The 55000-nt window shown below is 50.0% G+C and overlaps 1 protein-coding gene across 1 annotated transcript; it reads right to left on the bottom strand.

Annotated features, from left to right (window-relative positions):
* Positions 1 to 19413: 19413 nt before the first annotated feature.
* Positions 19414 to 54526, bottom strand: LOC122376093 (gamma-tubulin complex component 6-like; the record flags this gene model as incomplete). The annotated part of the gene is made up of 7 exons (XM_043355786.1): positions 19414 to 21004; positions 22149 to 22345; positions 40255 to 40477; positions 49863 to 50033; positions 50446 to 50602; positions 51211 to 51352; positions 54349 to 54526. Coding segments are annotated over 7 exons (1172 nt in total), but the record flags the coding sequence as incomplete, so codon positions are not given.
* Positions 54527 to 55000: the final 474 nt, after the last annotated feature.

Raw genomic sequence — 55000 nt, 5'->3', positions numbered from 1 at the left:
GGTGGCACAGTACATACATATGGCACATACATACATATATATAGGTACAGTTCAATACGATACAGGTAAGCTCGGTTTGCATAACAACATTTATATGCCTAGATATGTCATTTTAACGAATCATCGTCCTGTACATCGGGGCATGATATTCGCCATAGCCTCTACTGTCACCATAGCCTATACCAAGAATAGCACTTTGTATAACATTGCTAACTATTCGACATCAGCCTCATCAGACATCAGACAGTATGGTCACTGTTATGTGTTTGTGAGTTCGAGTGCATGAGCGTAAGTGTAGGTGTGTGTGTGTGGGGGGGGGGGGCTATGTTTGTGTATGTGTTAATCGTGGATATGTAAGTGAATATGTAAGTGAAGATTGGGGGATGAATGGGTAAAAGCAAGAAAGAGTAAGGGAATTAGTCCCGACGATGTGTGAGTGAAGGCGTCAAATAATGTGATCTAATCAAAATCTAAGTATGTACTATCTGGCGTGATCACAAGACCGTCTATAGCTCTGAGTATGGTACTGGCTTGATGAGCGTCCAAGATGATGTCATTGTGTTGAGTGTGGGGCGATGATTGCGAATTTCGATGGACTCGGCGATCTTCAGCTCAGCTACGTCTTTGCAGATTTGAAGAATTGTAATGGAGAGGGCATCGTGGCTCGGCTCTACGTTACAATGGCAGGTCATGAAGTGTTCTCCGAAAGGGGTGTTTCTTGTGTGGTTTTTGGCGTCACGTAGATGCTCGTTAAAGCGGAGCCTAACGCTTCTTTTACTTTCACCTATGTAGGTGACTTTTTGGGTGCAGAGGTTGCAAATGATCTGATAGACTACGTTTTTTACGTGGCATCTACCCTTGAGTCCAGCTAGACAGCAGTGACATTTTTTGTTCCCTGCTGGACACGGTGGCTTTTCTAGAGCTGAGCTGGTGAGTTTCTGTGAGAGGGTGGGGCCACTTTGCCATGCTATTCGCATCGACAGGTTGGACTTTTTCACGATGGATTCGATTTTCCTAGAGAGGTTATCATCTATGAAGGGAAGGGTGACGTACGTGATGTCACTAGGGCTTTTAGATAGTTTTTGTGCCGGGCTCATCTTTTCTTTATCACTCGTTTTGACTTTGCTGTTCGTTTTTACTGAGAATTTAGTTTTTTTTCTGATGAGCTTAGTGGGGTAGCCGTTGGCGATGAACAGCGATTCAATTCTGTTCATGCCGCGTTCCTGGGCTGATGTTGAACTTCCGAGACGCTGAGCTCTTAGAAGTTGAGAGTAGAGCACCGATCTTTTGGTCTGGAAGGGATGGGCTGATGTGAATGGAAGGATGATGGGAGCGGCCGTGGGTTTTATGTAGAGTTCAGTGGCTAATGAGTTATTTTTTTCCAGCGTTACCAAGGTGTCGAGGAAGGGGATTTGTTTTTTGTCAGATCGGTCGCTGCGTTCGATAGAAAATTTAAGCGAGGGATGGAAGTTGTTGAGGTAAACGAGGAAGGCGTCTAGAGTATCAGGTCCGTGTGTCCAGACTCCGAAAATGTCATCAATATATCTTACATATAGGGCTGGTTGTAGATTTGCTGAAGCGAGGATCATACTTTCAATCGCGTCCATGAATATAATGGCCAAAGGGGGAGCCACGCGGCTGCCCATGGCAATCCCATGGGTTTGTTTGAAGTATTGTTGTCCGAATCTTAAGTAGTTGTTGGTCAAACAGTGCTTCAGGAGGTTTTCTATGATAGGTGGGCTAAGGTCTAAAAGGTCTATCTTTTCCTTGTGTTTAGAGATAAGCTTCATCGTGAAATCTATCGCTTCGCTTATGGGAATGTTTCCGTAGAGGTTCGCTACGTCAACTGTGAATAAAATCGAACCAGTTGGCACACGTCTGGGGAAGGATTCATTTAAGCGGTTGAGAAATTCGTAGGTGTTTTTCAAGTGAGCTGGGACGAATATCAGAAGTTGGGTTATGAGCCGTTCCAAAAACTGACTGACATGGTTTTTGGAACGGCTCATAACCCAACTTCTGATATTCGTCCCAGCTCACTTGAAAAACACCTACGAATTTCTCAACCGCTTAAATGAATCCTTCCCCAGACGTGTGCCAACTGGTTCGATTTTATTCACAGTTGACGTAGCGAACCTCTACGGAAACATTCCCATAAGCGAAGCGATAGATTTCACGATGAAGCTTATCTCTAAACACAAGGAAAAGATAGACCTTTTAGACCTTAGCCCACCTATCATAGAAAACCTCCTGAAGCACTGTTTGACCAACAACTACTTAAGATTCGGACAACAATACTTCAAACAAACCCATGGGATTGCCATGGGCAGCCGCGTGGCTCCCCCTTTGGCCATTATATTCATGGACGCGATTGAAAGTATGATCCTCGCTTCAGCAAATCTACAACCAGCCCTATATGTAAGATATATTGATGACATTTTCGGAGTCTGGACACACGGACCTGATACTCTAGACGCCTTCCTCGATTACCTCAACAACTTCCATCCCTCGCTTAAATTTTCTATCGAACGCAGCGACCGATCTGACAAAAAACAAATCCCCTTCCTCGACACCTTGGTAACGCTGGAAAAAAATAACTCATTAGCCACTGAACTCTACATAAAACCCACGGCCGCTCCCATCATCCTTCCATTCACATCAGCCCATCCCTTCCAGACCAAAAGATCGGTGCTCTACTCTCAACTTCTAAGAGCTCAGCGTCTCGGAAGTTCAACATCAGCCCAGGAACGCGGCATGAACAGAATTGAATCGCTGTTCATCGCCAACGGCTACCCCACTAAGCTCATCAGAAAAAAACTAAATTCTCAGTAAAAACGAACAGCAAAGTCAAAACGAGTGATAAAGAAAAGATGAGCCCGGCACAAAAACTATCTAAAAGCCCTAGTGACATCACGTACGTCACCCTTCCCTTCATAGATGATAACCTCTCTAGGAAAATCGAATCCATCGTGAAAAAGTCCAACCTGTCGATGCGAATAGCATGGCAAAGTGGCCCCACCCTCTCACAGAAACTCACCAGCTCAGCTCTAGAAACCCAGCCAGCAATCCCAGTCCGTTCCCGATCGGGATTTTCGGACTCAGCCCGCACCACCCCGATCGGGACCGGAGTGGGACGGGATTGGGAAATGAGACACTTTGTACGGGCTGGAACGGTCCGGATATCCCAACCTACCCCGCACGGCCGGTTGGGAGATCCCGCACGTATTCGGACCGCCTTATGACGTTTTAACAAGCGCTGAACTCCGATCCCGATCGGGATTCCCCAAATCTCCCCGTACAACCGGTTCGGAAATCCCGCACGCATCCGGACCGCCTTATGGCATTTTAACAAGCGATGAACTCCGATCCCGATCGGGATGTCCCAACTCGGCCCGCACGGCCGGTTTGGGAATATCGCAGGCATCTGACATATTAACCGCAGTCTTATAACCGCAGATTGTTGTTATGCAGATGCGACCACTTTGCTTGCGCCACCGCAACCCCCTCGCCTCTTCATTATTCTCCAACTCAACCTTTATAATGCCTGCACGACAAAATGAATTACATTGGACACTGAAATATATTCACAAATTTACTGGTTGCACACAGGTCAAATTTTCACAAATTCACAGCCTGGCCAGCACATTCGTGGCGTCGGCCATCATCTTAGCGCCGCTGCAAGGCGCTGACACAGCGGACTCACTTCCGGTGTTCACAGTCATTATAGCAGGCCTGCGCCTTGTTCGTGTCGGCTCCTCTGCGAACAGTGTGTCCGTCTGCCGTCACGAGCTTCAGAGAGCCACCGCGAAATTAGACGGCTGGCATCTGGTCGGGCGGTTCACCACTGTGCGAAGAGAGCATCTGAAAATGACCAAGAGGTTATTAATCAAAGTCTGGGACACACTAAAAATCACTAAGAAATAACCCACATCTGACATTTCACATGGTATGCCTGGTAATTCAGGTTTCAAACCTACAATGCAACCATTAACGACACTTGACAATGAGACCAAACATCTTCTGTCCATGATAACTGATCAAACATGCGACAGCACGAGTGTAATTCACATGCCGTACAACCACAACGATCATAACAATTTCTATTACCTATAGCTTTCCCGCTCCCTACATCACGGATGAAGTGTGCACTATACTCACCCTGTTCTCAAAGACGGACTGATTTCCCTGCAACGACAACAGTTGAACCGACCGCTTGCTAGAGCCAGTTCAAAGGAGAGGCAGCAGCTCAAAGGAGGGATCGACACTTGACCAACGCGGCAGCTAAACTGGCCGCTGCGCTCAGAGGACGCGTCTGCCTGCACGTGGCCCATCTGATTGCTTTTCCAGGCTTTCTGGGCCACCGGATATGGTGCCCGAAGCGCCTTCTCCTCCGAAGATCGGTTGGGATAACAACGTAAATCACAAGCCTGTCTAAACATGGGATTCGATTGGGCTATCCGTACCGCGTCCCAACCGATTAAGCATGCGGTCCGGAAATCCCGAGTCGCCCCTACCGCCGGCCATCGAGGTCCGGTATCGATTGGGACAACCCAAGCCTACCCAACCCGGTAGGGACAAGTCGGGACATCCGGAGCATATCCCGACCGTCTCCAACCGCATCCCGGACGAATTGCTGGCTGGGAAAGCCACCGTGTCCAGCAGGGAACAAAAAATGTCACTGCTGTCTAGCTGGACTCAAGGGTAGATGCCACGTAAAAAACGTAGTCTATCAGATCATTTGCAACCTCTGCACCCAAAAAGTCACCTACATAGGTGAAAGTAAAAGAAGCGTTAGGCTCCGCTTTAACGAGCATCTACGTGACGCCAAAAACCACACAAGAAACACCCCTTTCGGAGAACACTTCATGACCTGCCATTGTAACGTAGAGCCGAGCCACGATGCCCTCTCCATTACAATTCTTCAAATCTGCAAAGACGTAGCTGAGCTGAAGATCGCCGAGTCCATCGAAATTCGCAATCATCGCCCCACACTCAACACAATGACATCATCTTGGACGCTCATCAAGCCAGTACCATACTCAGAGCTATAGACGGTCTTGTGATCACGCCAGATAGTACATATTTAGATTTTGATTAGATCACATTATTTGACGCCTTCACTCACACATCGTCGGGACTAATTCCCTTACTCTTTCTTGCTTTTACCCATTCATCCCCCAATCTTCACTTACATATTCACTTACATATCCACGATTAACACATACACAAACATAGCCCCCCCCCCACACACACACACCTACACTTACGCTCATGCACTCGAACTCACAAACACATAACAGTGACCATACTGTCTGATGTCTGATGAGGCTGATGTCGAATAGTTAGCAATGTTATACAAAGTGCTATTCTTGGTATAGGCTATGGTGACAGTAGAGGCTATGGCGAATATCATGCCCCGATGTACAGGACGATGATTCGTTAAAATGACATATCTAGGCATATAAATGTTGTTATGCAAACCGAGCTTACCTGTATCGTATTGAATTGTACCTATATATATGTATGTATGTGCCATATGTATGTACTGTGCCACCATTTATTAGCTATTTATTACTATCTAAATCTAGATCGACGCCTATCTTGGAAGCGCATGCAAAATATCTGTGAGTGATTTGATTCAAAATATTGTATTTTGCCTCATGTGTGTCACATACGTCTCTCTTGTTTTATTGTGATCTTGTACCACTGAAGAAGGGCCACGCCCGAATATATATTGGTTTATTTTTTCTATTTCTGATAGAAATGAGCAACAGGTTATTCATCCTTCTAATAATTTGATGCAAAGCCTGCATTTGATAGACTTTTTCTAAACTAATCAACACGTTGAGTAGCGCGAATGGCAAGTTACACAATGAAGCAAATCCTACACAGTTCAACTACACATGGTCTTTGGTAAGAGTAATTTCTAACAAAAACTGAATAAATACCCATGGCGGTTCCGGTAAAATCTGAACATTTTCCTTTGCTGAGTGTTGCTCTTATCTAATTAACCACTATCACACATGAGCTCATTTAGGCGAAGGACTTTGGCTAATGGCCGGACACATGTCAACACATAACGTGATTAAATTAGTGCCTCTCTCACCCCGGTCAGGTCACTATTTGGTGGTCGTCAATCGAGTTGAATTATCCATATTCATATCCGTTGAGTTGTATTTTCAACTATATGCATGAACAGTTTTGAATAAGCAAAAGATATCAAATAACGTTTTGCTGAAGCTGGAGACGGATGTCACAATTGTTTTTTATATACGATAAGATGCAGACAGCTGTTACATTATCGTCTACTGGACGATGAGCAACGTCAAGCTGTGCACTGTTTTACTTCACTTGATCCATGTCTTCCTTACCTTATTTATGCGAACCGTTTTCTGCAAACGTTATGGCAGCTCAGCTTCCGGTTTTGTCTGTATTCTACCATTGCTATTTGTCTCGAATAACAAAAATTGGCCAGAAAGAAGACCGCGGTCGGGCTGTTCCACCGCTCGGGTCGGTGGGGTTGAACTGATCGTCGAATCTGCGTATTGTACTGAGCTGTAACGGCCAATTTCCCACCCACCCTTGGTGATCAGCGTTCCACACTAGCCGCCATCGACCTGCACTGCCGAGTCGCTCACAGCAGTGCTCGGAAACAGAGGGAAACGAAACGGAAACGACTCGAGTCAGGCCGGAAACGGCTGAGGAACGACCGACGCGACCGGAAGCTGACCGGAAGCGGCGCAGGGAGCGGCGCCGCCGACCAAACGGTCAGGACAGACCAATTTCCGGCCGGCCGGGCGCTGAGGAAGAGCACACGCGTCCTGCGGACAGCTGACAGCAGCGGCGGGGCAGCGAACGCAGCTACAGGGCGCGTGGCGCAGGCTCGTCACCGAAATCACGCGATGGCCAGGGTCATCAGCCTGGGGATGGGTGGAGCGGCTGGGAAATATGAAATCATAGGTACACGTACTTGTATTTGGGTAGGACCACAGTCTAAATGTGTCATTCATATGTCAAAGAAGAAATGTTAGGTACATTTCAAAAAAGAAACTAGCATAAAAGTGTGCCTTTTTCAGTTGAGGGCACATTTTATCAGCATTTGTCGTTACCGATGGATATTTGAAATGGTATCATCCTATTCTGTAAGCATGGCCAACATATGCGTAAGTGCGTTTGATATGTTTAGTTAAGCAGTTTGAAAAACACTTTTCAAAAAAGGAAAACATAACAGAGAAAAGATCGAGCATGATGAATCAATTTATTCCTATCCATTAAACACGCTTATTTTCAACTGCTTGTCGCAAAAATGTCATCTCAAGAACTACTTCCGTGTCGAGAAGGGCGTCATGCGAACTGCGAAGTGTGGGCCATGAATTGCGGCGCACTCTGAGATTTTATGGAGGCCGTAAACGGGTCATAACGTAGAGACATGAAGCGGACAGGAAAAGTCGTGAAACTAAATTGAAAAGCTGAATTCCAAAGTAAACCTCGCACATCACTCAACCGCAAAGCGTGTCGAGGGCCGCCAGTGTTGTTTACCTACTGTCTAACCGCTGTCGACTCGGACATTACAGCTGCTCCGTATTCCGACGTTAGCGTGAAAGAATACCTAGGTATCATTGATGTTTGTTGAGAGGGGTGGGAAAGAGAGAGAGAGAGAGAGAGAGAGAGAGAGAGAGAGAGAGAGAGAGAGAGAGAGAGAGAGAGAGAGAGAAAGAGAGAGAGAGAGAGAGAGAGAGAGAGAGAGAGAGAGAGAGAGAGAGAGAGAGAGAGAGAGAGAGAGAGAGAGAGAGAGAGAGAGAGAGAGAGAGAGAGAGAGAGAGACCAATATGGGCGAGGGAAGCATCACCTGGCGTTCCGGGGCCACACTGCCGATGATCGCCGCCCGTCCCTCCCCCGGGGAGCTGTGGGACCCGCGGGGACACAGGACCATTGACCAGCTGGGCGACGGAGCTCGTTATGCCCCTCCCCGGTGGGAGCGCGACTTCCGAGAGACGAGGACGATAGGGCCATCTCCAGAAACCACCATACGTGTGTGCATATGTGGTGTGTTAGGTAGCTCAGCTGAAATGCAATGGAATAGCTCTACTGGACTCGACTGAACGGTCACAGTCTGACGCTGTATGAGGTGTGCATGTTCTAGGTCAAGGGACGTCACATTGGATGCTAATAAGCCGTCGGAAATCGATACTACAGTGGGAAGGCTATGCAAAGTAGCTTCATGAATGCTGGTATAACAGGGAATGGAAAACGATGTCGGCCGATAAATGCTATTTGTCACGTAACAGCATTGTGGGGATCCGGGAGCTCTTTCAACACGGAAACACGACAAGAAAGGCGATCACCCATTCGTAGCAGGGTGAGGAAATAATTCCAGTGCGGCCTCACTACTATTATAAGCTTCAGCTTGACAAAAAAAGCAAGGATAAATAGCCAATGTTCCGATCGTCTGCCACTAATGCCCGCCGTAAACACACGTAATCTTTGTCTGTAGAGATTAAGCGCCGACCAGGAAATCTTTATGCAGGGGCATTGTGTTCGGAAGGCAATCTATAGATTTTCCGTCGTCATCAGTCAGCGAACGACGGACGTATCCGTTATTATATTGTCATCTGTGATTGGCGTTAGTCCAGCCGCAAGTGGGTGGTGTGCCCGGAGAGGGAAGACTAGGCGCTCATCACTGTTGCTCATTCCATGACTGCAGTTTGATAGGTCAACAAGCGCAAGTGTGTACTGAGCGTTCACTTTGGTGGATATGCCGGATATACCTAAGCAATAAGCATAAGCTGATGCAATTCGCTCACGTTCATTTCCAAGCAACATCCCACAAGTAGCGCAAGGTTCACATCTAACGACTATGCTCATAATGTTTGGATGTCTATTTGCCGAACACATCCTTCTCAAGCACCACATGGGAAGTAACAGCGTATTGTAACGCATATTGTAACTCATTTGCTTCCGAAAATGCAACTACCTAGGTCGATGGTATTGTTTCCCATGTCCATGGCTTTAAAACTTGCCCGTCACAAAAAGCAAAGCTACCACTAAAACACGCCGCTGTCACATCTGATACCGCCTACGCCCTACGGCACGAATATTGCCGCTGTTCCGTAGTCATTGACCAGTGCCGCCCGTGGGTTCAATGCAGGGTTCAATGCAGGGAGTGCCCTCCCTGCATTGAACCTCCTTCGCCGTCGCCGCCCGTCGTATCACGACGCCGCGCGTTACGAGCGGGGACAAATCTCGGTTCAACAGGCGCGTCTAGAGGCTGCCGAGGCGGCGTGCGGATCGCGGCTGATATTCAGAAAGACCTGAGCTGCATTGGTGATGAGCCGCGCCCGCACCAGCCTCGGAAACCGAGCGACGAGCTAAGAAGGCTGAGCTGCTTACCTCAAAGTAATGCGTTGCGAATCTCCTTTCACGGTGTTTATTTCCATCTTACGATAATTTGCAACACGAAATGTACTTTTTTAGGATTGTAAATCAGGAACCTTGACGGGATTGTAGACCTGAGTGACGGATGTGACATCACGTCGAGGCCAGGCGCGCCGCCCAGTGGACGCTGCGTCATACGATTCCTTCCGATAGAGAGCGTGTGATGTACGGCTCTGCAGATGTCCTATCGATCTCAGAACAGACGGACTGGCTTCAATGCGGCCCGCTGAACAGCCCCGGCGTCATAGGCACCTGTTACGTGCCGCAGATGATGATGCTGAATTTGAGCACGTGCAGCGGCATGATCAAAGAAAAATGAGTGTGAGCTGAGAAAAAAATGGTGACAGAAAAATATAGATTGACCTGGATCGGAACAATGAATTGATTTTCTGATAATAACAAGGCAATATATATAGGGATTATAGTTTTAATACCACTGATTTGATCTTAACGTAACCTGACGTGATGCATCCTTGATAACAAATTAAAGCCAATATTAAAGCTAAAATCAGGCAGCCGCCACTTGCAACATACTGGTGACCGTGACAGGACGACGATGGAGAAATACTTAGAACTGGCGGCTCGCCACGGACTAAACGGGGAAGAAGCTCTCAAGTTTGCATCTGAACGCATGGATAAAGATGCAGAGCGAGAGGAGCGAAGACTGGAACGTGAAAAAGAACGAGAAAAGGAAAGAGAGGAGCACGAAAGAGAAAGACAGGAGTATGAGAAACAAAGAGAAGAACGCGAAAAGGAAAGAGAGGAAAGGGAAAAGGAACGCAAACATGAACTCGAAAAGCTTCAATACCAAAGCGAGATATCCAGCGTCACTAGAGCAGCAACAGCTACTGTTCAGACACCGAAACTGCCGCCGTTCATGGAAGGCCGAGATGAAATGGACAGCTACCTACAACGTTTCGAAAGGTTCGCCCGCGCGGCGGGATGGGGGGAGGACCAGTGGGCAGTCTCTCTCAGTGCCCTGCTAACGGGGAAAGCTCTCGATGTCTATCATCGACTGGGAGTCGAAGACGCGGCAGACTATATGCACTTGAAAAATGCGTTGCTGAAGCGCTATGGATTGACAGCCGATGGATATAGAAGGAGGTTGAGAGAATCAAGGCCCGAACAAGACGAGACCCCACAACAATTTGTGGTCAGGCTCCAGGCGTATCTAAAACAGTGGATCGCCCTGGAAGAAACAGATGACTCAAGAGACGCCCTGGAAGAGCTCATGATCAGAGAGCAATTCATGATAACGTGTCCGGCTGAGCTCAGACTATTTCTGAAGGAGAGGAAGCTATCATCGCTAGAAGAGATGACCGAGACGGCTCAGCAGTACCTGGAGGCAAGGAATCGAACTTTGTACGATCTTGAAAGAAAGTCTTCATGGAATGACACCAAAGCGCGGTACGCAAAAGAGTCGAGTAAGGTTAGTTCGGTGCGATCGGCCTCAGCCTTACAGGTGAACTCAAGAGTCGGGCGGCCCAGATGCTCATTCTGTGAACAGTCACATGAATCGGAGACGTGTCCAGAAGTGGAAAGGATGAGCATCGACGACCGACGTAAACGGCTGCTCACTTCTGGGTCTTGCTTTCTTTGCCTACGTCCGAGGCATATCGCCAGCACCTGCGAACTCCAGAAGACATGCGGCAAGTGTCAGCGCAAACATCATGAGCTGCTCTGCTTTGAACCTGAATCTAAAGCCGCAGGAAGTCCAGCCAAGGTACTAGCGGCTCGGTCGCATATCCAAGAGAGCACGGCTGTGGCATTACAGACCGCTCGCGTTGTTGCTCTCGGTCCAGCGGGTACCGAGTGCGCCCGGGTGCTGATAGACTCAGGCTCTAACCAGTCGTTCATTACAAAGAAGCTGGCCACGAAGTTGGGTTGTGAGAAGATCGGAGAACAAGACACATATGTATCGACGTTTGGCGGCGCTGATAAGTGCTATAAATCCATGAAGAAAGTGGCAGTCACTTTGAAGAAGGTGGAAGACACTTCAGATAATATCCTCACGATAAATGTGGCAGAGATCGAAGCAATATGTGCCCCTGTAAACACAAACCTCAAAATACAGGAAGAGGATATGACCCATCTGAAGGAGCTGCAGCTGGCCGACCCACCGGAACTTTGGAAGGAAGGTCAAGAGATAGACTTACTGCTGGGCATGGATGTATATCAGGATGTCATGACGGGAAGGATCCGTAAAAACAAGTCGGGCCCAATCGCGATGGAATCCATTTTCGGGTGGATTTTGGGAGGCCGGCTCCATTCTTCTGAGGAAGAAACGAAACAAGTCTTCTTTCTGCAAACGGCAAGCAACACAAGTGATGAACTCGAGCGGCTCTGGGACTTAGAATCCATTGGCATCAGAAGCCCATCGTTTGCAAGTTCGTGTGAAGAAAAACAAACTCGAGAAGAGGAGGCGGTGGCTCATTTTGAAACCACGTGCACGCGTCTTGACGACGGTCGATACGAGGTTCGTTGGCCCAAAAATGAAAACTTCGCCGACCTTTCTGAGGATGACAGTCTCGCACGAGCACGCCTAGAGCGTTGTGAGAAGACGTTAGAGCGCAGTGGACGACTACCGGAGTACAGTCAGGCTCTCATGCAATACATAGACGAGGGCTACGCAGAGAGAGCCCCCGCCGAGCCTGACAGTCCAGTACATGTTCTATCACACCATGCTGTGCGCAAAAATGGGAAGATCAGAATCGTGTTTGACGCATCCGCCGGGGAGCCCCACTCTCTCAACAACTGTGTTCTTCCCGGGCCAAATCTGATCACAGATCTTGCTGGAATACTGCTGCGTTTCCGGCTCTATCAAGTCGCCGTGTCAGCGGATATTGAGAAGGCCTTTTTGCAAATAAGTCTGCATCCACAAGACCGAGATGTGACTCGATTTTTGTGGCGAGTAACCCCGGGAGAAGAACCATCCGTATTTCGGATGACACGTGTCATCTTTGGGGTCAGCGCGTCGCCATTTCTTCTCCAAGCGACCATCAAGCGACACTTGAGTCAGTACAGTGACGTCTGGAGTTCGTCGGCTTTGCGGTTGAGCACTGATCTGTACTGCGACGACCTGCTCACCAGTCTGAAAACCGAGGAGGAGGCGGAAAACTTCATCCAGGAAACGAAACAGATTTTTTGCGAAGCGAAGATGAACATGCGAAAATGGGCTAGCAACAAAGCTCTGTCAGGAGTAAGGGATGCTGACTGCAGTGGCCCAGTCTCCCTTCTTGACGGCGGGTCAAATGAGAAGAAGGTCCTGGGAGTGTTGTGGGCGAGAGCAGACGACAGCCTTAGGTTCGATCCCAGTTCTCTGATGCTGTTGAGCGACTCTCTGCGTCCCACAAAACGGAACATTCTGCGGATCTCAGCCAGGATTTTCGATCCCTTGGGCTTACTGACTCCGTTCACCGTCCGACCGAAGCTGATGCTGAAGCAGCTATGGATACATGGACGAGGGTGGGATGATACGATGAATCAAGAGGTGCAGCGACTTTGGCTCGCTTGGAAGAAGGAACTTCATGAGCTTGAGAAGATCTGTTTTCCAAGACCGTACGACTCAGAGAACATTGGCTCCTTTCAGATTCATACTTTCTGCGACGCGAGCCAAGAAGCCTACGCCGCCGCCGTGTACCTGCGGCCAAGTGGTGACTGTCCACGCAAGAGCAGACTGGTGATGTCAAAGAGCAGACTGGCGCCAACCAAGCCGATGTGTCTGGCGCGTTTGGAGCTAATGGCGGCAGTCATCGGAGCCCGACTCACAGAATACGTCATCATGTCTCTGGGGATCCAACCTGAAGCGGTGCACTTGTGGTCTGACTCCGAAGTAGCGCTCGCTTGGATACGAAGTGACCCACGTCGGTGGGGGACCTTTGTGTCCAACCGGGTGACCGAGGTGCAACAAAAGTTCCCACCGGAGACCTGGCGTCACTGCCCTGGCCAGAGCAACCCAGCGGATTTGCCTTCCCGGGGCGCCTCCGTGACGAAGATGCAAGATGAGCTGTGGCAGAATGGTCCGACATGGCTGGAGCAGCCCGAAACAGAGTGGCCCCCGAGCTACCGGGTTTCTGAGCCACGAGAATGTCTCAGTGAAGAAAGGGGCACGATAGCACCAGTCATGCTATCAAGAGCACACGCTCACCCGGACGGGAACGGTGGTCTGAAAAACGTGATTGACATCAGCAGGTTTAGCAGCTTGGCTAAACTACATCGAGTTACGGCATGGGTGCTAAGATGGAGTGCGGTGTGTACGGGTCTAACAGAGCGGCAGGAAAGCTTATCTCCAGAGGAGATCCAACGAGCGGAAACGATCTGGCTCAAAGAAGTGCAGAAAGATGCGTACGCCGCCGAGCTCACGGCACTACAATCAGGGAATGGAGTCGACAAGAAGTCAAGGATCTTCAACTTGAATCCATTCCTGGACAACGATCAGCTGATGAAAGTGCGAGGACGAATACAGCTGGCTGAACTCACCCAGGAAGAGAAACATCCAGTCATCATTCCCGCGGAACACAAGTATGTGGAATTGTTGGTACTCGACCGCCATCAAACATCATGCCATGGCGGCGTACAACAAACACTCCATGCACTCAGAGAAAGGTTCTGGATCCCATGTGGCCGGAAACTCGTGAGAAAGCTGATTCGGGGCTGCAGCAGATGCAAGGTGTTTTCTGCAGAACCGTTCAGTGAAGAGGCTGCTCCGCTCCCCAGGGAGAGAGTGACAACGAGACCACCATTCTCCGCTGTAGGTGTAGATATAGCAGGCCCCATCTATCGAAAAGGTCCTGGATCGATCCCCGTGAAAGTGTGGCTAGTTCTTTTCACCTGCACTGTTGTTAGGGCGGTACATCTGGAGCTGGTAGATTCTCTGTCGACAGACGACTTCATGAAAGCGTACGAACGGTTTGCAGCACGACGAGGGAAGCCTGAAGTGATATTCAGCGACAATGGATTGAACTTCAAAGGGGCGTCACCTATCTTGGCCACGAGAGGAATCAAGTGGAAGTTTAGTGCACAGCGAGCCCCGTGGTGGGGTGGATTCTGGGAAAGGCTGATACGCATGACGAAGGACGCTCTGCGTCGAACTCTAAGAAGAAGCCTCCTCACGTGGGAAGAATTGAGTACTGTGCTGTGTCAAATAGAGGCAGCCATCAACGCGAGACCCCTGACGGCCCTTACTGATGACCCTGAGGACGTCCGTCCTCTGTCTCCGCAAGACTTCCTGCATGGCAACTCTGCAGGCGATGAAACTGGTCTCCATGATGCTGACCTCTCTTCTATCGGCGGCCAGCGTCTCAGGGCTGGAAGAAAATACCGGCAACAAGTTCTTCAGCATCTGTGGAACAGATGGAAGACTGAGTATTTGAAGGAGCTACGTCTACCTCCTCGTCCGGAGACCGGCCAACGTAAACCCGCGGAACACGACCTGGTGCTCATTGGAGACAATCCACGCTCTTCACGTGCCTTGTGGAGAACAGGGATCATCGTCGAGCTACACCACGGCCGAGATGCCCGAGTGCGTGCCGCCTCCGTTCGCACCGTGGATGGCACCGTCGTGCGACCCATCCAGCGGCTTCATCTGTTGGAGGGCAGGATAGGTTAGAGGTGAGACGTGTGTCTCACGGGGGGAGGGTGTTACGTGCCGCAGATGATGATGCTGAATTTGAGCACGTGCAGCGGCATGATCAAAGAAAAATGAGTGTGAGCTGAGAAAAAAATGGTGACAGAAAAATATAGATTGACCTGGATCGGAACAATGAATTGATTTTCTGATAATAACAAGGCAATATATATATAGGGATTATAGTTTTAATACCACTGATTTGATCTTAACGTAACCTGACGTGATGCATCCTTGATAACAAATTAAAGCCAATATTAAAGCTAAAATCAGGCAGCCGCCACTTGCAACAGGCACCGACGCCAGCGGCGTGAGAATGATCACCTCTGGCGCAACACTCCTGGTAAAGTCGGCGACCAGTCGCCACTGCGTGTGTCTGATCTGGGGAGGTGCTCTTAGGCAGCGCCGCAGCACCTTGCACGTCAAAGACCGGGCATCGACACCGGTGGGGTCCGCGGGGGGGGGGGGGGGAGAGGGGGGAGCGGGAGCGGGCGGCAGCCGATTAGGTTAAAAGCTTTTGGCAGCGATGACACATTGTTTCCGTAGGCCGGGCCGGCCCGCCACTTCCGAACTCGCCGAAGGGAGTCGATCGGAAATTATCCGCGGAGGAGAGGGATGGAGCGGAGATGGCTGACCCCTTCCCCTCTACCCGTCCCCGTCACTGAGCCGGAGCGACCCCCTCCCGACCAGCCGGCTCTCTGAAACGTCAATACCAGTTCGCGTCAGAAACTTGCCTAGGAGGCTGTGCCAAGTTCAAGATGTACTTACTATTGAATATGCCCTAGATGTAGTGGCCGTGTTACTGTGCAGAAGTCTGAGCTTGGGATGAAATAAATAGTACTTTCACATCAAACCTGCTCCGGAGTTCATTGTATGTTCCGAGAGGCAACTGCCTCCTCCATTACTGAACCACCTTTCAGCAATGCAACCAAGTGCGAAAATCGTAATGCCGCGAGTTGCGTAACACACGCAGCATTTTAATTTACATATTTTTCACATCCATCTGAGCAAATGTGAGTGATTAGCTGATGCGTAAACACCTCCAAGCGCCTGCCACGGTACCGTATTACTTTTACAGATCGTGCAAGCTGCGTAGACGTGCAAGGCGGATGTGGCACACATCCGCCAATTCGTCCGCTCTAAGCCTGTTGACGACACACCTGGTGCACTTTATGACGGTAGCGACGCTGTTGTGTCGAGCCGAGCGGAGCCTTCGACAGCTAACGGCGGCACAACATGGCTGAGATGACCCACTCGGCGACGAGCAACAACACTTGGACGGTGGCGACACGGAAAACAGAGCTGTGAGTGGTCGGGACAGCGAGAAATACCGCGGGCTCATGTGTAAAGGAGGAGAAGATAGCAGGAGACGGGAGATTGTAGGGGAGGAGAGGAGAGAGAGAGAGAGAGAGAGAGAGAGAGAGAGAGAGAGAGAGAGAGAGAGAGAGAGAGAGAGAGAGAGAGAGAGAGAGAGAGAGAGAGAGACGCAGCGTTGCTTCTTTTATTTGCTCAACACTATTCCATGTTTTTTTTTCTCTCTTACCGTGCCAATGCCTCAACAGTGTTAGGGACACGAAAGCCGAGTCATTAGTTGAAATATGCGTTTGCTCTGCATTAATAATCATGTTATAGTTGCTCTATCATATAATAGGTTGCTTTAAAGTGGTGGCCGGAAAAGAAGCAATGCGACGTGCTTTAGCGATTGCGCTTCGCACCATCCCGCCGCGTTATGCTTAAAACCATGTTACGGATTTACAGTTCAGTTGAGCGCATTGCCCTCCTTCTTTCATCCCGCCTGACAATATACCTACTCTAAGTGACTTTATCAAGTTTCGCTGCATCCGTTGTGTGGCGCACGGCGCACGCTAGTGCTACATTATGAAACTGACCTTAACCCTATTCCTGGCGGGCTCCGCCGGGACAAGAAACTGGCGGGGGGGGGGGGGCCGATTCGGCCCCCCCCTGAGATCTCAAGAACGAAGCAAGATAGCGACAAGCGGTAAACGGCATCGGATACGCACGGCCAAGATCTACAATTTTTACTAAGGTCATTTTCAGGTCAGGTCAAAGATGACGTCACAGTGGTCGAAAAAGTCAAAATGGCGGCACTAGATATGGAGAGAGTTTTTCTCGAATAACTTTCGAATTAGTCAAGATAGGAACAAACTAAGGGCATCATCGTGATCCTCTCGTCAATCCGCATCGAATGATATATATGTTGACCTCGAAAGGTCAAGGTCAAAGGTTGACCTCAGGTCACGTGACCTCGAGGTCATCATGTATATCATTCGATGCGTCTTGACGAGCTGAACACAATGAGACCATCCACGCGTCTGTATCTTGTTCCTGTACGGAGTTATTGGCCAAAAACCTTTGGTGACCTTTGATGACGTCACATGACCTCACAGCTGCCCAACAGCAAAACAGACCTCAAGGTAGTGAAGGTTGATCGTATATGAAGTCATGTATGGTAGGTATATGGGGCCATTCCGACCCGTTTTAGTGGTAAAAACAGGGAGTTGATTTTTCCCCCATTGACTTATAATGGGGAGGTCGCGAAATTGACCTGACCTTAGGTCACCGATATCAAAATTCCGAGATATACAAATTGCACATACTGGTACCCTAACTAAACCCTGAAGAGAAGAAATTGATCGGTCAAAAACTCTAGCTCTGGCGTGATTGCAAACTTTTCTGAGGTAGCGTCACCAAACCGCCTCTGGTGACCTGACCTGAGGTCAGATCAACTCAAAATTTTCAGACATGTTGCGTAGAAGCCTTTTAGGAAAAGTCAGAAAATTTGAGCTTCCTAGCTCAACGCGTTTGGGAGATATAACCAAAAAACCTCAGGGGGGGGGGCTCCTGAGGCCCCCCCCGCCAGGAATAGGGTTAAAACGTTAAAGTCTGCAGGTTCGCTTTCCTTTCTTCATTTACATGTCGTCCCGACTCCAGACACTTCAAGTCGGAGCCCAATCCCCCCCACACACACACCCTCCTACCTACCTCGCTGTAAGTCATCATTTCTAATTTCTATGTATAAACAACAAACGATAGCAGACGCAAAGACCAAGTATACATACACCAAAAGCCTTTCAGACGTCTATTATAAACCTAAGAAAAGAACCAACAAAGCCTTTTTGTGCGAATGAGATTCTACAAAGAACACTGTGCCGCCGCGGCAGAATTTTAATGAAATCTCTGCAAACAGGTGGCAGCAGTAGTACGCACCTGAAGGGGTATGCTGTACCGCATCACACATGTAGTCCTGCCGTAACCGCTGAGATTCGCTCACGGCTCTGTTCACCCCGGTTGTTTCATGGGATGACTGACGCTGATTTAATTACGTCATCAATAATTGCCTGAATGCAGAGAAAAGCCATGCTCACATTTCAGAGTCTTCCTGTGCCTGATACCGCTGGGAATCTTCAGAAGCCGTGCATTTACCTTTTCAACATTTACCCGCCAATATTTCACTCTCCGGTCATGGGGAGCATAACTTCATGGCCTGGAACTCCGCTTCCCAGTACAAGCTTCTGCCGCCAGCCGTGCCCGCCGGCATTCTTGTGAGGCTGGCCATCGTTAATAATTCATGACATGAATAATTACACCGCGCATGCTGCAATCAGGCGCAAGTTTTGCCGGTCTGGCGCACTAATTTGTGAATTCGCATGAACGTGGAAGGCGCCGGGTGGGCACAACGCAGCGATAGCCGTCTAAACTTTGCGCCGAATAGTTCTATCTGTACCCATTAAGGACTTGAGTGGCATATAGCGTCTTCCCGGCCCGCCTGGCTCTGTTCAGGACTCTGACAGTGGACCAGAGGCCGGGGGAATACTAACGGATTCTGCTGCAAGGCGCTGAGTGAGGGAGGCACATCGGTAGTTGCAATGCACTTCATGTCTTGAAAAACGAATTACAGCTAGCTTGTGAAACTTTTTTTGTTGGCGGTTGAAAGCTCATATTGAGGCTTACAGGGCCGTCCACAGCAGATTTATGATGTGCTTATTGTAACCACTAGATGCTAACATAAACTTTTAAGCTCATGCAATTACTTTTCCTCTGCGGACTGAATTCCAGCCTGCCTCACCCTATAAGATGGCCAATTCAATTTTCAATCGACCGCCCCACATCACATAGCCCCATGATGAAAGGGAGCTCTCATCGGCTTGAGAAGTTCTGAGCTCATCCTATACCGCGCCCAATCGCATCCTTTGGACGGCGGTACCGGCTCTTCAATCGAGCGCCCTTTTTTGGCCGATGGACGCAGTAGGGAAATTGTGTGTGTTTGCCGAAAGCCGGACGCATAACATGGCTTTGTAACTGCCCGCATGCAGATGTACGACACATCAGTTGTGGGTTGATTGACGTCATGTATTTGCCATAGCTTCACAATACAAGCAACTGCGAGGAATGTACGCAAAGGTTAAGTTGACAAGACACATTACATTACGACACATACGCTGCTGCATCCATCATAAGCCAGAGACGAAACATCAAATCATTAGACTAGTTGGCACTTAAACCATGTCAGCTTGGCGTTTGATACTGAGAAGATCAGCGACTCATGGCGACAAAGCAAAGGAATGCTAGCCACAGCTTGACATATGAGACCAATAACAAGTAGAAAGTAGTACGCTCATTCTCAAAGCTCGAGTGACAGAAGTGTCATGACAAATTAAGTAGCCCATTACCAGCTCGAGTGCAGGCTTCTCACTTGGAAACCGGAAGACATCGTCCATTCATACTGCTACACTTTCCGCCTTACATTTTACACTACCATCCTGCACTTTTGGCGAACGAGCAGTCACGACGTTAACGTTTCAACGTTGTGATCGATGCTATAGCACTGCACTGGAAAATCCACTTCGACCCGACCACACATCCGTGCTTATCCAGCCCAGACTCTCTCACTTCAGCACAGCTGGCGGTACCAGTTTCCAATTCATGGCGCACAGACGCCCCGAGCGCGACGGCCAGACACCCCTCCGGCCGCAGACCGCCTCATTTCTGTCAGCTCTGGGGCGATCACAACCACCCAAACTCCCATTGCGGACCAGGATTGCAGTCTGGCGAGCACAGTCTACCCGACTGGAGCGGCGGACGGTCGCCGTCTTTCAGGCAACAGATGCAGGGCTGTGGTAAAACCCATCTAATCAAACCCACATCAACACACATCACAGAGAGTTCAATCGCCGCAAGGACTTTACCAGTGGCGTCTCCGGGTCTCGTGTACCACCGATCCGGGCACATCAGGCCCTCGGGAGCGGCGGAGGAGCACACGGCTCAGAGATTCAAGGAGGTAAACCCATTAGTGTCAAACTTCGCCGCCTGTTTACAACTTACAAATGTATCGGATGCACCATAAAAGTGTTGACGGTACTCAGTTCGACAAAAATCAGCTACGTATTCGAAGAAGATGAGGAATATGAGACAGGTGCGCGACTTAAAGATACAGACGTTTGAGTAGCAGGCACTGGTACTAAAGCATACACCAACATTTTCTTTGTTTACCGACATAGCAACACAGTTATATAAAATGTCTTGGCATCACAATTAAACGACACTTTTAGTTATGAACAATAGCCGAGAGGTCGGAGAAATACAGCGGACGAGAAGGGAAAGAATTTAATTTACTTGATATCTACACGTGTCACCTAGCAACGACAAGTACCTCAGTTCCACATCAAGTCTAGAGCTCTAAAAGTGGCTCATGAGCTTGACTCATCAGACATCCAGGGGCCCGTGAGCTATAAGGACCCGATGTCCAGTAACTCGTGAGCTAACAGGCCCGATGTCCAGTGACTCGTGAGCTAGCCGAGCAAGACGCCCAGCGGTTCGCGAGCTAGACGGGCCCGACATCTGATGTGTAGAAGCCGTTGAAGTTCAGGCGGTTGGCAAGATCGTTCAGGTGCGGTTGGTAGAAGCGATCCTTGGTCTTGTTCACAACTGTCAACGGACGCATGTTGTGGTAAACTAATTAGGGTAAGGAAGCCATTGGTGTGTTTACAAATGAAACTGCCTTGGGTGCTGTCAGCTAGTGCGTTGAGAATGGCAATCGCAATGACACTAAAAGGTAGCACTGCACAGTAACAATGGTATATTTGGTAGGAGCACTTATAAGAAGAATCAATTTAAAGAAGTCCGGTTGAGACGAACTGCTTCGCTGTGCGGTGTAATGGAATGCCAGCGCAGATATATATTTTTTTTTAATATTCTATATGAACCACTTATATTAGACGTTCTGAACATTCCCACTACACTTTTTTCCCTCAGCTTGAAAAAGTTGGATTTCAATCTGAAAAAGATGCACTACATTTGAAAAAAATGTAATTCAAATTGAATGACATTTTTTCTTAAGTGCAGCTTTTTCAAATTGATGTCCAACTTTTTCAAACTGAAGGAAAAAGGTGTAGATAATACAATTATAGCTGACCGATTAAAATGTTTGCATATCGTAGCTTGGGTGAATTTAGGTGTGATCAATAATACCCATAAAGAACAAGGCTTACACAGTTCAAAATCATACACGCTAACAAGTTGCCTGTGCATTGCTCTGATGATTTGTTCAGCGTTCTGAGCGCATATGTTCCGATTAAAAAATCATGCAAGTGTTTTAAAATCAAGAGATTAGAAGAACGCACGAACGTTTTTTCATCAATGTTTGCCTTGACGTTCAAAGGAAGAGCTATTATTGTTTCGGCTCAGAAGAAAAACTGCATAGTTAAGCATGTTACCAACTTTGCGTTTGATCTTGGGAGCTGATTATTACGGCAAATATGAACAATGCATAACTGAAAGAAGTCCCAAGGCTTCAATATTCATTAAAAAACGATATTTGAGAAAGCCGAAGGTAACGACTCATCAATAAATTGCGCTATTTGATCAGGTGCAGGACTTTTGCCAACTGAATAATGCAGGCCTCATTAATCAAAACCTCCAGAACTCCACTTGGCCCAATGCACGCATTTCCATTCATAGCCACTCGACCCAGCCTACTTAACTTTGACCTAACGCACGCTAGTAACTCCTCTCAACCCACTCAACCTACCCACTACATCGATCCCCCCCCAAACACCCCACACCCACCTACCTTTGAACAGGAACCGAGAGTAGCCGCTGAACTGGCGGTGCGTTTTCATCACGGCCGCGAACGTCGGGTGGACCACCTGTCCGTCGGCGTCCACCGTCCACTGGACGGCGCTCAGCTGCGCGTGAAACTTGAGCACAATACGCAGCACGTCCTGGACAATCTTCATGATGGGCTCCGACTTGGCGTTCAGCAGACACCTGATGGAGAATAAGGGAAAGAGGGGACTGAGACGTAGGAAACGCAGCAGGAGCGTATGACATCGCAGGGACATCGAGGGGCAGGACATCGTATGACTTTGGCAGCATGTTTATTGGCTGAAAGTAATCCATACATTTTTTTCTCTCGTCAGCATGTTCAAACTTATTGAACTTCAATAAGAGCACGCAGCACATTGCCGTTTCAGTTTAGTTATCTCGGTTTCGGTAATGAGTGACTCACACCAGTTCAAATGAAGAGCCGCCAGGCGATATGACATGATTTCAGCTGTTTCCTATTGAAGTCTCGCTGGCTTCTGGTGCGTAGGAGGCCAGTGTGATAAGTCGTTTAGTGAATTATGACTCTTTGCAGTTTGAAAGACCCAAATCGGTGCTCTCGCGGCAAGTGACAGTGATTATATGATTTGGATGTGTCCTGGCACCTTAGACGGAAGACATGAAGCCTGACCTGAAGTGAAGACATGAATATTAACGACCATCGCATTCATCTCGTCTGTATATTGTACGATGCAGCCTGTATGAAAGCCAAAGTCCGATAAAATTCGGGAGGTCAGGTTCATTGTTCTCTAGGTACTAGTCTCATATCTATGCAGATATAAATATTGTTTTGAAGTCGCTCCATATTTCCTAAGTGTTCAGTTCACGACTGTCATGTAACATACACGATACATAAATGGTAATCCAGCGTTGACAAATGGTAATACACAAATCCAGCGTTCTGATGAAAAAACAGGCAACCTGTACAACAGCTGCCCGCAATGACAATACAGCGCATTTCTTTACTCCCCGAGACGTCAATAACTCACTGCCAGAACAGACGTCAATGGACAATACAGAGCTAATTCGGAAACTACCGACATCATAGCATCCACATTGAGCTACATCGGAGCGAAACTACCGCGTCAAAGCCATCATCTTTATCGAAACATCTGCGTTCCCAGACACTCTTCAAATGGCCGATGACTCTACCCAAACTCCACACCACCCTATACGTCCATCAGCACCCTTTCCGCCTCACAACAGCCAGTAGATACGATACCGTCACCGCACTCAGTCGCCGCAAACGCTCCCAATGCATTATTGACGGCGTAATTCGATTTACATGATCGCCCGGGCGATATTGTGGGCCTGTCGACACCGACGTCGGTCGCTATTATGACGCCTGGTTCCGAGGGACGCGCACCGGCCACTCCCTGATCACACGGGATCCCCAGGGGGTGACGCCCCATCGGCAGGCCACAGCCGCCGTCAGACCAATGCGCCCAGTGTGATATAATTGGCGGGCGCCGCTCGCATGTGCATGTCGGCTATGTAGCATCGTTTGAGTAATTCGCTTTTGGAAGAAAGAATAGAAACGCTACAACGAGGGATATGATTTACCAGTGTGGATGACGCAGTACTGCAGTAGGCACCCATGACAACTGACATCATTTTATAGGACCTAAAGCGGCGGAGATGAGGTGTGTAGCTATTTAATACAATGCGCTAAAGAGGTTCCAAGATATAACCGTCTCTAAACAACAGAGTTGCCATTCTCCTTTCGCCTTTCTTTTAACATTTCCTGGTTTATGTGCATTGTTCACGCGGTGAACAAAGTCAAGCTTAGTCAAGCTACCTGGAGCCAACAAAAAGTGCTGCTGCATTAGACCCTACCGCGGTAGCTGGGGTGGTCCTGGCATTAGACGCTGTGGGAGTTTCATTAGAGTTTCATTTCAGAGTTTCATTTCAGAGTTTCATTTCGCTGTGGGAGTTTTGTTGGGAGACGCATTAGATCAGGGGGATGTCACTACTTTGCTTCGCCATAGGTCCAGTACTGATGTCGTCGGTTTCGATCCCGGTGACGTCAGTGCTGTCTACATCCGGGAACTTATTGCACTTGGTTCTCATTAGAGGTGGCCATATTGTTTTGTCTCGTGACGACACATTTGCGTCATCGGGATCGAAACTGGCTGTAAACAAATCGCTCAGTGTCGCTACCTACTATATATGGCCTTGCATTAGATGCTGTGGGAGTTTCGTTCGGGTCGGACGTGTTTAAAAGTGCTCTACGGTTTTGCATATTTTTGGCGGTCCTATTCCGCCTTGTGATATGTGCTTAATACCATACGGTTCCTAATTTAACGTAGAATAAGTGTGGTCCACTCGCTTCTATTTTAATTTAACAAACATCCTATTATAAGTTTGTAAAGTTTGATAATTTTTGACCCAGTTACCGAATTTTCGAATTTCCGCCTCAGCGACTTTGCTCTTGATTTTTCTCTGTGACTCTCGTGCTAATTTTTGACACTTCTCTCTCGGAATATATAGTAGTGCCTACAGCGTCACGAAGAGTAGGTTTAGTCATGGAAACCGATGCTGTTTTACCGGACACACCGCCGGAACTGACACAGTCGGAACTCAGTCAGATATTGGAGCAGCCGTCCGTTCCCCCAAGCCAACGTGTCAGACTACAAGAACTGGTTCCGGCTGACGCCTCCTCCGCTGAGAAGCGAGAACTGTTCGCGAACGGTGGTACTGTGTTTTCCGGCCAGTGCAGTCCGGTGGAGGTACGTTGTCTTCTGGCGACCTTGGAAGAGACTGACTTGCGCCGTCTTCGTGAGAAGCTGCACGACAGCCTAGCTACAGCGATCCCCGCCACCGCTGGGCGGCCGCTACGTAGCCGGCAGTCGGGGAACATTAACGCCCTCGCCGACGACTGCTGGGAGCTGGGATACTCCGCCGCTCAGTGCCAGCTTACCCGCCGCACCGACAACCACGTACTTAAGCCGGCCGGTAGAACGCCGCTGCCGTCGTCGAGTTCGGTAAACGAACCTCCCCCCGGTTTGGTCAGCGCTGCTACCGTGGAGACCTCCTTGCGCTCCGTCATTGAGTCGCAGCTGCGGATGGACAGAGAGCTGGAGGAGCTACGGCGGCGCGCAGCTGCTGCTGAATCTCAGGGAGCTCGGCTGCAACGTCTTGAGGAGCAGCTGTACGAGCTGCAGCGGGCCTGCGCCGCCCGTGACGCTAGAATCGACGAGCTTGAGGATCAGCTGCGCAGTTCTCTAGGCCGTGAGGCTGCGAACCAGTCACCAGCAGGCGAAGGCACGGCCGCCCAGTTGAACCAGGCACGCTTACCTGCCGCCAGCAGAGGCGACAATGAGACGCAGCCTGCCGGAGCCCGCCCGGTTACCACCGCCAAAGATATCGCCGCCGCGATAGATCTACGAGCGCTTGGGAAGGCAATTGCGGATGCAATCCATTGGCAAACCGGTGACTCAGACTCGGAGAGCAGCTACGAAGTGGGCCAACGACCTGTCCAGCACCAGGGTGGCGGTGCGCCTGTGCCTGCAGATCGACAGAATCCCGTACCATCGGCGCGACCTCTGTCCCCACCGCGCTCGTACCAAGGCACCGGCTCGACCCGTCAGGAGGTCACGACCCGACCTGACAACTTCAGTCTCGCTGCTGAGCGGACTGCCATGACTGGGTCGGGAGCCGCCTCTGATCTGGTACTGACTACTGCAGATGCTCCGCAGCCAGACACAAAGAAGTTCATTGTCAGTGGTTTCCGCCCAGATGCGCCACACCACGCCGTACACGACTTGATACAGTCAGTAGCCGCAAACTTGTACGGCTTCCATCGCCTGCCTTTCAACGGACAGTCACCAGGAAGGGCATATATGTTTGAGGTTGCTGAGGCTCGCTCTGCAGTAATCATGGACCCTGGACGCTGGCCGACAGGCCTCAGCGTTCGGCCGAAGGCTGACAAGGGTCACCGACGGAGGCGCTTTCAGGCCACAAATCAGTCGGCACAAAGGGAGCGACACGCCCCAATCAATATTACCCGGTTCAGCGGCACCAGACAGCACCAGTCCGCCCAGCCGAGCGCCGCCACCCACTCGCAGCGGAGCTCAGGCGCAACTACTGGGTACTCCCACGAGCACGGCGAGTGGACAACGGCGCGACGCCGTGGACGGGATCGGCAGAACAACCGCACCGTCTCCGACCCCTGGGGCACCAGCGGCAGCGGCTGGCGATGGCACGACGACGACGCGGCCCCACCAGCACGCCGCTAGTCTTCACTCGCCTAACGACTGTCTGCTCTCCGTCGGCACCTATAATTGTGAGGGTTTTCTGTCCGCCTTCAAGTATATTGACGATCAGGTTCTGCCATTTTGTGACATATTAGCCCTATCAGAAAGCTGGTTGTCGCGTGCGGAGGAGGCGTACGCGGACAGAATTATTGCCGCCGCAGGATATGACGCTCTCCAGGTGTTCCAATCATTTTCAATGGAAGCCCCGCCAGGGCCGGGAGAAGGCAGAAGACGCGGCGGTCTGATTGTTATTTGCCGCCGCCGACCGGGGCTGACCTTCAGGTCACTTGATTGCGACGATCCACGCCTGTGTGGCATAACGGCACTGTTCAACAGGCAGCCCGTGCTGAATGTCATCGGCTGCTACTTGCCGTTTTGGGACGGATCCGGCGGCAACTCCGATGAGTACGACATTGTCACAGCCAAGTTGGACGCCTTGATTGCTGCGCAGCGCCCCTCTGCCCCCGTAGTCTTAGTTGGAGATTTCAACTGTGCACTACCGAGAATGACAGCAGCGCAGCGCCCATCACAGTGGCATCGGCTCAAGGGCTTCACTCGACACAGCGTCGCTATGCAGGACCTACTGGACCATAACGAGCTTGTTGTAGCAGAGTTTCTCTTTCCCCAGCCGATGGACTTCACTTACTCGCGTGCTGGCTGCCAGAGTCACATAGATCATATAGCCGTGCCGTGCGATCTGCTCCCGGGCATTACTGACTGCCAAATTCTGCCTCTGCACGCTGAGAATCTCAGTCCGCACCAGCCTCTCGTCTGCCGTGTTTTGGTGTCCGCTGCAGCACCACAGGAGACATCAGGTACCGCCGACACCACCCGCAGCACTGCAGCCCTTGACACAGAAGTTATCTGTTGGGACCGCGCCGACAGAATAGAAACTTATAGACGAACGCTGGGTGACCTGCTCGATAGGAATCTTTCTGTATGCGGCGAGTCTCTGGATGCTCTGAATGCGACAATAACTCACTGCATACTTACAGCTGCTAGAGCGGCCGGTTGCACCAGGAAACAGCACCGACCCAAGCCCTGGTGGACTCCGGACACAGCGGCCGCGCGCAACCGCGTCCGTTTTTGGCTCCACATCTGGACCAGTTGTGGACGGCCGCTCGGTTCCACCGTCCACTGCTGCTATCGGACTGCACGGCGGGAATACCGGAGGGCGCGTCGCGCAGCAGCTCTGGCCCCTGTTCAGAAAAAGGCCCGGCTGCTTCATCAACTTCGAAAAGATGGCAACGTGAGCGGATTCTGGCGCCGTGTCAAGAGAGTCCGCCGAGGCGAGGTATCCAGTGGGACAACGCGCACGGCCTCAGAGTTTGCTACTCATTTTGAGGCGGTTCACAGGGACGACTTCACACTGCTAGATGCCGATCAGTCTCGGATTGCCGCTGCAGTTGAAGAAAGAGCACAGCTCTGCCTGTCGGCGGCTCGTCCTCGCACCGTCACTCCCGACCAAGTCGCCGGCCTGCTCCGACGCCTTCTGCCCGGTAAGGCGCCGGGCGCGGATGGAGTGACAGGGGAGCACCTGATTCACGGCTGCTCACCTGCGTTGCTGACCGCCCTGGCTCGCCTTATGTCGGCCTGTTTTACTACATGTGACGTTCCGGTCGCGTTCTCCGAGAGCGTCATTATACCTCTGCTGAAAAAATCGCAGCTCGATCCAAACAACTTGGACAATTACCGGCCCATCAGCCTGACGACGTGTACCTCCAAGCTGCTGGAGATGCTGGTACTGGACGAGCTAGACGGCAGCTTCAGGCCCCATGGGCTTCAACTCGGGTTCGCCACGCAGCGCGGCACCAGCGAGGCTTCACTTCTTGTCAGTGAGACCATCCAATGGAACCGGCATCACGGCTTACCTGTCTATGCTGCGAACCTGGACGCCAGGAAATGTTTCGATAAGATCTGGCACGACGGGCTTTTTATGCGCTTAGCCTCGTACCTCAGCCCCAGCTCATGGCTGCTGATGCTGACTTGGTATCGTCAACTCACAGCCCGCGTGACATTTGCTGGCTCCACGTCTAGAGCCTTCCGTGTCTGCCGCGGCACCAGGCAGGGCGCTATCCTGTCACCAATGTTCGCGAACGCTTTCCTGCGTCCTCTTGTGACAGCACTGGACGCGAGCGACCTCGGCGCGGACATATATGGTCATCATGCGCCGGCTGTATGCTACGCTGATGACCTGCTCCTCCTAGCTACAAATGCTAAAAACCTTGATACCATGCTGAAGCTGGTTGGCGACTTTGCTCAGCGCTGGAGGCTAGAGTTCGTCCACCCAGAGCCAGCCAAAACTAAGAGCCACTGCATTATCTTCGGTCAAGAGCTACTAGCCCAAGAGCCCAGATGGAGTCTGTCGGGTCAGAGGCTGAGAAACCACCAACAGTCTGAACACCTCGGCGTCTTACTGGACGGCAGCCTGTCGGCCGCACCGCATGTCCGACACCGCACGGCAAGAGCGCGGGCTAGCCTGTACAGCCTTGCGCCTGCCGGCATGCTGGCATCTGGGCTCTGTCCAGCAGATAAATGTTTTCTCTGGAAGACTGTGGTTCAGCCAGCACTGACGTACGGCTGTTCGTCCGCTCCACTCAACTCAGCTGACATCGAAGAGCTGCACGCCACTCAGACAGCGACCCTCAAGACGGCGCTGGGGCTGCCTCGCCGCGCCCACCACTCAGCGCTCCTCGCTGCTGCCGGTATAGCCCCTGCACATGAGCTGATTCGGTCGGCATGCTTCCGGGCTGCAAGTGGTGCTCTACGGTCCGAGCACCGTCTCCAGCAGGCATTCCTCTCGGGCCTGACGAAGTTGGCCATGTGCCCCGACTTGCTTGGCGACTCTCTGCTTCTCCAACTGTCCCGCATGTGCGAAAACGACTTCTCTGCCGTGCTCGAGGCAGCTGCCGGACGGTCGTGCAGTCACAGGGTGACGCCATCGCGCGCCCCAGACGGACTGGCAGATAACATCCGCTTCTTGATGAGGGACAACAGCCAAGCTTCGCGTCGCCTACTACGACTGCTGACCTGCTACGTCCCACCGGGGGCCGGGACCCCTGTGACCTAAGCTCCGTGCTGACACATGACGGTTTTGTCATTTCTGATGATTGTATGTTATCAGCTGTTGGGAATTTGCCAATGTTTGGTGCAAAATAAATATGAATGAATGAATGAATGAATTACCGCGTCTCGGATAGAAGTGTGCTGAATCAGCTAACGCCTGCCGTTCGCCACAACATAGCGCCACCCCAGCTACCGCGTGTATTTACACACACCTTATTCATCGCCACAAGTCCAGCGCCGCGCCACCGGCAGACCCAAATCCTCCTATACAGCCTCAGATCCCCTGGCAGGCCAACACACATAAGCCGGCTGAGGCATTGGGCCATTTACATCCCTCGATAATCCGCTGTCACGCCGGCGCGGCCCCCGGCGTTCGGCCCGGACCCGTATTGGCCGGACCCGCATTCAGCGGTTCTGCCGGCGACAAAACAACACCGCCGTAGCATCGCGAACGACGCCGTGAAGACGACGGTGGTACGCTGACGGTGTGCGGAAGGACAGGAAGTAGAAGCAAAAGCAAAGACTGGGCAGTGGGCAGCAAAGCTCGGGAACAGCCAATGCAGACAGCAAAAGTGGTAATGTAGGGAAGATATAATTACAGAAAAAGCGCTTCAGCGGCGGGCGTGATGAGAATTGAAGTGAGAGAACTCTTTCGTCACAACTTTCAATTCTTATCTAGCCAAAGATCGAGCATTGTTAAAAGAAATTATTACGAGCGAGCGAGCGCAGCGAGCGAGCGAGTTCATACTGAATTAAGGGAAAATCCTGAGTATGAGCGGCCGGCCGGCCGGCCGTGGGGCCGCTCTTCAAAAGCTAATATCTTAGGAACGGGACATCCGATTGACAAGCGGTCTTCTTTACTGAATGTCACTTGGACGTAAAAGTTCTGTGGTGTGATGGCCACCATGCGCTCTTGCCAACCACCGCACGTGGCGCGTGGTAAAGTTGGACATTTTTTAAGAACCCCAAAATTGCAACCTCAATAACGGCACAACGGTTGGACCGATTGAATTGACACTCGGTACACAGGTCTCCATCAGATAATTCCTCTGCATGTGATAAGGTTGGGGTGCTACAGCACGTGCGCACGTGCAGGGGGCGCTCCCAGATCTCGAGAACGGCTGGGCCGATTGCGCTCAAATTTGGTACACGGCTGGGGACCAGTTAGTAGGGTGCCGTGCAAAAGTCAGTTTGGACCCCGCTTGCACGTGCGCACGTGCAAAATGCCGCTTCCAGATCTCAGGAACGGCTGGGTCGATTGCGTTCAAATTTGGCACACCGCTAGCGACCGGTTAGAAGGGTGCTTTGCACAAGCCCGTTGGAAGTACCATCTCACCCTTGCGCACGTGCAGGGCTAACTATCTCGCTCGCTCGTTCTTCGCCCAAAAGGCGTTTTACTGGTTTGGTGTTAAAGACTTTTACTTTGACGAAATTAAAAGACTTTGGTACTGCAAGTGCAAAGAACTGGAAGAGCTTAAAACTTAACCCGCGCCCAGATGGGGTCTGCCGAGCAACGCGGTCTGATGGGGGGGGGGCATTTTGGCCCCCCTCAGATCTCGAGAACCACGCAACATAGCGACAAGCGGTAAACGGTGTTGGATAGCCCCAACGGGGAACTACCTTGTGACCCAATTTCATTGACCTCGGTCAAACCGATGACGTCACAGGTCAGGTCAAAGGTCGAATTTTCACCGTTTACAGGCATTTCAAGAAATGCGTTGTAAAATCGAGTAAAATGCATTTCATTGAAAATCATCGATGGGGAAATGTTCTTCAAACACATATTTTGCTATTTGAGGTCACTGATACCAGGTCAGGTCACAGAGGTCAGGTCACTGGGGGGTCACAATTTGAAAGTGTCGTGTGATACATGTTTTATGGTCCAGTTTACATGACAAATGCGATTATGTGGGTCAGACAGACTTAAGGGCCAGCTAAAGTCACGTTTTGGTCAAGGTCAGGTCAAGGTCAGGTCAAGGTCAGGTCAAATTAGGTCAAATTTCAAAGTTGATATTTTTGTATAAAATGGGTATCGATTCGATGCAGCTCGTCACGGGGAGTTCAATGGTGGTCTCCGTTTTGCGCTACGAGGTCTAGAATTGCTAAAAATTGAGTTAAAAAATTTGACGTCATCAATTTTTAAGTTTTTTCGCTATAACTTGGCCAAAAAAGAGGTATCGATCTAAAATTTGGTATGTATATCGAAAAGCGCAGGGACTATCACATATATTCCGGTTTTTTCGAAATTCGAAATTTTTTGGGAATTTTTTGAGTTTTTCTAAAAAAATCAATTTTTTTATTTTTGGGGTCAAAATCCCAAAATTTCGAAAATCCGAGATAGCAGTTTTGTAGCGCCGTCTTTTCTCTACACAACCACATAAAGAACTTTAAAATTGCTTGTTAACTGTAGAATTGGTGAGCGTTTCAAGATGTCATGTTTTTTGCTCATTTTTACTCGAACATGACCTCAGGTTGACCTCAATAACTCCTGACCTGAGGTGACCTGTGACTTGAAATTTTGTGTGAAGGTGTCAAATTGATGCCCGGTAAGGTGCGCCGCCGTTTTCTCGCTATTAAAGAAAAACCACAGGGGGGGGGGGCAAAATGGCCCCCCATCAGGGCGGGGGTTAAAATGACATTTCGTATTTTCATAAGCATTTCATAAAGTGATTTTGAAGCGCGACTGCTACAAAAGGAGGCTTCTCCAAAATGACAACATAAATCGCAACTGGTCTGCTAGACCCAAACGATTCTTTAAACACAAAAAAAAACGCTGATTTGTCGGCCGACAATCAATGTCTCGCCATTTGGTGAGAACATATCCGCCGCGCCGGATCTGTCCCATGTTTCCGCCCACGCCGGACGGTCCGGTCCCGAGTCAGTGAGACAGTGAGGCCCGGCGCCGGCGCCATCACTCTGCTGGAACGACTTTTTGCTGTCACGGACTCGGCCGCGAAAGGCCATCGGCGTCTGCAGTAAATCTGGGGCCAGCTCGGGTCGCCCGCTCGCCCGGCACGCCGACGACTGACCCCGGAAACATGCCAGCTACGCGCGGCTACGAGCCGCCGCCTGCGCTACGATCCACCCCTTCCAGCCCCTGCGCGCATGATCCTGTCCCCTCCGCACAGTGTCCCAAAACTGTATTTTGGCTTGGGTGTCAGAGGGGAAATTCCTCTCCAAAAATGGGAATAAGAGTGGAAAATTGCTGGCCAAGATGAGGCCCAAAAAGAGTGGGAAAGATTAATAGCATTAATTTCTATACATGCATGATTAAAGATGAGATGCACAACGACCATCCAGGATAATACTTTTCTTTGTATAGGGAGTGGAAAATTGCTCTTAAAATCGGAGGTGAGAGTGCGAAATGATTTTCATTTGGATGTCGTTTCCCACCCAAATAAACAAATTTTGGGACACTGCCTCCGCACGTACACAAACAACACATGACCGGTGACCCACTCCGCTTTCATAGGTAAACATGACACACTGAATCGGAAAAATGGACCTTTGACCCCTCTGTATGTCCCTGAGGTCATCTCAGGTCATGAACGGTCACCAGCAGTTTTTTTTTGGCTACAACTTTTGATAGAGACGCGCTAGATCGATGAAAACACGTCGGATGTGTTCAGCTCGACGATACGGATCGAATGATATGCAGCATGACCCTTTCCGGTCAGGTCATGACCTTGACCTGAGGTCATATTTTTTAAAATGACCTTTCAAGGTCAATAAATAGTTCATTTGACGCGTCTCGACGAGAGGAACACGATGCTGCCAAAAGTAATGTCGTGGCTGTCTTGCGTTAACCCGGCAGTTGCTGGGGTATTTCGCCACCCACCGTTTGCTGGGGGGGGGGGGGGGCGTTAAACGCCCCCAGCCGATAACTCGAGAACCAATAGGCGCAGCGAAACGCACGAGGCGGCAAACGAAAGAACGCGACGAGACGCTTCAGATGAGTACTTTAAAGTTGAATTTTGAGGTCACAGGTCGGGTCAAGGTCAGGTCAAACACCTGAAATTGGGCTTTCAGTAGCATGGACTTCAGGACTTCGGAATGGGCGCCTCTCGTCATAAACTCTGTCAAAACTGTGCACAATCCATCATATAAAGTCTACAAGAGTGTCAGCTCCATGTAGGGGTCAGTCAAGCATAGGTCAGGGTCAGGTCAGGTCAACCGAGTAGGCACATATCCCCGAAAATCAAAACTGATATTCGCAGCCTGTGGCACATGTTTTATGGGCAATTTGGGGCGTAGAACACGATGGTGACATTCATTATGTCATATGTGTACGTGTTTGGCTCAAAAAGTTCAATTTAAGAAATGCATGTATCATGGTCGTGAAGTAGTCACGAGAAATTGCCAAGGTTCAGCTCAAGATTTTGGAAAATGCGGAACGATAATCAATAATCGAAGATAGCCATTTGATTGTTCAAGGTATTTGCAGTCTAATGGCGTTTACGGCATGTCTGTATGTCTATTTTGTGATTTTATATGATTTTTTGAACATATGCCGTTTTTGATCGAAAACTCAGAAATCATGACGTCACTAAAACCTCGATATCTCAAAAATTTTCCGACCGATTTTTTTGAAACTTTGTCACAATAAACTTCATTCAATTCCCTACAGGTACCCAAAATTTGGCGCGCCTGCGGCGCGCCGTTTTTATGCTATGGCCCGGCGAAAAAAGTGGGGGCGTTTAACGCCCCCCCCCCAGCAACTCGCGGGTTAACAAGTTATTGCCGAAAGATGTTTTTCGTGAAAACGGCTATTTTTACAGGTTTTGCTCTCTGGAGGCTAAAGCGTTGACCTGAGGTCAAATCTGAGAACATCACTCAGAAAGGTCTGTAAAAGGGCTATCGAATGCGCTTTTCTGCGGCGCTGTAGCTCTAATGGTTCCCGAGTTAGCCGTTGGCAGTTTCCAAAGTTATTCAAATTGACTAAATTTGACCTTTGATGACCTCTGGTAACCTGACCTTTGACGTGACCTAAACAATGACCGAAGTATTTTCTTCCTTATTTTTGACGCTCTTTCGATTGCCGCTTATCGCGTGTCGCTACGTGGCCCAGGAGCCGAGTTAGACGGGGGCGTGAAAACGCCCCGTCCCCCTCCCCCAGCACTCGGCGTGAAGTTCAGGCCACCAGCACGGCGCGGGTTAACGAGCGCAATATGCTAAACGGTATGGAATGGTATAGATGTGCAGTTTATGTCTTAGGTCGCTTTGCAATATGCATGCGCTGGGCAGGGCGCAGAAGCTTGTTAATTGCAGATGTGTTTGATAATAAACTTGTTTTCATTGTACCATGTACTTAACACATACTCTTATATAGGTAATATTAGGTATATGAGAAGGTCCGTGACTGAAACTCATCACTAATCATATATCATCGAGTGCCAACAAATAAATACATCACTAATTTTTAAAGTTTCTTTCAATAACATTCAGTCACTAAAACTTAGGCATAATGAATGCTAATGTCAATGCATATCAATCGAAGCTACATATAGAAATTTCAAAGCTTCTCGTATTCTTCAATCGTATTAACCCGAACATCGACGGGGGCGTGAACCGTCCCCTGAGGTTTTTCGTAAATAGTGGAAACACCGTAGAGCATGGTGCCACGAAATTTGGCACGACTATTTCAATTTCATCAGTTTCACAAATTGTGTGCAAGGTATAGCCTCCCACCTTTTAAGGTTATGTCACCAGGTCACGTTGAATGACCCACCATAAAATCTTAAAACCTGACTACATAGATATACTCTTTAACGACTGTGCACGCAAATCGCCAATAATTTATTGTGTTAATTTGTTTGTTAACCCCCGCACCGTTAAGGTCTGCCGAGCAACGCGCCCCGTTGGGGGGGGGGCATTTCCCCCCCCCAAGATCTCGAGAACCACGCAATATAGCGACAAGCAGCACACGGTGATCGATAGCCCTAACGAGGAACTACCAGTACTAAGTGACTCAATTTCATTGACCTCGGTCAAACCGATGACGTCACAGGTCAGGTCAAATGCCGATTTTTTACCGTTTACAGGCATTTCAAGAAATGTGTTGTAAATTCAGGCATTTCAAGAAATGTGTTCTAATATCGAGTAAAATGCATGCAATGTAGGTAACATCATCGATCGGGAATTGTGCGCCAAACACATATCTTGCTACTTGAGATGATACCAGGTCAGGTCACAGAGGTTAGGTCACTGAGGGTGGTCAGGTCAAGGTCAGGTCAAATTAGGTCAAATTTCAAGCTTGGATATTTTGCATAAAATGGGTATCGATTCGATGCAGCTCGTCACGAGGAGTCTAATGGAGGTCTTTGTTTTGCGCTTCGTGGTCTAGAATTGCTACAAATTGAGTTAAACAATTTGACGTCATCAATTTTGAACACTTTTTTCCTATAGCTTGGCCAAAAAAGGAGGCATCGATCTAAAATTTGGTATGTAGATAGAAGAGCGCAGGGACTATCAGCAACATTTCGGTTTTTACGAAATTCGAAAAAAATGGGGTTTTACTATTTGATAAAAAAAAAACTTTTTACTTTTGGGGGTCAAAATCACAAAATTTTGCAAATCCGAGATAGCAGTTTTGTAGCGCCGTCTTTTCTCTATACAACCACATAAAGAACTTGGAAATTGCTTGTTAACTGTAGTTTTTGTAAATGTTTCAAGATTTCAGGTTTTTTGCTCATATTTGCTCGAAGATGACCTCAGTTTGACCTCAATAACTCCTGACCTAAGGTGACCTAAGACTTGAAATTTTGTTGAAGGTGTCAAATTGATGCTCGGTAAGGTACGCACCGCCGTTTTCTTGCTATTCAGGAAAAACCAGAGGGGGCAATGGCCATATTGCCCCCCCCCCCCCAACGGGGCGAGGGTTAACCCTCGCCGGCCGAGGGGGGGGGGGGCGGGTGCCGCACCCCCATAAGTTTTTTCGCGATAGCTCCGAACACGCTGGCGATAGAAAGCTGAAACTTGGCATACCTGACCTTTGATTCAAGCCGGATCTTTTGACACCAACCGCATTTTTGGATTAGGTCAGGTCACTGACCTATGACGTCATAAGTGAACCTCTGCACGATCTTCATCAGATGTCGCAACTTCGCAACGCCTTCACTGCCAGAGGAGATGTCACAGGGAAATGAAACTTGCAGGATCTAGTATCCATTATGAGTCTCACAACTTGTATATCTCGGATTTTTCGTAAAGGTCATATGAGGTCAGGTCATTTTCGTGACCTCACCATTATAAGTCAATGGGGAAAAATGAAAACTGCTATTCTGGCGCCGGGAACGATCTCCAACTATCTCAAGCACACAGCATCGCGATTTGATGCACTTCTTGCAAGGTTAGATGCGTCACTTTTGCAATGTTGACCTTGCGTGACGTCATTTATGACGTCATCAAGGTCATATTATATTTTCGTCAATAACTCTTGATCAAATTGAGCTAGCGAGTCGGGAAAGCCACCAATGGACTCAGGAAGACCTGCCGAATCGACTCAGGAAGACCAGGAAGAGCTGCCGATGATATGCGACATGACCTCTTTCAACCAACTTCGTGACCTGGGGGTGCTGACCTGACCTTGACCTGAGGTCAACACCCTAAGTTGACCTGACCCGTACAAAAAGTATATCATTCGACGCGCCTGAGCGAGGCGAGCACGATGCTGCCAAAATCGCGGCTCTGCGGCCGTTTTTTTGCGAAGTTATTCACCAAAAAACTGAACCGTACCTTGGGGCACTTGACCTGACCTCAGAGGTCACCGGTTGACCTATGCCCTTAAAATCGGGTACCAATCTCTGCGTCTCATAACGGCGCACACGCTCGTTTTTTCCGCGACGCGCTAGCTCCACCGGGGGCGAAACGGCGAGGGGGTCGTACCCGCCCCCCCCCCCCCCCCCTCGGCCGGCGCGTATGAAGAAAACCAATAGGTCCGGCGAGGGTTAAATGATAACCGAGCTACTTTCAGGACAAACAATATTTCACTTATTTTTGCTTCATTTTCCTCTTATCATCAGCACATTACGTTGCAATTCAGCATTAAGCGTTTATTGCGTCATGTTCCGCAATATCATTACTTTGGCTGTTCGTGCTGCTGGTCGCTTCCGCATGGCTACCATGAATATTGCATAATGCATATTGTAAAAACATCAGCCAATGTTCGGGTGAGGCATACCGGGTCCCCCTCAGGTACTCGTCAGCCACCAGCCGCGATGGACGCGCTCCGTCCCCTGACCGTGCTGCTCCTCAGCTGCGCGCTGCTGGCCGGCGCCTCGTACGTCCGCCGGCTGGATGTGTTCTCCGCAGGACCACTGGCCGAGTCTGCGGCGCCGTCTCGTCTCAGCTGCGCCGCCTGGTGCAACAGGACGTCCGGCTGTGTCGGCTTCACGTTCACCGACGGCGGACAATGTCAGCTGTTCAACCAGGTCTACAACTCTACTGCTGATAACAGAACCATGATGCCGGTCGACTACTCCTACCCTCCGACGCCTCCCTGTTCAACCGGCTGGTTTCCTTTCCGGGACCGATGCTTCTTTCGAGGGAAGTTCGACACGACGCAGCTCTGGGACGCACACCGAGCGGCATGTCAGAGTCTCGGGGAGCAGTCTGACCTGGCAGTGCCGAATGACATGCAGGAAAGCAGCTGGCTGTTGTACCACCCCTCTCGTACCGCATCGCCAGAGTTGACTGGTGTAAAGCTAGAGAACGGCACTTTCACTGGTCCGGACGGGGCAGCCGTCTCGTTTCAGCTACCGATATATGAAGCCGCTCATGATCCTGGACACGTCAACCTAAGGTTCTATCATGTAATGCAATATAGCGCCTTCCGATCATCAAGAGCAGTGTCACGCTATGTTTGCGAAGCGCCGAACAAATGCCGGCTGATGAGCCCCTGTCCCTCCGGCTGGCTCTTCGTGGACGACTACTGCTACCACTACGTCTCCACGGCCATGGCCTGGCAGGACGCTGATGATCACTGTGCGGGACTGCAGCCGGGAGCCCGCCTCTCGCCCGTCATCAACATGGAGACGTTCAAGCTGGTCTACTACAGTCTCGGCCTGGCCTCATCTACTTGGGCTGGAATATCGGATGCCGAAATGGAGGGAACGTGGAAGTCGGTGGACGGCTCCAACTCATCTTTTGCATGGCGATCAACATCGGAGCCGAATGGTGGAACAGATGCCAACTGCCTCGAAATGAAAACCAGCGGAGGTAGCGATTACGGATGCTCCCAAGGTCGGCCCTTCGTTTGTCGCGTGCTGGCTGGCGTTTGCGGTTAAGGTGCAGATTCACCCTCACGCCCTAGTATATCGCTAGTTAAATTACAGCCTTACTCGCGACACACTAGGTGCTTGTCTACAAGGGAAGTCTATACTGCTTGTCTACTGCTTCTCTATTGCTTCGGTTTTAGATAAGTGCACGACTAATGAACATCCGCTAGGTACCGATTTCCCCACTTTCTATGAAGACGCTAGCTATTGTGCTGTGTATATGAAGGGATTGTTCAAACCACCTCATATGACGGGCTTTAACTACCTATTTATTTGTTTTTGATGTGCCGATTTAATACGTGCTGATTTGACTCAGTCACTCCGCTGTTCTGTACTGGCCTGAGGTCTGGTGATTGCTGTGGCCTGCGGATTGTGCTGATATCAATTATGATAGAAGTTGAAAATGGTGCTGTCTTTTGCTGCATTATAATACATTTGTTCGTGTGGATAAAACGTTGTGGGTACGTGGCTGTAGGCGGGTCAGAGTTTGAGCTCGTGCATCACAGTCTATTTGGCAAGTGAGCGATGCATGGTATGGCAGACGCCCTTTCGTCCAGTACAAGTGAAAGGTTTGTTTAACAAGGCAAAATCTCAACACTGCGGAATCCTCTCAGCACAATAACAGGTATAGGTCAAACAATTTTGGTAGTTTTCTGCCCAAAGCAATGCAAGTAAAATTCACTTCAATGTTGCAGGAAAATGTCACCTAAAGATGCGTGCTTGCATACAAGGCTGGCAGTGGCGATCAGAGCTAGCAACTATTCCAGAAAAATGGACAAGCGCTTTTCAAATCAAGCTGTGTCGAAATCTGTGAAAGGCACTACCAAATTATTAATCGCTATTATATAATATTGTTCAAACGGCGCAATCATGATTGCTTTATAGCGAATGCTACTTTATTAATACACAAAAGTGATACTTTCCTCTTTTCACCATGCCAATGTATTTTGAAATCATTTGAGAATGAACCTTTTTAAAGATTCCTTAATGGTAATTTGAAAAAAAATGTGCTAAGCGGGTTGTTGCAGTCTGTTACCAGTTAAGTTCCCCCATGGGGTAGTTGTGTGTTCCTGGAGAAGGGTTGCTGCCTGCTGGGCGGGGCGGTTTACCTGGATCCCCAAAAAGGATAGGTACTTCTAGAACATAACTATAGGTATACTGTTTACCAAATTTTCGTGACATTGGTCTGCATTTTATTCGTTTTTTTTTTTATTTTCGTGATATTGCATGCCTTTCATACAATATTTCCATGCGTTCCATCCGAGGTCGCGTGTTTTACGAGCTGCCGTTTCAGTGTAGCCCACCCGATGCTGAGCAATGGCACCAACTTTTTGCGAAAACGATGCCACACAAAAGCCGACACCTCGGATGGAACGCACGCATCAAACGCGTAGTGTAGCCAGGCGCCTGTCCCCTCCTCACGCCACGCGCACGCCCTTGGCGTGGCCATAACCCTGACGTCCCCGACTGCACCCACCGTCTGGCGGCGTGTCTGATGTAGCCGACGTGCGCTGCCCGCAGCTCGTCCAGCGTGTGTACGCTGACCAGCAGCTCCCGGCGCAGCTCGGCCCAGCTGACCTGCAGCACCTGCCCGGTCAGGTAGCCCTGCAGCGCCAGCACAAAGTGCTGCATCTCGTGCCGGCACAGCTGCAGGCGCTGAACCTGCGGCCCGCCGCTGGCGCCCGACGGGGACAGCTCACCTGACCGGGGGGAGGGGAGGGGGGTGAGGTCACAACAGAGCACAGAGCGTTAGATGTTAGAGCTGGGACAGAAAGGGGTCACAGGTCAAAACTTGTAGGCCAGGTATGTCAGGTCTTCTTTTAGACGAAACGATAACTGGACATTTCACTTAATCCTAGAAACTAGAAACCAGAGTGGCAATGCCTTGTCTAGGAGTGCAGCCCTTCCGAATCGAATGTTAGTATCACAGAGTGAGAGCAGGGTTAACTAAGAACTGGGCGAGGTAAAAGTCAGTCATCGACAGTCGGACTCAGATGAGTCAAGCTTCATCGTCACCCCCTGACACACACGCGCCGCCCATGAAGCCGGACCGGGGAGGGTAGCGGCCGCACTCACTCGCCGGGCCATGGGGAGCAGGTGCGGGGCGCGCCGCGGTAACCGCTGCCCAAATGGAGACTAAAGTGATCCGGAAAGCTCCGAACAGTGTTATTACACTCTACCAGCGCGCCGCCGCCGAAATTCATGCGACACAAAGGCACTGGAATAAATTACCAGGGCGGATACCGGGCGCCGGCAAATGCAGAGATGGGCTGCGCGAGAAATAATTTACACAAAATGAAGCTCGGGCCACAGCGCGAATACAGCGACCGCAACCACATCGGTCCATGTCATGTCATGGGCGACATGATGTGGCCCCATGTCAACATGTCTGCCACATAGACGGTGTATTTCCATGGTTGGATGACTATTGGATAGGACGAAACCACAGTGGTGTTATTTCGAAATTCCAAAGATGTAGGGCTATTGTGGAGCTTTGTAGGGGCTAGCAGTTGGACTAGCTGGTGAATATAGATGTTAAACTAACCCTCCACGCAATCTTCACAGCATCGGTGACATTTACATTACACACTATGTACACAGCCACCTCACTACTAACACCGGTTATATCCGACAGCATCGAACACCTTCCCTCCATTCTGTCTCCCAAATGCCAGCCCAGCTGATAAAACATAACCAAGTCAAACAAGAACACGCCCCAGAAGCCTTCGATCCGACCGTCAGGCGCTTTGGTCTGTCTGTCAATCTGCCCGTCTGTGTCTGCCCGTCTGTCGTTCGTCCGTCGTCTGTCCATCTGTCATTCTGTCGTCTTTTTGTCCATCGCTGGCGATCGACATATACCTGCCCACGGTCGCAGCTAATGGTCTGTCTGGGAACGACATGACCTGTGACCGGCCGACGGACGCAAAGGAGGACTCACAAAAGGCAGGGTAAACGGGCGGGCGGACGGAAAGAACGCAATAGTCGGAACTAAAAAATGTGTACTAACCAATGAAAACTTGGGTGTGATGGAAATCGAAACAACGAACACTTTCATCATAAAGACAAAGCACAAGACACAGACATTTATCTATCATTCTGTCATTGACCAGACCAAGCATCCATGCGTTGAAAGAACGTCTGGTGATGCGTCTACGTCTGCATTGGTCTGCGTTACGAGCGTCCGGTCTGCATTGGGTAAATAAGCCAGCTTTAGAGATACAGAAAAATGTTTCAGATATAAAAGGTGTGGAATCAAAAGGGCTACAAAACTGCTATTTCGGTTTTTCGAATTTTTTGGATTTTTACCCAAAAAAATAAAAAATAGATTTTTTGAATATAATAGCCAAAAAATCCAAAAAGTTTTTTGAATTTCGAAAAAACCGGAATATATGTGATAGTCCCTACCGCCTTCTATCTACATACCAAATTTGAGATCGATACCTCTTTTTTTTTGGCCAAGTTATAGCGAAAAAACTGTTTAAAATTGATGACGTCAAATTTTCAAACTCAATTTTTAGCAATTCTAGCCCTCGTAGCGCAAAACAAAGACCACCATTAGACTCCCCGTGACGAGCTGCATCGAATCGTTACCCATTTTATGCAAAAATATCAACTTTGAAATTTGACCTTTTTTGACCTGACCTTGACCTGACCTCCACCAGAAAGTGACCTAAACCGTACCTGATGGTCTTATAACCAACACCATTGAGTTGGAAATGAAAAACTGGCCATAAAACATGCATCGCACAACCTTAGTAAAGTTGGGCTCATGTGGTGACCCTTGGTGACCTTTGGTGACCTGACCTGTGACCTAACCTGGTATGACCAGTGACCTCTAATAGCAACATATGTACTAGACAACTGACGCCTTATCGCTGATTTTCGACAAAATGCGTTTTACTCGGTGTTATAGCGCTTTCCCTAGAAGCCCCGTGAACGGTGAAACATTTTATCTTTGACCTGAACTGTGACGTCATCGGTGACCCTGAGGTCAATGAAATTTGGTTTCCCTAAACAAATTTGACAGGGCTATCGAACGCCATTTGAATTTTCCGGATCCGTCCAGTGGTTTCGGAGATACGGGGGGGGGCAAAAAAATGCCCCCCCCCCCGCCGCGCGGAAGGTGGCTGGGAGGCCCACCGCCTGCCGGGTTAAATACTAGTGGATTGTGTTCGTCTACATAAACAAGTCAAGATCACAACCACCCTCATTTGAAAGCACGCTGTGCGCTAGTCAGCCATAAAGAGTCCTAGGCTCATTTCGCTGACATCCAAGGAATTGACCTTACGTTAGACCATTCAATTTCGGCCGGGAACGCTCATTAACTCGGCCGTCCCTATATGCGTTTGGTTACATAGAACTTTGCTAAACAGATGCAGCACATTAACATCAAACGGACTTCTCTTTAGTGGTCAGAGCGCGTAAACCTCTGCAGCCCGGCCCGGCCGCAGTTAATTTGGAAGTCAGAAAGCTAAGCTGCTGAAAATTCACCAACAAAAACACTGCACAAGGATGCACAAGAACAAACGACTTTTCGAAAGATGATGTGTGTATCTAAGTGCCAACAATTGGCATACCATTAGATTGCATTAAACGACTGGTAGGTTATTATTCTGACGGCACAAGATGAATTCAAGGCTCCGCAGCGGCTACATAAACGTCAGTCGGACCATTCTTGTCAGCACCATTCATTTTTGGAGAGGGAGCCTAGCGCCTTATATTACATTGCAGCACACGGATATGGATAAAAATGATCCAATAGTCCATGACTCAATCCGGTCAGAGTCCCGAAAGTAGCATCCATCCTCATCAACGCTGCCCAGGCCCGTTAAGTTGAACATACGGTAGGGGAGAGCTAACTCAATTCCGAAATCTTGAGAGGCGCGGTGCTGTGGGAAACAAAAGACCTTCTCAACCATGGTACACAAATACTTGCAGATCGGTCGAAGAAAAATAGACTGCTCTGTTTCCTAAGAGAGCCTTTGATAGCTCAGTTGTTATTTTGCTGATGCGTTCCAAAGAGACACCTGGACATAATTGATGTTGCGCCTTCCCTAGCAAATTATTTTTATTCGTAATAAGTCAAGAACCAATAAACATATGAAGGAATGACATTTTCAGTGCTGCAGGAGGGCCACCAAATAATGGAGATGAGATAGTTACAACAGCAAAACAATATCAATACACATACCTACACCGACGGAAATATAACAAAGATAGAAAAACCAGATGAGCCGACTCCTTGGTACTGGGGGATAAAATCAACCATCCCTAACTCTTACATCCCTGTGGTGAAGTACACCCTCACACCGCGTAAATTTTCACCAGCCCCTTCAACTTAACACACACCACACGGAGGCGCGGAATGGAACGGCCCGCTGCCGAAGTCTACACATGTCCGTGCTTTGAACCGGCGGGCTGACGGCGGTGAGTGTCTTATTGATGAAGCTGTTCGGTCGACGAGCGGCGGCGCACCAGAGACGGACATTATCGGTCGAGTGCAGACGCCCGGCCGGCCGACTAATGGTGCGCTGCCGGCGGGCCAGCGGAGAATGGGCCCGTCTCGGCCCGGACTGGTGATTAGCGACCACTCGTGCCCGGTTGGGTTGGGGTCGGACGGAGAACCGAGTAGGAAGGAGGAGAGCGTGTCGGTCCGGAGGGAAGGAATGCGGCCCGAGAGAACCGATTTAACTTGTTATGCATTGAATGAGCTCCACTGGCAGTATGATTGGGTTTGCTTTCTCCCATAATTCGGTATGGCGGGCATAAGATGACGGCAATCTCAGGATTCTGTGGCTACAAGTAGGTTACGTAAGCCGAGTGACCGTCATGAAAGCAACAACCCACTATTAACAGACTTCATACACCACGTTATAGCTATCAGCCTTGTTCCGGCTATTCAGACTAAAACGATACCGCAGCATTCTATATTGACCCAAGTTGTATACGCAAGAACGGCTATATGGCCTTTCTCGAGGCACCGCTGATGCACCTTATCCCAGCGAATGTCCGGTTCATCTCCACCCACGCTCTGTTTTGACAGAAATCTGACAGCGGAGCCGCGGTGCCCGGACTCACCAATCTGACAGCGGAGCCGCGGTGCCCGGACTCCGTAACAGCAAGCGTTCAGCTCGAGACGGGACATCGCTCCCTCGGTACCCGACCAGGATTGGATTCACAGAAACAAATCAGCCATTTCGCGCCGCCGCCGCCTGCACTGTCAGCCGTTAGCCGGTTCGAAGAAAGGCGTCATTGCAATAACAACTCAGTTATCAAGCCACACTTGTGATAGGTTAGGATGTTATTACTATCTGAATTGAATATGGAATGTTTTTCTTTACGTGTCGATGTGGAAACTACTGGAGACCATGATTCAGCTGTTGATTTTAACAGATTACCACGCATATTGCCATGCTACAGGTATATAAGATTGGCGTGCTTGCAATGATAATTAGACTGTTTGAGTCAAGTGCATCGAATATGCAATATGCACAGTGATAAAATGTATCTACGATTGGTGAATTTTAATGCAACATTAAGGCAATATTTTGAAAGTGATTGGCACTACAAAACATGTTTAAACCCTTTCCGTGAAATCCTCGTGCTGGTAGTACTGAGGGCAACGTTGCCTGTCCCGCTGTTATGATTCCAATTACCTCTCAGGACTAAATCACAGATAGGAGCGACCAGGTGTGCCGCGGGCCAGATCCACCACCGTCCGCCCGTCACGAGCACCACTGATCATGGAGAGCAGTACGACTGATGGGTTTCCCCTTACACCCCAACCACGGCGCCAAGAGGCTGGAACTGTCCACAGGTGTTGCGGCATTCGCCATTGCCTTCCGCCATTCTTCATCAGCATACAATGCAGCGGCACGCTGGCTTGTTGACTGGTCTGAGCGCCAGACCAAATACAGTCAAAGAAGTCCTAATGCCAAAGAGTTGCTGACATTGAGGGACCTGGGTCTGAAATTTTCATATGCGCAGAAAAGATGTATACAAAAGAGCACAAAAGAACAGCGGCGCTACGCGCGATCGTTTTTAAGACATTCTTAAAATACCGCAAGGGTGTTCGAACATCTCCATGCAGGGCGCGGGTTAATGTTGTTTGAGGGTGACTGGTTTCGATAATAAAAAATTAGCTTGCTGGCTCCCGAGAACACCTCAGCAGCAGCAGGTCGTCAATGACTCTTAGAACGTCCGCTGGCTATCTCAGGACATCAGCAGCTCGTCCATGTTCTCTCAGAAACTCTGCATGCCTAGAACCTCGGCCTTTCGCTGCTGGCGACCGACTGGAGCTCCAAGTTCGGGGCAGCAGCGGCGACTGGCGGCGGCTCCTCGGCTTTGACCGCGTGCCGCGCGTCCCCGCTAGTCACGACCAGGCCCCGAACGCGTCGAGACTTGCCGCAGAGCATCTTGCGGTAGGCGGCACGCAGCTTGCCATTCAGCAAGCCGTAAGCCCAGCCTTCGAAGATAAAGCCGAGGAGACGCAACTGAAGCAGCAGCCCATTCAACATCGGTCGTGGCTGCCAGCGGCTGGCGATGCGCACCAGCGGCGTGACTATGTCCAGCGAAACGGTCAGCGATAGCACTGTCACGATGCTCTTGAAGGCGCGGTGGTTGTCTAGAAAAGTATTGTGCTCCCTTTCGCTGCCGGTGCCGCCGCCCTGGCGCAGCTGGCGGTCCTTCATGAGCTTCTCGTTGAGGCGGTAGCCTACCACGCCTGTGTAGACCAGCATGCCCGCGGTGATGAGCGAGAAGGTCACCATCTCCACCTCACCCAGGATAGTGAAGGCGTTGGCCACGCCCGTCTCCCAGCGGCAGCCGCTGTAGGTCGAGTTGCCTCCGCGGCTGACGACGTGCTCGACGAACGTCTCCATGTCGGCCAGGTGCGCCACCAGGCCGAAGAGGACATTGGCAGCGAACACGACCCAGATGGAGGCAAAGAGCCACGGCCGGGCCCCCATCATGATGGCGTAGTGCTGCAGCGGGTACACAATCGCTACGAACTGATCGAGCGCGGCACACGACTGAGCCGCCTTGAAGGCGATGCCGGCGACGCTGCCTCCGTACTGCAGGGCGCGGCACAGCGCCTCGCTGCGCAGACCAGCCATGTCGTAAATGCCGATGAACATGATGAACAGGCCGAGGACAGTGCAGTCGAAGGACATGCTACCGGCGATGACGGCCATCGGCTCGTCCCAGAGATGGCGATTGCTGAGTACGGCGATCAGTGGGAAGGAAAAGTTTACCGTCAGCACGGCGCCTACCGCCGTCTTTACCCACGCATACGCCATTCTCGCCTACTCAACTCGCCAACGGCGAGTCGTTCGTGCTGAGACGTGGCTACTGTGAACGACAGAAGCTGAATGGCCCTCCACTCTTGCTGCCCTCTGGTATATGACAAGTCAGCTTAGCAGCGTGACCGAAGCAGTTGTCATGGCAATACTTTAGCTCGTGTTACTGAGTAGTGCACTGTCAAAAATGTGGCGCTTTTGTCGATCAGGTAAGACCAGATGTTCCGACTTTCTGAGAGTGTCTTAATCAGAACGTTACTTATAACCTACGGCCAATGGTCATTCGCGCTATCAAGCATCGTTGAAATGCAGCGCAGGATATTAGGAATGGCAGTAGTTACCGCTGAACTAGAACTTGCAGCTGTAGTTATGCACCTGCACACAGCTGCAATGTGAGCATAGCAGTGGCTGTGCATTCGAATCCGCTTACCAGTCGCTACAGTGGCTGTTGAAACATCTCGAGTGCCGCCTTGCAGCTTCAAAAGGAGAGGCGTTAACTGCTTCACGCACTCACCGGACTTAAGCCTTAAATTTCCTTCGAGAGGATTTGACGGCAAAGTTTTATTGAACCGTGCCGGAGCGTCCGCAGGATCTGAGGGACAGGATCAAGACGCCAGTTCAAGGTCTCAGGGTGAAGGTGTGTGGCCGTTTAGGCTGTTTGTAGTCGTGAGCATGACTGTGTTATTACATGCGTACACGTGTCACCTACGCTTTGTTTGAACCCCACCACAACCAAACAATGATCACCAGGGTTTCAAAGAGTCCAAATCAGTTAAAGAGGGACTATTGTAAGACTGCCTAGTCAGATCAATCGTTTCGTAAATTGTACCCCGTTGCAAATGAACCCCGATGTAGTACTTTGTTTGGCGATGCGTGTTACGGCTTCCGCATCAAAGTGAATCTACTTATATGTTACACACGCATGAGACACAATTCTACTCCCAGTTCACTCAACGGCGAGTGCCAAACATCACACAGATCACCGCCAACAAACGGGCTTTGACAGTCTGAATGAGATTCGGTGACAGCCGCGGGCCCGGATATCGGAAGCTCCATTTGACGGTTCGGTAGCACTCACGCGCCTGACGCGATCGTCACAAACCATCAATGGCAATATCATAGTCCGCGAGGCTGATGAACTTGCAGACCGTGCGCGCAAGCTGACTCAGGTTTACGTAAAGGTCACTTTGAAAGGTCAAGGTCAATGAAACTAGATACAACTGCTCCCAATGCGAGGAACGGATTGCACAATAGCTGATCGAACAGCAATGCAGACCGAGGGTCGTTGGAGCGATCGACAGCGTTCGAGGCCAACTGGCACATCGAACTCACCAAAAGCATAACCATCCCATACTTCTGTCTTTCCCATGTCTGCGATTTATAAATGAAATTCAAACTTTCTAAAGCTAGTACGTTACAGTAATGATTAACCAGTATAACGCCTTTTGGGGCGACTAACGGAGCGAGCGAGAGGGTGGGCCTTGCACGTGCGAAATTGCGAGGGGGTACCTCCAACTGACTTGTGCACGGCACCCTACTAACCGGTCTCTAGCGATGTGCCAAATTTGGGCACAATCGGCCCAGCCGTTCTCGAGATCTGGAAGCGGCATCCTGCACGTGCGCACGTGCAAAATGGGTCCCAACTGACTTGTGCACGGCACCCTACTAACCGGTCCCTAACTGTGTACCAAATTTAAGTCTCCAGCTACTATGAAAAAAACGGTGTACCAAATTTGAGCGCAATCGGTCGAGCCGTTCTCGAGATCTGGAAACGACCCCTGCACGTGCGCACGTGCAGCAGCGCCCCAACTCTGGCACATGGATATGCAGTGCCTAGTGGGTGCCTACCTACATGCCAACTTTCAGCTCAATCGGCGAAGTAGTTACCGAGATATTGCAACAATTACAAAACTAACACCTCTTCGTTTTGCACGTGGCACGTGCATAAGGGGTCACCCACATGCATCGGGAATAGTCCAATACTTGGTAGAAGGAATGATGCTACCCTACAAAAATTACCGCATGCAAATCGGTCAAGTGGTTGCTGAGATATAAGCCTCGCAAAAGCGTCCGCACGGCCGGCCGGCCGGCCGCTCATACTCAGAAATTTCCGTTAATCTAAGGAAAGACTCCGCTCGCTTCGCTCGCTCCGTAATGAACTGATTTACAATCCGGTCAGTTGTTTTTATTAGAACACAGCATGTCAAAATAACATACTCAGTGAGATTTCGTGATTGAATAACGCACCAACCGCAACCTGTGTTTGCATTCAGAGGCAAGAGGGGACGGTGAGAACAAATGGTCCCTCAACATCTGAATTTGGTGGAAGTTTACGCTTATCGCCGAGGTAAGGCCTTGTGGATGGTCTTTCTTTCGTTATTTATAACGGCACAATTAGGATAAATTTAAGTTCGGCTAACTTTCGCGGCACCGTCAGACGCAGCGTTAAAAATCCTTCTGGTATCTGACTGGCTCATCAAGGAATTACGCAACTCCCAGACGATAACTCAGAGGTAAAGTTTAGCTTTGGTGGCTTCGCACAAAATCATTCAGTACCAACATTAGTTTGATTGACGAGATTTCCTTTTCAACCCACCGTGTAAAGTGATGAGCTCAAATGTTTGTCTACATCCCACTCGAGTTAGAACATGACTTGATAAGAACATACAATATACATAGATCCCCTACCAGGCTAAAATGGCATAGAGAAGAGCTCCGTCTCACATACCGCCCATCTACCCCCCCCCCCCCCGACTCTCCGCCCCCTTCTGTCCCTCCCATCGCTCACCCGCCGCCTTCAGAAGGCTGAAGGCGCGCTCCAGCGCCCAGACAGCACGGCGCAGCTGCAGGAACAGATGGAAGATGGCCTTGTAGCGCGCCAGACACTGGTCGGTGAGTACCAGGCAGTGGGGCCAGCCGGCGCGGTACTCCATGTCCAGACAGGTGAGCACTGACGGCGCTGGGCAGACGGGAGGCAGGAGTTAGTGGGGGTGAAACACGGGACGAAACACGTGAGAAGGGACACACGGGAGGGGACACTGGGGAAGGGATACGGAATGTACGTCATAAGGGACACGCAGACAGAATACTGGACGCATCGGACATCCGTAACACAGCTGCACACGGTCCACAGCGCGGCTACTAAGATACAGTTTGCATACGAAAGAATGGATGTCTTACAATCTAAGAAACACATACCGTGCGCAAGGCCGCGGAGCGAAGCCCGCACAAAAATAGCACACATACCCACACGCCTCCCAGATTACCCGACACGTAATATCACCCATCCCTAGCTGGGTTGAAAGGCGTGTCCGGCAGATCCAACTCTATTCTACCACCCAAAGACACATCTCCCTCGGCCGTCAACTCACAGGATCTGTCCAGCACGTCAGGCACCTCGTTCGCCACGAAGCTGAGCCGTTCGGTGAGCGGGTGGTCGCCCCAGACAGAAGCGCTCAGCGCCTCACTGAGCACCGAGTTGAGTGTAGCGGGGCTCAGCAGCTGGTGTGGCGTTCGCACGGTGCCCACCTGAGGACAAACAGAGGCGGGGAGGGGTGAGATCCGGCTCTGAGTCGTCACAAGACAGACGCGTGGACGGCGCGATACTGTCGCGTCAATCGGTATTGATTCGAAATTGACTGAAGTAAATACCTCTCGGCGACAAAAGACAGATGAACCGCGCACGAAAACAACTTGCTGCAGGCGGTTTACCCCGTGCGCAAACAACTTAATCGGATTTCGCACCACAACTCACTTACGGGCGTTTCTTCATCGACATAAAACAACTAACCAGCGTCTCAAAACAAAGACCAGAGGTTCTGCCGACGGAAGGGTACCATTAGGACACATAAGCCTTCCACACTTGGCTCACCTAAGACCAAGACTAAGAGTAAGACAGAGACACGGACTAAGGCTAAGGTGTTGGTGTCTGTCCGTGGGTGAAACCTGCACCTCTATCTGACCGTGCCTGCCCTCGGGCGGTGTCTACCCGGACGGACGCAGGGCCGCTCGGACGCGGCGGTCAGTTGCGATCGAGCTGTACTCACGTGTGTCTGTGCTGGCCAACTATAGCTGCATCGTCATGCCTGAATGCTTTAGCTTCTCAACAGCACCTAAGACTAAGACCCAAGACTCACCAGGTGGAAGAGCTGACTGCAGAGCCGGGAGCCGAACTCCCCATCAGCCAGCAGCAGGAATCGGCGCAGGGTGACCAGGTGCTCCATCAGAGACAGGTCGACCAGCAGGTGGTTCAACAGCGCCGCGTTCACCAGAGACAGCCTGCGGAGAGACGTGGATAAATGTGAGAACGGCAAGATGATAGCGCCAGAGACAGTCCGCTGAGAGAGGAGCAGAGAGATGTGAGGACGGCGTGGTAGAGAGTAGAAATATTGACAACAGACAGCTTTCGTGCGTTCAAATGAGATGCATATTTCGTAGCCAGGACTGATAGCGGACGTAGGTCTCGCATGACGAAAACAATGAGGCTAGAATAACGTCGCACTGGCGTACAGCGCCCGCGCTCAGTATAGCATTGCGAGAACAACATGGCCTGGGAAATGATATGCATCATGCGAGTCATGTTGAAAATGTGAGGAACGCAGGGCAGCCGCCGCTGGCGTGACCCATAACACCCTGATCGCAGCATAACGTTCCTAATGTGACTACTTGAGACCGACCCGAGATCCGGCTTCATAATGGAAATGAGCCGCAATAGTTATTCACGGCTAACTCCATTAGCAGAATTAATAAACGTGCTCCATATACGAGGCATGCATTCTGGGGAACAAACTACACCACATCATTCTGGTCGAGAGCCGAACAAATCTGCGTCAGAAAACTCATAAAGTGCTATACTTCTGAGCAACTGGGCGCCTTATAACGCCCACGGGACGTCTGGTGGACATTCATTTCCATTTGGCTTAGTTCGCTACCAAATATGAGTTGAAGTGGTTGACATCAAACATGGCCCCAGCCAGCAAGGAGTCGAGCACAGTCCAAACGAGCTGTGCTCGGTCTCATTTCTTAACAAGTTTCTGTACGCCTCATTCATTGGCCCTGTGCTAAGCCAATCGTTACGCCAGCCAGTTGTATCACGAATAAGCACGAAATGACACGGAAGTGGCACGAAATGACACGGAAAGGAGGTTCTCCGCCTGAGTCGCTTGATAAGTCCACTTATTGAACAAACTTCAAATGTCCAGCCATTTCATCTCAACTAGCACACCAGACCACTGTCAAAAAGAAACGACCGTTTCGATCAGGCCCCACTTCAAACCCGCACAAACTCGGACACAGTACCCGACCCGACCAGAATCTAGACCAGCACAGACCCGCAAAGACCAGAGCAGACCAGCACAGACCGGAGCAGACCCAGTCAGGCGAGACAGAACTGGCGGTTGGGTCCGGTCACAGCCGGGATCGCCGGCCAACGGGCTGGCCGTGCCACCTTATGTGAACCGCCGACAATGAAGACGAATACAGAGCTGGGCTGACAGAGCGAGCGGTGCCGACTCCCCCCCCCCCCCCCCCCCCAACACACACACACACTCCTCCTAGCGGCGGGCTACATAGCCAGGCCGCTAGAGTAACCAGGTAGGCAGAGCCAGGTACACCACAGTATAACCTGTTACCGGAGACACTAGTAACCTTCTTATCCGCCGTATGGAGGCCGGAATGCGAAAAGAAATAACGCAATAAAACGAACCCGGTGCCCCCGGGCTCCATATTGCCCTTCAAAGCGTCTTCACGTTGGTTATTACGATTCTCATATTTGAGGGAGTGATTTGAAAGGGCGAGCGAATGCAGTTCAGCGAGCAATATTCATATTCAAACACGAATGGGCAGTAAATTGAATGCTCAATGGTAGGTTATATGATGTTTGCCGGGTACTTTGGCTTCTTTGAAGGATTTAGCCAATATCAGGGCATTATTATTAGCTCAAGAGTGGAACTTAAATTTCACACATTATACTCTCCATTGTGATAGGCTACTTTAAGTGCATTGCTGGTTTCGAATCAAACACGAAAACAACATTGCAAAACACAACTTTGCACGAGTCTCAATTTGGCTGAGCAGAGTTGATACCAAACTCGAGCTAAAAAAATCGGAGCTGTGAGGTGAATCTGCCCTGGACACGATGCCAGCTGTGTCCAATACGAGTACTTGACTAGTAGCTATCTCAACACAAGTTCACTCTTTTCAATCGCATAATCTGATAATATGATTTATCTCTATAATTTCGAAAAAAGAAAACGGGTTTTAAACCGACCATACTGTTAACTGTACGTAAAGTTATTGGCAGTCCAAACAAATTAACTTGTAAAAAAATTGCGGCGCTTTTAAGACGGCGCATGCAGCTAATATCGCGCTGGTTCGCTGTCCAATACGCAGCCGTTCAGTTCTATTATTCAGTTCAATAGCATTACCCATATGACAAATTGTGGAACTCGACATACGAAAAATGTCTCAAGCCATACTCACACACTGACGTACGAGTCACTATGGCTGTGAGTACGTCCGCATCGCCGCACACATAGCGCAGCTAACGATTGACGGCAGCTATAATTAAGTCACTAGGTATCTCTTCTGTCACCACCACTCCTTTAATCCATGTGGCGAAAAGTATGTGAGTCACACCTCGCGCGCTCCGAAAGGAATCAAATATATCTGATGTGTGGAATCGAACCAATACGCAGCGAGTTGAAATCAATCTCCAATCGCTGTGCGCAGGATATCCATCTAGGCACGGAATGCCGCATTTTCAATCGGCAAACCAACATGTTGAAGCCAGTCTGGTGGTGTTCAATGCAATGTCCAAGGTTCTAATAGCAATGTCCAGAGTTGGAACAGAGTACCCGGGACTTCGGAGCATCTTGATGCTAGCGTATTGCTCTAACACGAAAACTACTCGTGACCGTGGGGAGTCGTTGCTGATCAAGGCTTATCTCCAAGCATATATGTAACCCCAGTAAAGGGACAACTGTGAAATCGAGACAGCTTGCCCGACGCGGAAGGATGATGTGTCATTAAATCAGCATATCATGCTAATCAACGAAAGAGAAAGGGAATCAACGGAGAGTCATAGCTTGTGAAAAGAAACGAAACAAATTTGGGGCTATACAAGGCCAAACCTGATCAGTTCGTTGGTAACTTTATAGCATGACAGCTGCATATTGCATGATTATTACATATTCTTTCCATCTCCCTTACTATATCTGCCCTCAGCAGCTGTATGCTCAACTAAACAACAGCTACGGAGCGAGCTCTCCACTCACTGTGCATTGAGCAGCAGCGCCACCGAGTGCTGCAGAGATCCGGCCAGAGTAAACTGGTTGCTGCCGCCCAGCTCAGGTCGCCGCTCCTCTCCTCTCTCCCGCTCCTCTGCCCCTCTCTCCATCCGCTCCTCTCCCGTCGAGTGGCCGCCCCCGGCCGCGGACGGTGGCAGCATGGGTACTGCGGGACATACAGGAAACGGCGGCTGTATTGAGAGCAAACAGTGACGATAAAACGCATTTGACGGCCACCGCAGCCGCCTGTTGACAGAAAACGGTGAAAGGATATTGTCAATGGCCCAGAATTGGCGGGAAGCTGCCGCGCTGATTCGAGGATATTTTCCCAGGATGGTCATCAGAAATACCATTCGTGGAATAACAAAGGCTACATAAAGAAATCACGAGAGAGAGAGAGAGAGAGAGAGAGAGAGAGAGAGAGAGAGAGAAGATAGAGAGAGAGAGATAGAGAGAGAGAGAGAGAGAGAGAGAGAGAAGAGAGAGGAGAGAGAGAGAGAGAGAGAGAGAGAGAGAGAGAGAGAGAGAGAGAGAGAGAGAGAGAGAGAGAGAGAGAGAGAGAGAGAGAGAGAGAGATAGAGAGAGAGAGAGAGAGAGAGAGAGAGAGAGAGAGAGAAGAGAGAGAGAGAAGAGAGAGAGA

The sequence above is a fragment of the Amphibalanus amphitrite genome, unplaced genomic scaffold (assembly GCF_019059575.1).
Source record: "Amphibalanus amphitrite isolate SeventyFive unplaced genomic scaffold, NRLGWU_Aamphi_draft 002012F_arrow, whole genome shotgun sequence".
In the NCBI taxonomy this organism is placed as follows: domain Eukaryota; kingdom Metazoa; phylum Arthropoda; class Thecostraca; order Balanomorpha; family Balanidae; genus Amphibalanus; species Amphibalanus amphitrite.
Note: the sequence above shows the minus strand (reverse complement) of the source record. Positions and strands in the feature narration are given on the sequence as shown.